The sequence below is a fragment of the Tenrec ecaudatus genome, chromosome 14 (genome assembly GCF_050624435.1).
Source record: "Tenrec ecaudatus isolate mTenEca1 chromosome 14, mTenEca1.hap1, whole genome shotgun sequence".
Classification (NCBI taxonomy): domain Eukaryota; kingdom Metazoa; phylum Chordata; class Mammalia; order Afrosoricida; family Tenrecidae; genus Tenrec; species Tenrec ecaudatus.
Genome location: NC_134543.1, coordinates 61,655,833 through 61,727,921, shown reverse-complemented (window position 1 = coordinate 61,727,921; position 72,089 = coordinate 61,655,833).

Genomic DNA, 72,089 nt, shown 5'->3' with positions numbered 1-72,089 from the left:
TTGCACCTCAAGTTGGTGTCTCTTGCTTTACTCACTGGCCCATCTGTGCGTTCCTGGGGGTGGACTTCTGGCTTCTCCAAGCTGGTCTCTTCCAGTTCCCACAGGTCTCTTTAGGTTCTCACAGGTCCTTTCAGGTTCTTCCCTGACCCCCTCCCCCACCTCATCCTGATCTGTTCAAATCCACAACAGCCTTTAAGCTAGTAAATGCTATATCACAATTTCTGTGTTTAAAGTAAGCTTGCAAGGTATGCCTGTCAACCCAATGTTAATACCTCCTGAGATTTCCTTTGGAATCTTCCAGTGTGAGACTAGCCCACACTTCCATGGACACTGCCATCCCGTAGCTCACACCATAACCTTACCTCAAAGCTCACCTGTTTTGTCTCTTCCAGAAGTTGTCAGCTTGATAATGACATTGAGTCAAGATTGCAAATTCCAAGATCACCAAAGCCTGAACACCTCAACCCCATCCACCATGGGCCCAAAGAAGATGACAATCTCTCCCAAGACAGCAGAAAGGGTACGGACCCAAAGCCCTACTTAGTGTCTATTTGACAACAGACCATAGTTTTTCTCCACCCAGTAGTCCAAATTATTTGGCTCCATATTCTTTCAGTTGGGTATGAAAAGTAGCCAGATGAAGGACAAAGGGGCGGGGGGCGGGGGGAGGTTGAGTCGCCAAATGCCTACACTCAACGAAAATTAGCTGTCCATGCCACAACAGAGGGGTTGGAAAAAAATCAGGCACACTTCTTAGACACTATGTGAAAACCCAGAACTAAGCATCAGATCCAAGTCACCTCGGCCCAGTTGGGAGGTGCCACCTGGATGCACAGACTAGGGTCCAGCGATATGACATCACAAAGGTGCACCTAAACTCAGGAATAAGATCAGCCAATACCCTCAATCATGCCCCCTCATCCAGTGGGGATAGGAGGGGACAAATAACACAGGCCATGTGCAGCCTCTCTCAGGTGTGTGCTGCAAGCAGACTGTAGGGATCTCTCCTGCACACGCAGCATGTAAGCATCTGTGGGCCTTCTCTGGGCCTGCATTCTCTTGACCTTGGAGATTTCCTGTTCTTGGTTCTTCGCCTGTAGTTTTGCCCTCCTGTTCAGGTGTTCTTTTCATGTGGTTACTCAAACTCTTGGGCAGTCCTCGCATGACACTGTGCTTTCCTGAGCTAGCGTGCACTTTTGTAGGCTGTAATACCTGACACTTCCCTTTCCCTCATCCACCTCACTTGGATTTACAAAAGTGGTTCTGCCTTGGGAATTCTCTCAGCGTTGGGAAGCAAGAACTGAGGTAATTCACTCCAGAAACCCTACGTAATCACCTGTATTCTTCATCTCAATTGAATCATTGTACGTGGCTTTGTCCAATCCAGGAATGTAGGCATTTTCATGTATTACTCTTACTCCTATATTCCACCACCTCCCATTAACCTCAAAGTCCTATGAGTTCTGTATGCCAGTGTCTCTCTCCTCATCCTAACCTCTTTATTCTCACCAAAATACTTCAGTGTTGGCTCTTATAGTTTTTTACTTATACTATTGTACATCCAGGTGAAATAGTTCTCTACTGAAATAATTGTTCCCTTCCAAAACATGTACCACAACCCAGCCAGGGAACCTTAAAAAACACAAAAGTGATTCTATCATAGATCTGCTTAAAATCTTTAAATGTCAACCATGCTTTTTTAGAACAAAGTGTGCATCAAACAGAGCCATCCATAATCTGATCTTGCTTACCTTTGATCCTTACATATTTTCCTACATTATAAACAACCTGCATTCATGGTTTTTCCTTGAGAAATTCTTGCTAATTTGTCTCTGAGCTCAAGCGGCTTTCCCTGGAATCATTCTGGCTGTCACTTATACCCTGAGATATGACTACTCTCTCCTTTCATTCCACATATCCATGCATAATGCTTCAATATAATTATTTTAGCAGCATTAGAATGGTTGGTTTTTACTTATTTTATTGATAGCCTGTGCATTCCTTGGGGGCAAGTACTGTCTTTGCTATTGCAGTATCAATATCTAGCATAGTGCCTGGGGAAAAGTGGACAAATGCTATGACAAATACTTATTGGATAAATACTTACTGGATAAATGTTGAAAATTCTTCTCAATTTATTAACAGAAATGAGAGGAACTAATGTAAGGATGGGAAAAGGATTTTTCCATGTTTCAGTTTTCAGTGTGTTAGTAGCTACCTCAGCATTATGTTTACATGGATGTTAAGGCAGTATTTAGGCTCAGTAGACATGTGTTAGAATTTATTATTGATATTTTTACGGACCTGGTAGGGGGTGAGAAAAGTAGCATTTGTCTTCTTTGATACAATTACTGCAAGATTTTAAAAATCCACACCTCTCTTAAGATAGGAAATTCTGGAAGATTATACAGAGTTTCAATGTCATTTCCTGTGTGACACAAATAGTGCTTGGCTTCTAACTGCAAGTTGGTGACTCCAGTACAGTTCCAGGTGCCTTGGAAGAAATGTCAGTCATTTTACATCAGAAAGGTCTCAGCCAATGAAGACCCGATATGAATTTAATAGCTTTTATATTTTGCTTGTTGGGGTTGTCAAAAGAATACTAAAATAAAACCCTGAAAACGTGACTCATTTAGATAAGCACCTGTAAGCAGGGATTACACAGAGGCTAGTAATCTCAGCGCATCTTCACTTGTAAGCATTTCAATGGAAGTCTTAGTCACTAATCCAAGTTAAATATGATTGCATTGGCATCTGGCTTTTCCCTTTTCTTTTCAGTAACAAAAATCAGACCCAGAAGTGTGACAGCTACCTGGAAATTAAACATTTTGTATAGGAGAAGAGAAAAACCTCCAAAGTGGCCCAGTTACATTTTTTTCAAGGACCCACAGTGAGTATTTTCATCTTAGCACTTGACGGTTTAGGACTACTGAGCCATGTAGTCGAATCTGCTGCAGTGGCTAATTTAAAGTTTTAAGGTAGTTTAAACCACCATGCATTTTCATCACAGATAGGTTAAAAGGTTTTTTAACGTATTCTACTTATTCATAGGCTGCTAAAATCCAGTAGGATTCCATATCTGCCACAACTTCCGCAAATATCACGCTCAAGTTGACCCCGTAAAGGACAGCCCTAGAAATGCTTTACATTTTTTCTATCTGGAAGCAGACTGCAAATTTTAGGGCAACTTTAGCTGTGAACTCTTCATTTCAAGGACTGCATCTTCATATTAATAGGCACTGCTCTTCTTTATTGGCTTGCCAAAGGAATACTAAGTTTCTAGCAGGCCAGGAATGATACAGGTCTGAGTTTCTCCTTTTAAATGGAGGCTACGCTTATATAGTGTAAGACCTGACCATGAAAAGCCAAAGTCTAGTTTTCAGTACTTCTCCATACAAGCCATAGAATATATTTTATAAAGATTTACACTTGCAGTGTTCTTGCTGTTTTATATGAATATGCAGCCTATAAATGTATTATCTAGTAAGTGCATTGTATTGCTAGAGATAGGGTCTTTTTGTTTAAAATGTGCATGGTTTTACAAATAGTCATGCGAAGGAGCCAAAAGGATGTCAAACTAGAGGGAGCCTTTATGCAGCCATTAGACATAGCCATCCCCTGTTGTCTTATACCGAGTCTGCAGCTTCAGACCTACTGTGGATAAATAATGACATGTTCTCAAAACCACACCATTGTGTTAAACTGATCGATGTCAAACTAATTCTGCCTCACCAGGTATTTCTTCCCATTTATAATACTCTTTTTAAAATAAGAAAGGGTCCACAAATTCAGATGTGTATATAATAGGCATGATATACAATTGTACTTCAAGTTGAATGCAAGCAATCTGTCAAAAAACAAAGCTAAATTCTGAGTAATAAAATCCACCATATGATTGATATCTTGCATTAAAGCACGAGTTGGAGAAAGCAATTTTGTTTATGGGAAAGTCTCGGCTTGGAACATTTTTCATGTCAGATAAAGATGGAAATCTTACCTTATGGATGTAGATTACAGTTATATTTCAGCTTCTGTAATTGTAAAAGGACATGCTTCTGTTTTAAAATAAGGACAATTTTCTTGTGATAAAAACGAGCTCATTTTAATGTGGCTCTTTTCTTCTTTTGCCAAATGTATCTCATACTATGTTCTCATTCCCATGTTAACCCTTCTGCGTTTTTCCCTTTTTATGCCAGATCTCTGTCTTTAACATTTTTATTGATATAATCCACATGAAGAGCATGCAGTACTCGAGTAACTTATATGTTTAAAATATACACATTGTAAATTACGTAGGGAGTTGCATTTCAGATAATCAATTTTGTATTCAACCATTTGTCAAATCTCCCAATATCTTGGCTGTTCCCCTCTGATTTCTCATCTCCCTCTCATAGAATATTATCTTCGCCTTTGACCAGATTAACACCTGCCTAAAGACTATTGCCTCACTCCCCCTCCCCCAATCCCACCAAGTAATTAATCATCAACGTTTGTTACTTTTGGTATGAAAACTTATTTTCTTGTTTTACCCCCTTCATAGCCGTGTATTCATGCCATATCTGTCCTTTTGTGAATAACTAACTTGACTCAGCATAATCTTCTCTAAGTCTATTCATGCCATGAGGTGCTTAATGTGTCTTGATCAAGAAATATATCTTCTAAGATTTTTTTTCATGTGTTTCCCAATTCCCTGGTGCCTCTGGTCATACCACAGTGTAAGTAATGAGCTAAGAATATAAAGGACATACTTAACATCTGAGAACATTATGAGATGAGAAAAACTGGATCAGCACGTTCTCATTTTTCTATGGAGAGAGAAGTGAATGATGCTATAAATATCTTGTATTATGTCTAATATATATATATATATCTTCCCATTTTCATATTACATACTTTTAAATAAAACTTTAAAAATGTATCTTACCTTACAATGTATAAAATGCCAACATTCATCTCACTCATTTTCATATTACCTTTGAAGTAGAAATTAATGGTGATACTATTTTTATCATCCAGTTTAATATACTGGGAAAATGAGGTTCAAAGAGGTTAAGTAAATTGCTCAAAGCTGCTCTTATAAAATGTGGTAGACAAATCTTTTGATATAGTTGATTTTCTAAATTCTTTCTGCTTCCATCTGCTTTCTAAATGAAATGTGGGTGGACCAATTCTAGCCTTCAAATCAACCTGGTTTGGTTTAAGTACAGATAAATTTTATCTAATCAAATAGATTGTTTCTTTTTGGAGTCAAATTTTATCTAATCAAATCGATTATGAGAGGATGTGGATTGGGACTGAGAAGAATCAAGAAGAGAATCTACATATTATCTCTGAGATACTAAATTTATTTTCAATCTACAAATAAAGTTTCATAATTGTTATATGGAAATGCAAATGCCTTTTAAGTTCCATATAAACTTTGTGGAAACTGAATAATACTTCAAGTCTTTGAACTACCTTTGTATGCTCTGTGAAATTTCCTCCTTAAAAGAAGGAACTGGTTTGATCTGTGTCCGTCACATCTGCGTATCTCTTCCTAGAATCACAGCTCTATGTCCTTTTCAATTTTGCTGAATCTTAAGTTGAAACTGCTTCTAAAATCGCTTCCAATAATCCTGGTCTCTTGGTATTCATGTCCTTCTGTGCGGCTTCCCTTGTATGTGGGCTGGAGTTTGTGACTTGCTTTTAATGATTAAATTATGGCAAAACTGATGGGATGTCATTTTTGAGATGGCATTATCAGTTATATGACTGCGATTCTCTCTCAGGTCTTGCTTGTTTCCCCCTTTGGGGTTTATTTTGATGAAGTCAGCTGCTGTGGCGGAAGCTGCCCTAAGGAGAGGGTCCATGTGGCAAGGAACACCCCTCTGGGCACTGAATCCTGTCAACAACTCTCAAGTAACCTTGGAAGCCAACCTTGAACAACTTAAACCTTTAGAGAACTGCTGCTGTGACCTACATCCTTAAGAATGACCTTGAGTTGAAGGACCAAGCTACCCTGTGTTTAGACCCCAAGGCATAAAAATTGTGAGATAAAAAATATCATTTTAGACCACTGTGTTTTGTGATCATTTGTTACTAAGTAATAGATAACTAAAAATTATTGTGTTCCCCTTCCTGCCTTCAGGTCTTTGCCATTTTGTCACCTTTCTAGGATGCTGAGCCCATGTGGTCTCCTTCTCATTCAAATCTACCAACATGACCCCTTCCCAGAGAGTGCTCTCTTGACCACCTACTTTTTTTTAAAAAAAATCGCATCATCATATTTTCCTCCTGAAATATATTTTCTGAAGCAATGAAAACTTACAATTATTTGAAATTGTCTTAATCCCCCGCCCCCTTTCCTCCCTCAATTAAATTATACAGTCTCCAAGACTTGCTTATCTTTAGTTTTCCAATATATCATAGAATACCTGGCACACAGTTTCTGGGGTAGTGATGTAATTATTGGTTGACTGGATGAATAAATGAATTTTTTTAAGCATTCTCTCTAGACCCCTGTTATTGTCACTCCCTGCAACACAGAAATGTATTTTTCATTATCTCTGCCTACATAATGAGTATTGTTCAAGTATGTATAACCTTCTGCTGTTATTTATTCAAACAGATATTTTCTTATTAATTTTTCTGTGTTCAAAGGTCTCTGTGAGCAATTTTCTCACTATTTTCATTTTGCATAAAATTAAAAAGAAGCAAAAAGGTTTATGCTTTCACATTTATTATATTTGCAAATTTGATATTCTTTGGATTCTAGGTTTGTATTTATCAGTATTTTCATAAAGCAATCTGTTTCTATAAAATAGTTTTACTTTTTCATATTGTCCTCAGCTTGCCATTTTGAATTTAGTTTTTGAAAGTAAAAATAAGGAGGGCCTTTTCTCTTTTCTTATTTTCTTTCCCTTAGCCTTGTAGGTTTCATACCAGGTTGTCAGCCAAACTAGAACATGATTTTGTTCCATCCAGCCTTCAGAGCAATTTTTCTCTGATCACTAATGCTGAAGCTCATAAAGTTATAGACTTCCCTCATTTCAGTCTTTGAAAAGTCGTTTATAATTGAAAAGGTATAATAGTTCAAGGTCTAAAAGCCAGTGGTGCTATCAGTCTAAAATTAGCCCAAGCAGCAAACAATACACTGAATACATTCCTCACACGGGGAGACATGAAGCAATGTAGTGAGTTCAGTATCAGACTGCCAACTGAATGGAACTCACCAACAGCTCTGTCTAAGAAAGACGAGACAATTTGCTTCCTGGAAGATTTACATCAGAATCAGTTTCTCTGACCTATAGGGTTGCTATGAGTTGGAATTGACTTGACATCAGTGGGCTTTGTTTTGGTTTTTCGGCATTGTTACAAGTCATGGGTCCATTTTGTGAGGGCCTTGATACAGTTATATCAATACATATGATACATATGAATCCCTACACTTTGTTTTTATGAGTAATTTCTATGGAGGATGTTTCCATCCTCAAATTCAAAAAATTTCACCTGCCAGTAAGATATAAAGCAAAGTTTACAGTCTCTTATATTCGTACTATTACTCAATATTTAATATGCTTTAAAATTGAAAGCAAGACACTTAAAATTTCATTCAACACTTTTAACAATTGCTATCCTATACTAGATTTTTGTTTGGATTGTTATGGGAGAGAAAAAGAGGGGAAATAAGTTGCGAGAGGGAGAACAATCAATAGGAAGAAACAATTTTTCTCTTGCTTCAGTCCTAAAAGTCTTATCATTTTCAATAGATAAGAATCCCAAAAATCTTTTCTAGTTTTGAGGAATTTAAAAGCTCATATTTTGGAAGAAAAATATATGATGGAAGAAAGTGAAATAATACTTTAGCCTATCTACTACATGTGTAATTCTATATTAGACATACTATACACTTTATCTTATTTAATTACTACACTTGACCTTAGCCAAAAGGCTGAGACGTGATGTATCTTATTTAATTAGCCCAATAACTTTAAAGGACACATCATCATCAAGTTTACAACTCTTGTATTAAGCTCTTTAAATGTCCTACCATTCAAATATATTACTCACTGTGTTCTCTAAGTCAAAAATGCAAGCTCTCCTCTAATCCACATTACTAAATCCTGTGGTCACTTATAAAGTGTCCTATTTCTTGAAAGTTCAACATTGTTCACATTTCGGCATTCTCTTCCTTGACCCCTTTCATCATTTGGCTTTCAAGATGTGCTACTTCTTTAGTCTCCACTACTGCCTGGCTTCTCATTTTCCATTGTTGATTTCTTCTCATCACTCGGACTTCTCAGAATTTACCATTTTAATTCTTCTCTTCTTTAAATAAATTTATTTCCTAGGAATTATCATAAATATTCAGAGCTTTAAATATTATAGATAAGCTAATGTTCTCAAATGAATGTCAGCATAGATCTCTGCCACAAAGACACAAATAGAGCTACTTTACTTTTGTATATAATAAATATCTATATCTACATACGTATGTTCATGTCCATATCTTTATCTCTTACATAAATTCATATACCTACACCTACATCTATATCTTTATATCATAAAAAAATCATCATCTCATCGGTCCTATACTGCACCCTGACTGTCTTGTCTCTTCCTTGTGACCTTTCAGTAAGCATATGTTTAATTGACTACTGATGGGCTTTGGCTCTCCACTCTGCTCTCCCTCATTCACATTGATATGGTTTTTTTGTTTTGTTTTGCTTGCTTTTGTTTTGGGTATTTGATGCCTGCTACCTGATCCCATCAACACCTCATGATCACACTGGCCAGTGTGCTTCTACCATGTGGGCTTTGTTGCTTCTCAGCTAGATGGTCGCTTGTTTATCTTCAAGCCTTTAAGACCCCAGATGCTATCTTTTGATAGCTGGGCACCATCAGCTTTCTTCACCCCATTTGCTTGTTCACATGCTTTTGCTTCAGCAGTTGTGTCGGGAGGGTGAGCATCATAGAATGCCAATTTAATAGAAGAAAGTATTCATGCATTGAAGGAGTGCTTGAGTAGAGGCCCAAGGTCCTTAAAAAAAATCATCATCAAGTTAACAAATCTAGTATTAAGCTCCTTAAATGCCTCCCATTCAAATATATTACTCACAGTGTTCTCTAAGTCAATAATGGAAGCTCTCTTCCAATATCTTGGCACAAAGTCTTAGGGCCATCCTAAACTCTTCCCCCATGACACTTTCTTTCTGATCCATTGGTTCTACCTTAAAGTTATATCCAGGATTGAAATTCTTATTACATCTTCAGTAATGTAAAACCTTGATCCAAGCCACAACTCTTTTGTACTTGAAATCTCTTAATTACCCTCCTTGCACTCACATTCAACCTATTCCAAACACAAAAGCCAGAGTAAGGCACGGTAAAACTCAATCAAGACTTTTCAACAGTTTTCCAATCCATACACTTTCAAAGTCCTCACAGTGAAGTACAAGAACCTATGCTCTTTGTGTCCACTACAAATCACATCTCTTATTTCATTGTCTTCAATCTCTGCTCTAGCTATATCGATCCCTTAGCTCCTCAAACATACCAGTGTGCTTGCAACAGAGAGTTCTCTACTTTATGCGATGCTCCGTTGCATTCAATATTCTTCTTCCAAACATCTCTCAAGTCACTACACTCTAGTATTATTCCAATCTAGGTTTCATGGAATCTGAACTTCCTCCTAGCAATTAAATACAACATAAAGTGTGGGCATGATAGTGCCGTTGACCCTATTCTTTTCTTCACAACAAAAATATATTTTATTTATTCATCTTGTTTTTGTTTGTCTTCTCTGTTAAAAAAAAAGACAAAGTTGCTGCAAGTCAACTCCCACTCCTGACAACATCATGTGTGCCATAACTCTGCTCCATAGGATTTTTGATGGCAAATTTATTTTGGAAGTAGACTGCCAAGCTTTTAATCCAAGGTGCCTCTCTGTGAATTTGAAACTCCAAACTTCAGATTAGAAACTTGGCATATTATTAACCATTTGTGCCACTCAGAGACTCCTATAGAATGTAATCTCCCTGCGTTAGTGTGCCTAGTTAATTACATTAGATTAATACATGTAGTAGAGTTTATTTTCAGCTCAAATACAAGTTTAGTTATTTTTAAGGTGAGCAATCTGGGCAGTCTTCCGCTCCACGTAGTTGTTCAATGATGTTGAGGATATTCCCTACTGCTTCTAACTCTGGCTTACGAGGTCATTCTGAGGCTAATCTTATTTCTCAAAGCGCCAAACATACAAATGACCAATTCTTCTTCTATTCTACTTACAATGATCGAACCACCTACAGTGGCACACTTGGAGTAGATAGGAAAGATAGTTCTTTATTCTATAGCCACTCTCTTCTGTCAAGAAAGAGTTTGAATTTTTGATGAATGCCTACCTCTCTTCACCAAGTCCTGTAAGAGCTGTAATTCTTGTCCATCTTATTTACCGCCACATCCTTAGTGCAACAGTGTTGGTTCAGTGATAGAATTTCACCTTAGGACTGCCAGTCTTAAGGTCATTGGTTTATATTAGTTCTTCTGATGTGGCCCTGCTTAATACTTGCCCTCATGAAGTGACCAGTGGAGATATGGCTGCTATAGAAATGTATGATGAAGGAATCTGGTGGTCTCCAGGTGTCAGAAAGAATATCATCCACTGTGTCCTATAGGGTCACTGTGGGTAATTGAGCTAGCACAAGAAGGTTTTATTTGTTTTTACGCAGGAAATTCAAGTATGATTCCTGCCAATACACCTCAAGCACAGACACTACTCATCTGCTAATGAAAGTTTGGGATTGTTAGAATGCTCAGCTTTCAGTAGAGTTTACAAAATAAGACAAACTTGGAGGAAAAAGCTGGTTTTCTGCTTCTAAAAATTAGCTAATGAAAACCCCGTAGATCACAATGCTCTGCCTGTGCTGTGCGTACATTTCCTATGACTTGGACACCAACCCCATATAAGGACAACAGGAACAGGTCTTTGTTTGTTAGGTACCATGGAGTTGGTCAGTGTACAGCCTAATCAAGAATTGCCCATTTCTGCCTCATCTCCAAAATTATGTTGAATTCATGGCTGTTGTGTTAAATCACCCCATAAGGGTCTGTTTTTGTTTGGTTTTCACTTTTTACTTATGAAGCTGGTGTGATTTTCCAGCGTCTGGTTTCTCCTGGTAACATATTCAAAGTACATGAAAACACCATGCTTGCTTCGGAGGAGCAGTCTGGCGGTACTTCCAAGACAGTTTTGTTTGCTCTTCTGGCAGTCCATGGTACTTTCAATATTTTTCCAGTGCCATAATTTAAATACAATGATTCTTGGACAGCCTTTCTTATTCCTTTTCCAATATTCACATACATATGAGATGATTGAAAAAATGATGGCTTGACTCATGTGCACTTAAGTATGCAAAGCAATATACTCACTCTTCAACATTTTGGAGAGGTCTTGTGCAGCAGATTTGTCCAATGCAAAACAGTGTTTGATTTCTTAGCTGCTGCTTTCATGAGCAGTGATGGTGGATGCAAAGAACATGAAACCTTGAAGCATTCAAGGATTTTATTGTGTTTGGGTCTCCAGAGCCTGTTGTTCTTCGGTGCCACAGAGTCCGTTCCAATCCACAGTGACCCTATGCACAACAGAATGAAACACTATTGCATCCTTCACCACCCTCACAATTGTTCCTGTGCTTAAGGATAGAACCCAGAACAATTAAATAAATAGACAAATAAAGAAAGAAAACAGCAGGCAATCCTCAACTCTCCAGATCATGAAAATCTTAAGCCACTCATCTTATCTTCCCTTAGAAGTAATACACTATTATCGTCTCTATTAGTAAATCCACACATAATACAGCTAAAAACATAGCATTAGACACCAAAGTCTTCAGCTACTCTCAGCTTCCTTAGCTGCTGTATAACCAATTACTATCATCATTTCCCTTAAAATACTAATATACTTTTAAAAGGCCTCCCCAAATAGAGTACAATCCCACATCCAACTCCACTGATGACAATTAATCCTCAGTCTTCTTAAAAAGGAGAACATTTAGAAGAAAACCCAAAATAGTGGGCTACAAATGCAACACTAATCACAAAATATAGATATCATAATTCCTACAATCCCTTTAGCGCAGTGATTCTCAATCTTCCTAATGCTGTGGCCCTTTAATATAGTTTCTCATGTGTGGTGACTCCCCAACCATAAAATTATTTTCATTGCTACTTCAGACTGTAATTTTGCTACTCTTATGAATCAGGCAACCTCTGTGAAAGGGGTCATGACCCACTGGTTGAGAACCACTGCAAGTAGATCTGTAATCTTGTCCTGACTGCTACTCCTTTCCACAGAACTGCCCAGGCTCTCTGTTTAATCCTAACTTTCTAGCTACTCCCCAACTACTCCTATCTGAGTTCTGTGGACTCTGAACTTACTCTTTGTAATGAAATTCAGTAGAAAACTTAGCAAAATAACATTTTGGCAGTTATTTTATCCTTATGGTTCTTATTTTTCGCTGGAGATTTTTGTCCATGTAGATGGAAGCAACTGTTGCTTCAGGGAGAGGGCCAAAGATAGCCGAAAATAAAGAAATCAATGCTCAGCTTCCGGGTTCAAAATACAGTTTTAAATCTCATTGGAGTACCCAAAGTCATCAAAGCTGACTTTAAGTTGCAAGTATGACATCAGGGAAGATGGCAATGGAGTAACAGGTACCAGAGGGACTCTGCAGAATTCAGCCCAGGAGAGTTGCTTAGAGGGAAATTCAACAGTACTAGAACACAGGAGGAGCATCGTAAAGATAAGTAGGCAGAGACCCACAGGGTTTTGAGGGCCTGGGGTTTTTTGGCTCACTTCAGTGGAAGCTGGCTGGGGCTTGACCTTGGCCCCGCCACTGTGTCTGCCAGAGCTGGGACCACTTGGAGCCTGTAAGGTAGCTTGGTCTCAATACAGCCAGAGTTTGCTGCCACCTGCCCCAGGACAGGCACTGGACCCTTGCGGCTCCACGGGCAGGGATCAGGGTCAAGCTACATTGTTGCTCTTGTTTTCATCTCCTATCTGTCCCCCCCTCAGTCTTGGGGGGATCGGCTGGCAGTGTGTGGGGAACTTTTCTCTGTGCAGCCGCAGCTTGCAGCTGTGGCCACAGAGCAGGGACTGAGCTCTTGCAGCTCCACTGACATGGATGGCCCCTATTCGCAGAAGCACCCGTAGTGATTCACTTACGTTGGCAGCTGAACTGGTAAGGATGTGTCTGTGACTGTGCTCCATTTCTCCCCTCTGGTCTCTGTGTTAATTCACATCCTACATCCCTTGCCTGCACGGACTCCTCCCCGCCTTTTCCCAGCTAACATGTCGTGGGGGACGGCGCTTGGGGTGGGAGGGAACATTACCATGAAAGTTCTTTTTCAAAGTCTTGATGTTTTATCCTATTAAAAATGGATACTCTTGAACCTAAACAAAAACACCGGTCATATGAGGCTGGTTTCAAAATGAAGGTTGTGTCAAGAGCAGAAGAGAGCAATAACAGTATTGCAAGTAGGGAATTCTGTATTGACGAAAAGTAAGTGAGGGAGTGGTGGAAAATGAAGGCAGACTTGGAAGAGATCCCAAAAGCTAAAAAAAAATAGCCATGGTTTAATGTCTTTTGATGGGGATCTAGAGAGTGAATTGCATAAATGGGTTATGGAGTGTCATCAAAATGTTTACTGCATAACACACATGGAAATCTGCTTATGCGCTCTACAAATGGTTAAGGATAACAAATACGAAGCACCAGGCATTGAAAAATTTTCTGCGTCAGTAGGATGGTGTACGCGCTTCATGAATAGGTTTGGCCTACTATGTTTGAGACAAAGAACAAAGATTTCCCAGAAATTGCCACAAGACCTTGAAGAAAAAATTGCTGTATGTCATTCCAGTCATTTATTTTAAAACAAAGAAGGATTCATAATTATGACCTGGCAGATATTAGGAATATGAATGAAACTGCCATGGCTTCTGATCTTCCAAGCAACAGAACTGTGGCAAGTTTAAGAGAAAAAAACATTTTTCTCAAAACCACAGGAAATGAAAAAAAAAAAACAAAACAACACTTTACAGTTGTTCTATCATGTTTGGCTAATGGAACTAAGCTGCGACCTGTCATTATTTTTAAAAGAAAGACCTTGCCTAAAAAGATCAATTTCCCATCAAGAATTACTGTGTGTGCACATGTTAAAAGCTGGATGGATGAAGACGGAACAAGAAAAATGGCTGGAAGAAATTTGGAACTGACAAACAGGAACAGCCTTAAAGAGAAAGCCATTGTTACTTGTTTGGGATATGTTCAGAGCCCATCTATTGGATGACATAAAAAAATTGGCAAAATCTAGTTAAGTTACGTTAGCCGTTATTCCAGGTGGGCTTACATATGTACTGCAGCCTCTGGATATATCTTTAAATAAATCTTTTAAAGACCGTGTGCGAAGGATGTGGCATAAATGGATGTGATCTGGTTAAGCCTGACTAACAAAAGGAGGAAATCTCATGAAGCCTGACATAGAGTTAATATCAAAGTGGGTTTGAGATGCATGGGAGGACATTCCAGAAGACACGGTGCGACATGCCTTCCAGAAATATAGTATTAGCAATGCTATGGATGGCAGTGAAGACTGCGCTTTGTATGAAAATGACAGCAGTGATGGTAATAACGGCGATCTCCGTGAGGACAGCGTCTGTGATGACCTCACACCAGATGAAGCTCTGCATGGGGATACAGATGATGATGATGAATCCAGTTTTGAAGGATTTTAACTTTTTACATTTTAGCTTGGTTGCTGATTGAGCCCAGGGAATAGTACTCTTAAGGTATCATTGTTGATACATTATTGCTTTTGTTGAAATTATTTTTCACTTACTGTGCTGGTTTACTAATGTTAAATGACTTGGTGTCCTTTTATTGATGTTTTTTATTTAAGATTAATATTTAAATACATTACCCCACTGATGTCTCAATTTTTAGTAATTTTAATTCCATTTGTTTTGATTTGTGAAGCTCACCAATAGCTTCTTCATTTTCCACCCTAGGCTTATACTCGAGTCAATCAGTTTTTCTGGTTTCCCAGGTAATAATTAGGTACCTCGGCTTATACTCGGGTCAGCTTATATTCGAGTATATATGGTAGCTCAGTGAGCCTTGCCTTTCAAGTTCTTGGGTCTCTTGCTTTGTGATGGTCGCACCAGGGGGCAGCTGCCTTAGCCAGTTCCCTGCTTCAGCTGGCAAGGCTCACTTCCTGCAAGACATCCCTGAGGAGAAGCCACATGGACCTACCCCGATGCAGCCCTGGGTGCTGGAGCACCCAATTGGAGATCTCTGCCAGTGCTGAGATGCTTACATGTTAACTGTCTTGGCTTTACTCCTGCAATTGGCATCATAGTGTGTGTTTTGTGAGATGGTAGGAGGACTTTTTGGATTGGTTTTGGACATATGGGTTAACGGGTTAATGTTGGACTTGTGGGCTTGGGCAGCACTGTGTTGGGATGTTTTCTTGATGTGCACTTACCCTTTATATAAAACTCTCATACATGAGTTTCTGTGAATTTGTTTCTCTGAAGTATGTAGAGTAACACAGAGGTATACTTTGATTTAAGTGTTTAAGAGCAGACACTGTGACAAGCACATGTGCACAGTTGATTTATCGGGGTGGTTATCTTCAGGTGAGTGAGACAGGAAAGATGAAGAGCTAATATTCGATTGTATTATGGTTGTTGCATGTTGTTCTTGGGCTGCTGACTGAAAGGTGAGCACTTTGAAACTGCTAGTTGCTCCTCAGGAGAAAAATGAGGCTGACTGCTCCCATAAAAATTTAAAAAGCGTGCTTCCTCTACCTAGACAGAGAATCCCCAGCTTTAAAAACAAACAAACAAACAAACAAACCCACAAGGATAAAAGAGGTCATTCTACTTTGTCTTATTGAGTAACTAAGAATAAAAAAGACAAGATTGCAAAAAGTAAAACAAAAACCCCAAAGACACAAGCTTGCAATGGATTTGCTATGGGGTCTTTTCTGGATAGCGAAGCTTATATTATATTAGAAGCTTCTAGGCAACATAAAACTGCAAAATAGAGCCTTCTGTAAAGACAAGTTCTTTACCGTTCTTGGCTAGTCACTGATCGAAGCTATTCCTTATGAATGCTGACTCACCTGAATTCTTGAGCTATCCCTTCATTTGAGGCAACTGAGCTACTGTGATATTCCAGGGAAGCTGGAGAAGAAAGTGTAAAATGGGCAATGTGTTCATGTTGGTGGCATGAAGTAAGGCCGCCCCTTTGAGAAACTGTCTACTTCAGTAGTGGCTGAAATTAGAAGTGAGTCCCTGGGGAGTGAGCTGGAGAGCAGAGATACATGACAAAGAAAGACTCTGAGGCTCTGAGGGAGACCTTGGAATTAATAGGGAGCTCTCTCTACTTGGCTCTGAGTCAAGTAGTAGTTTCTTCTTTGATTTGAAGAAACTGGAATTTAAAATAAAATTACCCAACTGTATTGAACCCACTGCCATTGAATCAATTCTGACTCAAAGTGACCATTGAGGGCACAGTAGAACTGCTCCTTTGAATTTATGAGACTGCAAGTCTGTGTAAGTGCAGGGCGGCCCATCTTTCTCCTACGGAGTATCTGAATGGTTTGAACTGCTGATTTGTCTATCAGAAACTCAATGTCTAAAGAACTGTGCCACCAAAACAACCCTGGTGAACTGCACTCACTGCCATTGAGTCAATTCTGACTCATAGTGATACTAAACAGGGTTCTTCAGACTATAAATCCATACAGCAGTAGATGCAAGTTCACTGCCATTGAATCAGTTCCGAATCAGCGGCCGTATACACTCATCTTGTTCCTGCAGAACAACTGGTGGCTTTGAACCTGTATTTCACTTAGGAGCTCAGCACCTAACCTGCATCATCACCAGGGCTCCTTACTATGCTAACAGGCTTCGTATTGTACAAATATAGAACATTATGACATGGCAGTAGCTATGGATATTAATAGGTGGATGTCATTACAAACAAAAGCATATTGGCAGCCGATGTGTAGAGAATAGAACTAGTCTATAGGGTTTTCATGTCTGTAGTCTTTTTGAAGATGGTTTCTTCTATCTTCTGAGGTCAATTATAATATGAATTAAATTCATAACCTCATCAATTCTCCTGTGGAAGTGGTCTGAGGCTAAAAGGACTAGACACATTCCCTGAATGTTATAATTCCTCCTATTATGGAAAAGAACAGGAAGAATCTTCTGAATTTGGCTGAGGACTTAACCAAAAAGGCCAATTTAATATTTATTCATTATTTAAATTACACTGCCCTTGGGGAGGGGAAGAAACAGAGAAGTGGGATCCTTATGAATAAGTTAAATTCAATTATGGAGAAGTTAATTCATATATATTTCTATCATTTGAGTAATATTTTCAAAACTAAAACCCACTAGGACTCTTGTCTTCATCAGCACTAAACAAATGTGGCCACTCCAGCTTGCAACCAAGGCAACAGAACCAACACCAAACTTGCTTCCAGAAAATAAATTAGTGAATTAGCTGCTTAAATATTCTCTGGGAAATGGAATTGGATATAAATCAGAGACAATGATATTCCAATTCATATGCTAGGAAGAGAAACTAACAGCCCATTAGACAAAACATAACCTGGGGCCATGTGTCATTGAGAGGAAAATTTTGGGATCCAAGCAGCTGCTGCCATAGAATAATTGAACAGAGGGCGAGTCCCAAGACTACTCTACACGGTGAGTGCTTCTGAAAGTACCAGATAATTTAAAATCAGAGGATAACAATATCTCAGATGGCTAAATCATCACTTTATATAACAAATGATACCGAAGGGTCTCCTGACTCTGCTTGAAAGACTGGTTTCAGCTTATAACAGAAATATCAGGTCACACTAATTGGTTATTGATTCTGATAACTGCTGAATTATCATACGGATTGCATTTATCACGTCATTGGGTGTCTTGGGGGAAAGAGATGATAAATAATTGGTAGCTATCTGACAGTTAGGGGGGGCTGTGGAATGGCTAGAAAAATTCTGTAGACATGAATGCAGACATCACCTGAAGCTCCCTACTGCTGTGTTATTTGCTAGAGAAAATCCTATCCCACCAACAGGGAAAAATAACGACCTCTCTTCTGGTCTGCTGTTGCTAGTTAACAGCTAGAATTCAAACACATCATTGCCAAGTGCAGAGTCAGAGGAGGGAATGAAAGGTTACACAGCAACAAACTGCAAGGTTTTGCCAATTTGATTAATCAAGCCAGGAAAAAAATTTGAGGGAATCATTTTCAAAATTAAAATCCAACCAGAATTAATTTATCTTCATCAGTATTAACTTTGCTACTAAGATGTCCATAACAAAATCGTGATGTGTTTTTGGTTTTGTATTGCTGCACTTTTTTTGGATTCTGAATTTCATGATTTAGCCAGAGCTAGAATTATGTGTAATAATTTTCTGGGTTGAATATAAAAATATGAATAAAAAATTGGCCCATGCTGAAAGACATGAAGAAGCCAGAAATGCCTGGTCATCATGCTTAACAGAAATTGAAATGACAGTCTGAATCCTGAATACAGCCTCACTTGTTAGCCTTCAAACTGTTGGCCTGAGCAGTGTTTTTAAAGCATTTGATTTATGTGCCAAGAATCCTGGCTTGAAAAATCTTTATTTACAACCTCTTTGTAATAGATCTGGCAACACAGAGTCCATATTCCTATGTAGCAAAAATTTACTGTGGTCCACTTAAGATAGGGCACTCTGTTTCAGTTTACTGATAGACCCTATCACTCTCTGGCAACGCATTACAGTTTATTGTACTAGTTAAGTTATTTATTTCACTTTAGGAAGCTGACGTTATGAGTTTTGTTAACAAAATAAGACTTAAAATACTGAATAATATGATTCAGCATTAAATCCATCACATATTTCACCTATTCCTCCAGAGAGTTGAGGTTGATGAAATAGGCAGAAAATCTGCAAAAAGATTTTTTTCTTTAGGTCTAAGATCCTGGTGCAATTGAAATGCATTCAGATTTTGGCAAGAATAGGAGAGTCCCATGGTGGCAGAGACTGGGTGGCAGTACTTGACTAATAGGGAAAAAACACGCTTTGTCTCAGTAACTCAAGCTGCGAAAATAGTCTCATCTTCAGATCTCCCCCATTTGACAAAAACCATGACAGATTATTTAGTTTATTTTAAAACTTAAACAAATTTAATCCTGGCATCAGGTACCTGGCAAATCAGAACATGGTCACACAACCCTCAACCACTTTTATATTTGATTGAGCACAGACTGCTAAATGAAGTAGCGCCATAACTCTCTCTCTATAGGAAGAAATGCTAGTGTAATGCCACAAGATCATCATTTTAGACTTATGCCAAAATATCTAGGACTATTTGACCAGGCAAATGAGCCCTGCAAAGAGAAAAACACTGCTGTTCATGTAACATTGAATCCAATGTCTTAGAGCAGACAGATTCCTAGGCACAGCAGTACACTAGTCAGGTGCAAGGAACTTATAGGGGGTAAGTAATTAATGGGACTTTTCTTACTTTGCCCCAAAAGATAAATACAGCATAAAACAGTGCAAATTGGAGAAATAAAAATCAGCAATAGCCTTGGGACTAATGGAAGAAATAATGACCACACATTTTGCCTTGTTTTCACTAATGTGTTATATATAAAATACTTTTGAATTTCTCACCAATTTCCTCATTTTCTTCCCCAAAGTGCACATGGTGAAAACTCATGGGAATAAAGTTTACCAGTCATTTTAAAATTTCAATTTAGGCTCACAATGAATATAGGGAAGGAATAGTATATCACATGGGGATATTCTATGACAACTTTGAAAAGGGTGTCTAGCAGGGTTGTATCCTATCATCTTGTTCAACCAATGTTTAGAAATAATCCAAGTAATATATGGTGGAGAATGTGACATCAGGACTGAAGGAATACTCACCAAGCTGGGTTTGCAGATGGAATTCTTGCAAGCCCCAAATGAAGATGTCTTGAAACACTTACCTGCAATGGTGAAAGACTATAGCCTTCAGCATGAATACACCAGAGCATGAAAAAAATGAAAGCCCTCACAACTAGTCCAATAAACAGTGCCATGACCCAAGAGTGAAATTATTGAAATTGGCAAAGATTTTATTGTTTTGAATAACAATGCCTTAGGAAGCAGCCATCAAGAAATCATATTGAATTAGGCCAAGCTGGTGCAAAAGACCTCTTTAAAAATCTTGCAAAGCAAAGGTATCACATTAGAAATCTTGGAAAGCAAAGATATCCCTCAAGCTATGGTAATTTCAAATGCTTTATAAGTACACGAAATCTGGACAATTAATAAGGAAAATACATTGATGCATTCAAAATGTGGTGTTGCCAGAGAATACTGAACTTCAAAAAGTTCATGTAAAAATTAAATTATGAAAGTAATGGGCCGCCTGAATAATAAACAAACAAATTCTACAGGAAGCACAACTTCATGTGGGTGGTGCAACAGGTTTTTTGGTCAACTTGTCTGAGCCGTAGCTCTCAGCAGAGAGACCTTCTCAACAGTATGACCTAATATAACATACAGAATCCCATAAAGACTAAGGGGGAGCGTAACCCCTTATTCAGGTCACAGCCTGATGATTTCCCTGTGGGGAGATATTTCTAGGGACACTTCCTCTCTACATAGACTTTGAAGAGAACTCCTTCTCTCTCTTATTCTTCCTGCTGTTCTGGATCCTGCATCTAGTTTCTTGGTGCTTGACCTGGAGGCACACCATCTGGAAACTATCTGTGGTCGCCTATGCGCCCTGCTGATCTTCTGTTCATTTGACTCTGCATCCACCACCCTGCCTCTTCATTGATCTTCCTGCTTCCTGATTTATCTGTTGGAAACTGTGTGTGTTTGGAAAGGCCCTCAGCTTAGGGTCTGATCCATGGACTTGAATCAAACTGGGTAGTTATCTTGATGTAAATTTCTTTCATGATATAAATTCTCTTCTTACACATATGAGTGCCATTAGTTTTGTTTCTCTAGAAAACCAAGCGTAAGCATAGATGGGAAGACACTGGGGGAGTAAATTGCTGCAGAATGACATTACACTTGACAAAAGCAGAGCCCTAACAACAATAACAACAACAAAAAGATAAATACCGACTGAGATAGCTTGACACGGTGTCTGTATCAAGGAGCTCAGACTAGCAATGATTGTGAGGACGGCAAACGAGTGGACAACATCTTGTTCTGTTATGTCTAAGTTCACTATAAGTTGGAGCTGATTTGATGGTATCCAACAAAAACATCACACACAAACAAATAATTAAGATTTTGCGTTTCCTTTCTTTAGGGAGAGAGTGAAATCTCCATCACCCCTATCCTCCACCGAGGAAACCTCCTTCTATGAGTACATAAGGGGATACCAAAAAAAAAAACCTGAATTTTTTTGGCAAAACTATATATTTATTTTTTTACAAACAGCCCTATCACCTTCAAAGAACTCTCCATTACACTTAATACACTTATCAAAACTGCTATTTCATTCTTGGAAACATTTTTCAAACTCATTGATTTTAATAGCTGACAGCACCTCCCTCACTTGTTTCTTCACCTCTTTTATGTCTTCAAATCGCTGTACTTTTATGTCCCTCTTCATTTTTGAAAACAAAAACAAGTTGCACAAAACGAGATCAGGTAAGTAACGTGTGTGGGGCAAGAGAGGCATGCTGCTTGTTTTGTTTTGTTGGGTTTTTTTGCCAAAAACTGGCGCACTGAGATGGCTGCTTGAGCAGGGGCGTTGTTGTGGTGGCAAAACCAATCCCCATCTGCCACAAGTCAGGCTTTTTTGTCCCACACTGTTATGCAATCTTTTCAGAATCTCTAAGTAGAAAGCTTGGTTAATAGTCTGACCCTATGGGATGAACTTCAAATGTTCCAGGAGTCAACATTTTCACCGATTCAGGAAGTTGACGGATATCCAGAACAAAGTTTGTCATCAAATGACATTTCAGCTTTTTTGAAACAAAGTAATGACTTAAATGTACACTTAAGTTTTTCCTATAGTGTTGTCCTAGTGAGCTGTGTTCCACGTCACAACAGTTTCTGTGGCATTTTTCCCAAGCAAGAAACAGAGTTCCACAGCTGTGCGCTGTTCTCTTTAAATCATCCATCACAAAAAACAAGCTTCAAGCAAAACTGCTTTTGTGAAAAAAAAAAAAATCATTGTGACCAGAGAGAACCTTCCCAGGCGGCAGTCCTGGAAACACTAACTCAGAGCAAGTTGCTTGATATTAGTGGGATAAAATGCATAATACAAAGCTCCCCTCCACCCAGAGCAAATCTATTTGGTGCAGCGGGGGAATACCCTCTCTTATATAAGGAAAATACTTTTTAGTGGTTTGTCATAAAGACTCTTTAGACCTTTATTTCAGCACCAATCTCCTTTTTTCCTAGTATCATCAACTTAATTTTACTTTGAGTAGGTAGATTTTTTTCATTAGTAGAAACTCACTGGTGAAATTTGAAATGTCAAGATTATGTGTTTTCTTATTGCCAAACAGTACAATATGATCAAAACTAGTCCAATTAGGAAAGGTGAAACGAGTGGGAATGCATAGTTATTTATTGAATTTTGTCCATTTAAAAATAAATATGAGAAATCAAATTGCTGCACCAAAGACCCCTGGTGATATAGTGGGCTACAGAAGGAGCCGCTAACCATGAGGCTGTGGGTTCAAATTTCACGCCACACAAGAAAAATGAGGTGTCTGCCCTGGAAAGATTTAATATACTATCTGAAACCAAAGAAGCGGTTCTACACCTTCCTTTGAGTTGCTATGAATTCAAATCAACTTGATGGCAGCAAGTTTTCTTATTTTGTAACTCCTGTGCCTATAAATTTAATCTCTTTGGAAACAAGGGGTGTTTTGGTAAACATTTTCTTTTTTTATTTTAGAAATATTATTATGATTTTGGAGAAAGTTTCCAAAGCATATTCATTTTCCATCAACAATTCCTACACAGTCTGTTTCATAACATTGATTGTAATCTCCACAGTGACAGCTTCATCCCATTCCCCTCTTCTGCTCCCCATTTTCATTTGTCCTTCTTTTCTATCTCTTCCAGCTTTCGGAACAGAAGTACTGATCTTTTGATCTCAAAAGGTAAGTGATTTGAAGAAATCAGTACCTACCTGATATTACTCTTTAGCTTATGCCATTGCTATGAGTAGGTGTCTTTGAGTTGGTTCCAACTCATGGCGACCATGTATCTATCAATGTACAGTAGAACAAAACACTGTCTAGTCCTGAGGTATCATCATGATGTTTTGTTATGTGTGAGTCCATTGCATCAGACACTGTGCCAATCCATTTGATTGAGTCTTCCTCTTTCCTTATGACTAATTTGCAAGTATGTTATTCTTTTCCACAGGTATCTGAAGTATGTAAGTTGAAGTCTCACCATCTTGCTTACAAGGCAGAATCTCGCTGTATTTCTTCCAACACAGATTGTTTGTTTTTTGGGAAGTGCATGACACTTTCATTAATTCAAAAGCATTGTTAGTATAAACTTTTCTTATTGATACTCCAACATTCACATGTAAGTGAGGTAATTTAAATATCATTGCTAGTCCTGAAATGACATTATTCTTCTTAACACTTCAAAGAGTTCTTGCATAGTAGATTTTCCCAACACAATGAATCATTTGATTCCTTGACTGCTACTTCCATGACTATTGATTATGGATTGAAGTACAATAAAATTCTTGTCAACTTTGACTTTTTTCCATTTATCAAGGTGTTACACATTGTTTCAGAGGATTTTTGTTTTCTTTGCATTGAGTTGAAAGCAATAATGAAGACTGCATTCCTTGATTTTCATCAGCAAATGTGTCATGCCTTCAATTTTAGCAAGCAAAGTTGCACTATCTGCTAATCACAATTTGATCATAAGCCTTGGTCCAATCCTGACGCCATGTTCTTCTTCAGATAGTCCAGCTTCTTCACTGATTTCCTCAGCACGTCTTGAAGACGTATGGTGAAAGGAGTCAGTTATAACACAAGCCTTCAGTCATTTTAAACCACACAACATCCCCTTGTTTTTTGTCCAATGGCTGCCTCTTCTTCCATGTGCAGGTTCTGTATGAGCACAATTAAATGCTCTGGAATTCCCATTATTTCAATATTGTCCATAGTTTTCAATGTTCCATGTAGTTGGATGCCTTTACATAGTCAATAAAACACAAGTAAAATATCTTTCTGGTATTCTCTGCTTTCCTACCAAGATCTATCTGACACAACAAATTGCATCCCTCATAGCAACTCTTTATTGGTATCCTGTTGCAAGAGGTTTTGCAGTCAAGTGTTCTACCACTGAGTTATGCCTCCTCTATTGTTTAAATAGTTTTTGAATTATTATCAGCCGACTGGTGTTATTAATGATGTTGTTTGATAATTTCCACATTCTTTTGGGTCACCTTTTTTTAACATAGACAAATATCTCTTCTAGTAGGTTGGCCAGGTAGCTTTCATCCAGATTTCATGATATAGAATAGTAATTGATTCCAGTGTTACATCAGCTCATTGAAACATATCAAGAGGTTATCTTTCAATTCCTAGAGCCTTTTTTTTTGCCAATGTCTTCAATGCAGCTTGTACTTCTTCCTTCAGTCCCAATGATTCTTGTTCATATTGCACCTCTTGGAATGGACAGACACAACACAAACATTTTGTTTTGTTTTGTTTTGGTACAATGACTCTGTGTATTCCATTTATGTTCTTTCTTACCTTTTCAGTTTCTAACTCCAGGTCTTTGACCATTTCATTATACTACTTTGTCTTCTCAAACTTCCCTTTGAAATAGCTTGTTCAGAGACTCTCCTCCTCTCCTCTGCCCTCTTTCTGCGTGAATTTGGCTGCTGAGATCATGGCCATCCCAGAGGTGAACGTGCTACCATGAAATGTGTCTAAAAATGTTCTGTTCAGCTCTCTTACTTCATCATTTCTTCCATTTGCTTTACCTGCTCTACATTCCAAAATGAGCTTCAAAGTCTCTTTGGACATCCACTTGGTTTTTCTAACTTCTCTTAAAGGATTTGCTTTCTTTATATAGATCATACTATAACTTCTCAGGTCTTCTGATGTTCAGTAGTTTAAATCTATTCTTGAGATGTTCTCCAAATGCAGGTGGGATTGTATTTGGGATTTTGTGGATTATTTTTGAATTTTCTTCAGCTTCAACTTAAGTTGAATATGACCAATTCCTGCATCGTGTCTCCGGTGTATATGACAATAGGGAAATCAATCTATGTACATATATTTATTGGTTTAGTATTAAGATAGCAGACAGACATTGATCCTCTACTCAAGTACTCCCTCAATGCAAGAACACTTTGTTCTAATAACATTCTGTGATAATCACCTTCCTGACATGATCTCTGAAGACCAAGTGGGTGCATAAGAAAATGTAGTGAAGAAAGCTGATGGTGCCTGGTTTTCAAAAGATACAGTGTCTGGGATCATAAAGGCTTGGAGATAAATAGGCAGCCATCTAGCTGAGAAGCAACCAAGACCACATGGAAAAAGCATACCAGCGTGTGTGATCATGAGGTGTCGATCTGATTAGGTATTAGGCATCAAAGACCAAGAACAAAAAAATTGTATCATTGTGAATGAGGGGGTGTATGGAGTGAAAATCCAAAGCCCATCTCTAAGCTATTGGAAATCCCCTTACAGAAGGGTCATGGAGAAGAGATGAGCCAGTCAGGGTGCAGTAGAGTACCGTTGAAACATACAATTTTCTTCTAGTTCTTTAAGGCATCCCCCAACCCTCCACTACCATGACCCCAGTTCTACCTTACAAATCTGACTAGACCAGAGCATATACACTGGTACAGATAAGAACTGAAAACACAGGGAATCGAGGACAGATAAACCCCTCAGGACCAATAATGAGAGTAGCAATACCAGGAGGGTAAGGGGAAGACAGGAGGAGAAAGGGGAACCAATCACAATGGTCTACATATAATCCCCTCTCTGAGGGACAGACAACAGAAAAGTGGGTGAACGGAGACATCGGTCAGTGTAAGATGTGAAAAAATAATAATTTATAAATTATCAAGGGTTCATGAGGGAGGGAGGGTGGGGGAAAGAAGGGGGAAATGAGGAGCTGATAGCAAAGGCTCACGTAGAATGAAAATATTTTGAAAATGATGATGGCAACATATGCACAAATGTGCTTGACACAATGGGTGTATTTATGGGTTGTGATAAGATCTGTACAAGGCTCCAATAAAATGATAAAAAAAATCCCAACTCCTGAAGAAGTCAACTTCGGTTTTGCCTTTGTCTTTCTTTAACTTTTGCCTTCCCTCCATCACTTTGCAGCCAAGCCTCGTACCTTTGAGTCCTTCTCTCTGAATTCTCCTCTTCTTTCTTACTAAATTTATTAAACTGCCTAAAATCCAAGTTATTTATATGAGTCTTATTTATCTTACTCTAAGAACTACAGGAAATGTCACCAGTGGCACATCACTTTCCAAATCCGGTAGCCCCCTCCTTATTCATTTTTCTTGGTGTATCTTTCTGTTTGATACTGTTCCCCATTATATTCTTATAAAACTACTGATAATTAAAAACTTTATCCTTATGGATTCTGTGAGTTCATTTTATATCTTAAATTATAAACTCATCCCCAGTTCTCCAACTCTGCAAACACTGACAGGTCAGTCCATTATCCTCACCCTCTTACGTCCTATCCAGAATTTAAATTCATGTCCCATATTTCTGCTAGAATGAAATTTCTATTAGGCACATTTAAGCTTATTGTCTCCTTTCTTAAAACCTTTAGCCAAGTTCATTAATATAGCATTATGTTTCATTGCACAACCCACAAAGCTTTGTTCTTCACTATTCTGCTGCTAATCTCTTCAAACCCAAAAGTCTGTGTTATTTTTTCACTAATCAGTGAATTCATATTTTTATCCAAATATATTGCAAATTTACCTGTTGTGTTAGGCCTGGTTGACTAGAGAAACAAATTTAGAGACCCTTATATATGTGTAAGACAGAGCTTTATGTAAAAAGTGGCTATATATCAAGGAAACATCCCTGCTCGGTCCAACTCGAGTCCATAATTCCAATACTATTCCATAAATCCTTCTTGAGACTTATGCAGTCACATGCAATGATGCAGAATGCAAGAAGATCACAATCTGGTGACTGAAAAGTCATGTGGGTCCAATGGTGGTGGTAGCATCACAGGGCTCTGGTAGCAATGAGGGACCACCAACAGGAAGATGGAGACTGAGAGATGTTCCCAGGGTCCTTCTTATGAGAAGACCATGTCCACAATGAGGCACCATCAGCCTGTGACCTGATTGACAGGTTGAATACCACCCCTACACTTGTATATATCTTCAAGTTGACTTGAAATTCTGTAACTACCACAACTGTCATATGAATACCAATATATTCCCACACCAAAGAAATGCAGAAATCATCAAAACTACCAGCAGAAATTACTCTATCCAAGTTTAGACTTATGTTCATTTGACATCTTGGTTCTGGGTCCACGTTAGAAAAATATTACTTCAAACACACCATGCCGTTCCACTTTAGACCATCTGGGGAATGATGACATCAGAATGTAAATCCTCACTATCCTGACTGGTTATTAATCTGGTTTTGTTCTCCCTGGACTTACATAGGGAGGGATACTACATTTTAGATATTACTTTCTTGTGATTCTCCCATACAATGAAGTCTTTAAGGTTAAGTGTAGGTTCTGGTTCCTAAATTTTCAATCGATGGATTGTCAATTTTCAGTTGTCAATTGGATTGGACAAGAAAACATTGCTTCAAAATGTCATTATTAATATAAAATATTCAAAAGTTTACCCCCCAAAAGTTTACAATTATCTCATGAGTACCTCCTTAATGGAGGATATTGTGTTAAATTGAAGAAGAGTTGCTTAAAGATTAAACACACAATGTTTAGAACAATACCACCTAGGTTGAAATCTTTATGAGATAAGTACAAAGCACAGTCAAATTGAGTTTAATGTGCTCACAGGTTGCTAATCAAAAGTTTGGAGGTTCAAGTCCACCTAAAGACACCTTGGAAAAAATTACTGGTTATATATTTCTGAAAAATCAGACATGAAAAACAATACTAAGATGAGTTCTACTCTAACTGTAGAATTAACATGTCCTACCATTAACAGTTTTACTCTAACATGTGACCACCATGAGTAGGGATAAAATCTAGGACAACTGGTTTGCCTTCATTTGGATTTCAGTAATTCCTCTTGGCTATCTTGCCCTTAATCAAGACCCACCAGGCATCCTACACCCTCCTTACCATCGATTTTAGGTCACTTGTTGTTCCCTTGTCCCTGGGTTGGGAACACCCTCCTTCCTTTCCTCCGCCTTCCCCTGTTCCATGCTCCCCCACCCCCAAACCATCGGTCCATTGTTTTTTACCTCCAGATTGTTTAATCTATCCTATTTTATCTAGATAGACATGCATAAACAATAATAAACACAAAAACAAGACAGACCAAAACAAAGCAACAAGAGAAAACAAACAAACCCCAAAACAACAACAAACAACAAAAAACCAAAAGCCTATTAATATTTCCAGTTCTGTTTGTTGACCTTTAAGAGTATTTACTAGTCAAATCTGATGGGGTGCCACACCCTTGCTCCAAAGCCTATTTTTGGCATTCCCCAGAGACTTCATTGTTTTTCTCCCCTTGCTGCTCTGTTGCATGCCACTATCATTTCACCTGGTGTGGAGGGATCAGATTGGGCACAATTCACACAGTGTGCCTCCAGTGTTGTCTCCCATAGTGCTATGGGTCAGGGAGGGACATCGTGTCTCATGGTGGAGCCAATTCAATGGTCCTGTCTGTGCACTGACTGCTCTGAGCAGGAATACCATCCTTAGGGCTTGGTGGGCCAGGATGTGTTCCACTCTCTCTCCTTCCCTCTTTATTTGCTCCTATCAGCTTTGATCAGATGTACCCCTCTCCCTCAGCTGTAGTATCAGTGCTGTCCTCTGAAGTGAATTAAATTGGGGGATGGGGCAGGGGAGTGTTCACCTAGTTGGGATCACGGCCGGCCCCGCAGACCTCTCTCTTGGTTCCCTGCTTTATGCCGGATGTTGCATTCACGTCTTGGTGCACTGGGTTGAAGTCTGGTCCCTCTTCCTCTTGGTTTCTTTCTTTCTTCCCCTCTCCTTTTTAATTGGCTGCCATATGTATCCCTGGATTGGGTCTGGCCCTTGCCACAGTACCTGGCTCCCATTCTAGGAATGTCTGTATACAGTAGTTCTTCCCCTATGCCCCTTTTTCATTTTTAAGCTTACCTGAGCAGACTCATGTTGTACTTGTCCTTCTGTGCTTGGCTTACTTCACTTAGTATAATTTCTTCCAATTCTTCCCATGCAGTGATGTGCTTCAAGCTTGGATGAATAGTACTCCATTGTATGTCTGTACCACATTTTTTTTAAATCTATTTGTCCGTTGATGGAAATTTGTGTTTTTTAGGAGTTGGAAATCTTGAACATACACACCAGCTGAAAGAAGATAAGCAGAAATTTAGTGGGAGGAGCCTTATTGGTGCAGTGGCTCTGCGTGTTACTGCTAACTGTGGGGTCATCAGTTCTGCTCAGCAAATAATGGACTACAGTTGGTACAGGGGCAGTTACAGACAGGGGCAGTTCTCTTAGGGAGCTATGTGTTGGCACCCACTCGAGGGCAGTGAGTTTGTTTCTGTGTCATGGGTTAAAGAGTCCCAGTAGTGAGAATGCCGAGGTGAAAGCAAGGAGATCACAGGCCCATGGGTGTACTCTCTTGGACCCAGGTCAGTGAGAACAAGGCAGGGAACTAATGGCTTGGAAACTCAATGGGGCAGTTCACCTCTGTTTTGTAGTGTTAACTGCAAGTTGGAATCAACTGAATGACAACAGGGCTTTGTTTGTTTTTTCGTCTTTTTGTAATGGTATACAGAAGTACAAGTTAATTAATAATTAACAAAGGGTAGAAAATAAAAGACAATATTTAAAATTTTATTTCATCATCATTTGAGAATTACAGAAAATTTGCAAGAAGAATATAAAAAATTTCTAGATTTCCTTTATCCAGATTTAAATGTTAACATGAGAGTATGTGAGAGTACATTACAGATGTAATATTTCCTTATTCCTATGTACTTTAGCATATATTTCCAAAATAACAACCCAAAAAACCCTTATATTACCTCAATGTAATTATCAAAACCAGGAAATTATGCTTAATACAATACTATTTTCCAATCCACAGTCCTTTCTGAGATTTCTCTAGTTTTCTCAATAATATCTCATACAAAATAAAATTTGAGATCATTTATCACATTTAATTGTCATTTGTCTTTAGCTTCCCAAGTTCCTGGATCTTTATATTTAATGACATTGGTAGAATACAGATGTCTTATTCTGTGGAATTGTCTAGAATTTGAGTTTGTCTAAAGCTTTTTTCATGAGAAAACTCAGGTTATAAACTTCTGCTCTTGTTTTGATCCACAGAGTATAACAGCTGCTGAGCAGGACGTAAACTTTATACACGCTGTGAGGATCTCTGACTCCCAGTTCTGATTGTGTGTTATGCCTCCAGCTTTTATTAGATCTTGTGGTACATGTTTCTTGAATGTCTTACTAAATGGGATATTTTGAAACAGTTTAAATGTTATATCCCATGTTCAGATTTTTAAAAAAATATTAAAAATTATTGTACTGTGAGGATTTGAGAAAATGTAGCAGCAGTGGCAACAATTTTGAGGTCTTCCCAAATCTCACATAAAAATAAAACATAACCACAAAACTTGGATACATTTTCAACCAAACTACTATTCTCTGAGATCCTAAAATACAAGTGAGATGGGGAAAAATAACAACAGCTATGAGACATAATGCACAGAAGAAATGGAGTTTTCTACTGCCAGGAAGTGTTACAGTTTCAAAACCATAGGACAGGGTTTTGGGGTATTGATTTTTGAGGCACACATATTACCAGCATGCATTCAAGAAAAAATAGAAAGAAACATCTAATTATCTGAAACCAGTAGAACGCTGGGGTAGTCCACTTCCAAATATCACTCTCCCCGCTCCTCCCACCCCCTGACATTGTGTTGATGTTGATGGTTTCGAACGGCTGATCACCTGTTGCATTCAGCAGCTGAATGCATAACTACACCAATGTGGGAAAATTTGGAAACTATAACAGGAAGGCAGATGTTGTTTGCTTTTAAAAGAAAGAGTTTAAGTGAGTTGTGGTTAAATATAAAGGATGTAGATCACTGAAGCCCAGAGACTTTTGAAATTCACCCTCCCAAGCTCTTTTTCAGGACAGAGAGACACATTAAGGAGTAAATATTGACAATGGAGTTCAAAAGGAAAGGGAGGAACAAGAAAGTATAGTTAGAAGTTAGAGAAATGAACAGAGCCAGAGGGTCACAGAAAGCAAGCTTCTGTATTTTAACTGTATGCAAAAGCAAGGACAGAAGGAGCTTCTGGGTCATCTTCTATCTGTGCAGAAGACAGCGATCCCTGCAGAAATAAGGCCAAGCAGGTCTTTAACTCCTAGGTCAATTATGGGAAAGATTACCAGCACAGGCAAGAAACTCTACTGGCAAGAAACTCTGAGATGTTATTTTTTAATGATATGCAAGATATTGAGAAAAGGATTAAAATGAGAAAGAAAAGTATAAATCAAAATTAGAAAAGGGGAAATTATTCAAGAAAAATAGAAATAACAGAAAAAATAAAAAATCAGTGTTAAGGTAGAAAGTATGGTGGTAAGTAACAAGAACAAAAAAATTACTGGGATTCTAGTGGATACTTGAATGTTTTTAGCTCTTTTACCCCTCAGCCCTCAAACATAATCTGTTTCAGCATGTTTCTATGACCAATGAATGGCTGCAGTCAAGTTCTCCCAGTAATGTATGTGTCTTAATTGCCTTTAAGGGAGGTACAAAATGGTCCAATCAAAAGGGTGGTCTCCAAAGGATCTGCTGGGTCAGTTCAATTCAAGGCAGAGGTCGGTTAAATAGGTTAAGGAAACACTTTGTGGTCCTCCAAAGACTTAATATTAATACATTTTCCTCAAAGGATACAGAATGGCCATGGGAGTTTATAAGGCTTATTATTAAAAGTTCTAAGAAAATTGAAAGCTGCCTTGGTGAGAAAAGTGGTTAAGGAAAGTTGCGCCTAGGAAATTCCTTGCATTACAGTAGTGCACCTGCCCGCCCACTCTTTGAGACTCTGAGGAGAGCGAAAGTCATTCCCCAGGAGTTTTGTTGGGAAACAGACTGTACATCCTACAGTCCTTCAGACATCTTGATTTAGAAAGCAAAACTATTTCAGTCCTTCAAGGATAGCAAGACTGTCATTTTCACAATTTTTAAATCAAATAATACATAATTCTTTGGGGGAAGCATTAGAGAAATGGAAATATTACCTTCAGAAGTGTGAACGTGTGTATTAATATTATATTGAGAAATAATACCTTCATATTTTAATATTTTTATTTAATAAAAGTTTCCATGATTTTGTAGCATTACTATTTGATTTACCCTTGCATAAGAGTGGGAAAATGAAACATAGTGTCCTAAGATATAAAGAAAATGAAACCTGTTTTAGAAAGAAATTACAAGTATTAAAGATAGGGTATGGTAGGCCTCCCCTAATGATAATATTTCCTAATCCTAGAACCAATGAATGATTATTAAATTTTAACAGAAATAGAATATTTTTCCTTATTGAGTGAAGGACTTTGAAATAGATATTTATCCTGAATTATCAAAATGAGTTCTGCAAGGACTTCTCACAAGGTTGCAGAACCACAAGGACACAAGAGACCAAATGGAATAGATATGGATACTGAACCTGGAGCCCTGAGCTCCTGAGGAAGGAAGAGCAAAATGTATTGAATATGGACAGGGAGAAGAAGCTGTACACAATCAGCAGGAGTGGAGACAGATTAGCGAATTGTCAATTAACGATGTAGTGTGGCCCTCTTGGAGCTGTAAAGCAGCATTCATTGACCTGACAGCATAAATGTACACTGGTGGCTAGTGAACTGAAAAGGTGGTTCCTCTTACATATCTTTTTTAATAGATCACTTTATTCAGTGCTCTTATACCAATCCATACATCAATTTTGTCAAGCATATTTGTACATATTCTTCCATCATAATTTTCAAAACATTTTCTTTCTACTTGAGCCCTTGGTATCAGCTCCTCTATACTCCAACCTGAATGAAGCCTTGATAAATTATACTAAATTATTATTATTTTCATATCTTATACTATCAGCTGTCTCCCTTAACCCCTGCTTCTTTTGTTCATCCCCTGCAGATGGGGGAGGTGTTATACGTTGACCATTGCAATTGGTTACCCCTTTCGCCCCTTCTCCTCCAACCTTTCTCTACCCTTATGGTATTGCTACTCACATTATTGTTCCTGAAGGGTTACCTGTCCTGGGTCCCATGTATCAAGAGCTCTGATCTATACCAGTGTACATGATCCTATCTAGCAGGATTTGTAAGATAGAACTGGGGTCATGATAGTGGGGGATGGGAAAGAAGTATTAAAGAACTAGAGGAATATTCTTTGGTGTCTACTACCTGATCCTTTCAACACCTCGTGGTCACACAGGCTGATGTGCTTCTTCCCTGTGGGATTTGTTGCTCTTGAGCTAGATGGCCGCTTGTTTACCTTCAAGCCTTTAAGACACCAGATGTTATGTGTTTGATAACCTGGCACCATCAGCTTTCTTCACCACATTTGCTTATGCACACATTTTCCTTCAGAGAACGTGTAGGGAAGGTGGGTATCATGGAATGACCGTTTAGTTGAGCTAAGTGTTCTTGAATTTAGGGAGTATGTGAGTGGAGGTCCAATGTCCATCTGCTACCCTACTACTAAACCTATAAATATATGCACATAGATCTATTTCCCCTATAATCATAAATATAATTACATATGCACATGCCTGTATTTAGACCTCTATGTATGCCCTTTGCCTCCTACTTCTTTCCTCTATCTCCGTTTGTTTTCCTCTTGCCCCACTACCATGCTCAGCCTTCATTTTGGTTTCAGTAATTCCTCTCCATTACATTGCTCTTGATCACTCCCTACCAGTCCTCCCACTCCCTCCCTGCCACTGGTTTTGGAACACTTGTTCCCTTGTTCCTGGGTTGGCCCAAACCATTATTGTGTGCTCACATTCCTCATATAAATGCTGAAGACAAATGTGTGCATAAGTAAGTGTGGTGAAGAAGGCTGATGGTACCCAGTTATCGAGAGATATAATGTCTGAGGTCTTAAAGGTTGAAGGTAAATAAGCAGCCATCTAGCCCAGAAGCAACAAAGCCCACATGGAAGAAGCACACCATCATGTATGATCACGAGGGGTTGAAGGGACCAGATATAAAGCACCAAAGAACAAAAACTCATATCATCATGAATCAAGAGGAGTGCAGGATGGGGACAAAATGTCCATCTGTAGACAGCTGGACATCCCTTGCAGAGGGGTAGTGGGTAGGAGATGAGTCACTCAGGGTGCAGTATAGCATTGATGAAACACAACTGTCCTCTCGTTCTTAAATGCTTCCTGCCCCCCATTATCAAGATCCCAATTCTACCTTACAAATCTGGTTAGATCAGAGGATGCACACTGGTTCAGATAGGAACTAGAAACATGGGGAATCCAGGACAGATGAACCCCTCAGGACCAGTTGTGAGACTGGTGATACCAGGAGGGAAGAGGGATGGAGGGGTAGAAAGGGGGAATCTATTACAAGGATCTACACATAACGTCCTCCCTGGGAATGGACAACAGAAAAGTTTGTGAAGGGAGACGTTGGGCAGTGTAAGATATGAAAAAATTATAATTTATAAATTATCAAGGGTTCATGAGGGAGGGGGAGCGGGAAGGGGGGGGAAAGGAAAAATGAGGAGCTGATTCCAGGAGCCCAAGAGGAAAGTGAGTGCTTTGAGAATGATGAGGGCAACAAATGAATAAGTGTGCTTTAAACAATTGATGTATGTGTGGATTGTTATAAGAGTTGTGTGAGCCCCAATAAAATGATTTTTTTTAAAGAATTAGAGGAATGTTGTGTGTTTCGTCAGTTCTAGATTGCACCCTAGCTTGTTTATCCCTTCCTTGTGATCTTACAGTGAGGAGGTATCCAATCAACTACAGATGGCCTTTGGGTCTCCACTGTGATCCCCCTCATTTGCATTGATATAATTGTTTGGGGCCTTCTGATGCCTGATACCAGTCTGGGATTCCACAGACTGGTGTGCTGCTTCCATGTAATTTTTGTTGCTTCCCTTCTATATGCCCACTTGTTTAACTTCTAGCTCTTAAGACCAAGATGCTATATCTTGTCATAGCTGGGCACCATCAGCTTTTTTCACTCCATTGTTTTATTGAGCATGTTGGGAACATGAGTATAACAGAATGAGTGGTTATTAGAACAAAGTGTTCTTGCATTGAGGGAGGACTTGAGTAGAGGCCCAATGTCCATCTACCTTGGTACTTAACATATAAATAGATGTAAATAAACCTATATCACTATCATTATATATTACTATATTTACATATATGCATGCCTATATTTATAACTCCATACATGCTTTTTTGTCCTAGTTCTTTCCTCTATTTCCTTTTACTTTCCTCCTGTCCTACTATCATGTGTGACCTTCATTCAACCCTCAATGTAGCCTCTAAGCTACATTGCCCTTGATCAAACCCCACCAAGCATCCTACACTCTTCTTGCCATCAATTTTAGGTCTCTTTTTGTTCCCTTTTCCCTGGGTTTGTTGGCTCCCTGCTCCCTTTCCTCCACTTCTCACTCTTCCCCATCCCCCCAGGAATGTCAGTCCCATTGTTTTCCCACAAGATTTTTTATCTTGTTGATCTTATATATCTTGCAATTCCTCCTTTATTCCTCATACTCTTCTGGTGACCAAAGGAGTGGCCATCCTCTAACTCCACCCACCCAGGGTCTGGTTACACCCTCCCATCCCTCACACAGCCCTTGTTGAGCTTCAGGTCAGGAACCCACCTTTATGGATCAAGCTCCTGTTAGACCACCTTCAAGCGTGAAGGCATCTGAGCTTCACCTCATGACAATACCAGAACCACAGAATAGCATAAGTGGACAATTGTTGGTCATTCTGGGTAGTCAAGAACTTCAACCATAATAACCAGCTCCTAGCTGCCTTTTTGGAAGAAGTATACCAATAGCAGCCACTATTTGAATATGCACAGACTTTTTCCCCCCAGATTCATGAATAGATGAGCAGGCTGGCAAGAGCTCTGTCTAAAACAGGGTTTCCCACCCAATCACCCCTTCTACTCACTGTGCGAGCTCTTTGGCTGACAGAGGTGCCAATCCTATTATCAGTTTCCTCCACCCTGTGTCCTGGCCCCGTCCCAGTTTTCTCTTGCCTGTATTTTTTTCTTTGCATCTTTTCTTTCCCTCCTATTTTTTATTATTCTTACCTTTCTAGTTTCATTTTCTTTCTTCTTGTATTGCTTTTTGCTTCATTTATTTCTATATTTTCTTAGCAGAATGGTTACACATTGGGCTGGCAACCACAGGTCAGCAGTTTGAAATCACCAGTTGCTCTTTGAAAGGTAGACGAGGCTTTTTACTCCTATAAAGAGTTGCAGTCTCAGAAACCCACAGGGAAATTTCTATCCTGTCATATGATTCAGAACAACTCAATGACAGGGTTTTGAAGTTTGGTTATTTTTTCTTTATTATTCTCTTTTGTTTATAATATTTTTGGGTTTTACTATTTTGTTTGTTTGTTTCCTCTCCACTTTCCCCCTTTTATTCCTTGTGTATCTTCACCATATGTGTTGTTGGAAAATATATTTTCTATGAACAAGTCATTGGTTTTGCAAAATTAGATCAGTCAATATCTAGCTTTGTTTTGTCATCAAGAGCATATTTTCAATTACTAAACATTTCATTTTTTTCAACTTTTGCATTCCAATTGCCAATAATTATTGAAAAATCTTGATTATATGTTTGATCAATATCAGATTTAAGATGATGGTAAAATTCTTCAACTTCTTCATCACTAGCTTTGGTGGCTGGAGCATAAATTTTTGTAGTAGCTATATTGATTTGATTTATTTGAATGTGGATAGATATGACCCTATTGCAGACAGCATTGTACTTATAGATAGACATTAAGATGTCCTTTTTGAACTGGAAACACATGGAATCCAGATTAGATGATCCCTTCAGGACCAGTGGTGAGAGTGGCGATGCCAGGAGGGTGGAGGGAGGGTGGGGTGGAAAGGGGGAAGCGATTACAAGGATCTACATATAACCTCCTCCCTGGGGAATGGGCAACAGAAAAGTGGGTGAAGGGAGGCATCGGACAGTGTAATATATATGATGAAATAATAATTTCTAAATTATCAAGGGTTCATGATGGAGGGAGGAGCACCAAGGGAGAGGGAAAATGAGGAGCTGATGCCAGAGGCTTAAATGGAGAGCAAATGTTTTGAGAATGATGAATGCAATGAATGTACAATTGTGTTTTACAAAATTTATGTATGTATGGATTGTGATGCATTGTATGTACCCCTAATAAATTGGTTTTTTAATATGTCCTTTTTGATGATGAATGTAGTACCATTATTCTTGATGATGTCACTCACAGCATAGTAAAGCATGGTTTTCTGATTAAAAATGAACAATTCCTGTCCATTTCACCTTCCTAACGCCTAGAATATCCACTTTATGCATTCTATTTAATTTGGTCCTCTTCCAAATTTTCTAGATTCATACTTCATAATTTCCTATTTCCAATTATCAATTGATTGATGCAGCTTTTTCTTCACATTTTGAGTTGTGACCCATCAGCAAATGAAGATCCAGAAGGTTTTACTCCCACAGGCAGACTCCATTTAGGTCATCATAATTGTTTCTACTTTGTGAAGGCCATTCTTCCTCAGTTATAGTTCAAGTTTCTTCTGGCCTCAGGAGCCCATTCACTGGAACTGTCTCTGATAATGCCCTGCTTCCACTCATCAGACTTTCAGCTAAGTGTCAATGTTTTGATTCTATGCATGTTTTCAGTAGATACTTCCTCCAAAGTAGAAAGCCAATTCCTTCTTAGTAGTCTATTCTTAGTCAAAAATCTCTATTGAAACTTGTTCACTTTTGTGTCCCCGGTGGCATTTGAAATACTAATGACATATCTTCAAGTATCACAGTAACATTTAAGCCACCACAATAAGAAAAATTGACACACGGTGTTGAAATTTGCATATTAAATAAGTGAATCCTGAGCTTCAACTGATGGTATTTACCCCTTTATGAACAGAGCACTGGTAGTATTGTGGTTATGCATTGGGCTATGAACCACAAGGGCTAAAGCTTGAAACTACCAGCTGCTCTAAAGGAGAATGAGAAGGCTTTCTCAATTGGTATTTTGGTTTGCATCCCCTTTATCAAAATATTTTCTTAAAATAAAGCAAAAATAAGTGTGGATCGAGATGGGGGATCTAAAACAATCACATAACATATGTCATACAACTGTAACTCTATGGGAGTAGAAAGTTCTATTTTTCTCCCCATGACATAAAAGAAATAGGAAATTGTATCATAAGAAATCTCTGTGACAATATTTTATGCCAAATTTGTAATAATATATATAAGGTACTCAGGGAAATAACATATCTTTAAAATAGAGGGACAGAAGGGGGGTTGGTAGCACAGAGAAGAGGAGAATGCAATATTAACATGGAAGCAGAGATTGAAATGATACAGATACTGTCTTCCTAAACTATAAGAGACAACAGATTTTTTCCTAGGTCATCAGAGGTTAGGGGGTTGGTGATTGAGGGCGACGAGGACTATTCAACTGACAACATGATTTTGTTCCTGTAATACTGATTTCAGATATCTGGATTCCAAAGTTACTATAGAAAAATTTGTTGCAACATCAAGGGGAAAAGAATGTAAATGACAATTAATATGACATGTGGGAAATAAGGGTTCCTGAATAAGAAAGTCAAAGTAAGGGGAACTTACCAAATGCTAATGCTATCATGAATAGTACTAATGCTGAAATTTAAAGTTCAAGAAAATGTTTCTGAATTTTTAAAATAACCAAAAGAGTCTCACTATACCTGAGAATACTGACATAAAAATTAACTTATTTTAGTAAATATAGCAGGCTTGAGAGAGGAGGCAAGAAGAGCTCATATAAAAACAAACAAATGCCCTCCAGTCAATGCTGGCTCTATAAAGCAGCCACAATCAGGCAGGATAGAATGGCCTTTTGGGGTTTCTGAGACTATAACTCCATTTGAGAGTAGAAAGTTCTGTTTTTACTCCCTATGATGTAAAATAAAAAGAAAATTGGATCATCATCAAGCTCTCTGACCACATTTTATGGCAAACATGTAAAAGTACATATAAGGTACTCAGGGAAATAATATATGAACCAAAGATTTATATTCTGAGTAATAAATCTTCCAATTGTATCAAGGAAATAGGCATATCAAAATTAAGCTTAAATAAATTGAGGTCTATTTTCTGCCAAAGTTTTTTCTAAGAAATTAAAGATGCATTTGAGAATATCTAAGTTATTAAACAGGCACTTAACCAAAGACTGGAGGTGACCACTCAATATAGAGTTCTTGGCAGAGCTAAAGTGAAAGAGCATATAAAGGGGAGGATTTTATAATACATGATACATAGAATGAAATAGATTGGGCCATGCTTTCTTCGGTTGTACATAAAAGCACCATGAGTTGGAGCCAATTTGATGTCAACTAATAATAAAACAATGCATGATCTAATAACATCAATACAAATATAGTTTAATGATAAATTCAGAAAAGAATTGGGATGGCTTATGCAAAAATTTAATTGTTATTATTTTGTATTTATAATTGGTGGCAGGGCTGTTAATATTATTTCTGAAATATTTGTACATGAAATAAGGTATGGTACATGCAATATGTAATATGGTAAGGTCATGGGTATCTATGAAATATTCTAATTTCATCATCTTGTATGTCATTAAGAACTAAAATCACCAGTATGGTAAAAAGGGGATGTAGAATAATGTAGACAGCTTTAGCCAAGGACCTTACATTGGAGTTAGACATGTTACTGATTCATTAGTTTTTCTTCTTTTCTCTTTTTTTTCCTGTATGCCTTTCTGTCCCTATCTTTTTATTTCTGTCCATTAAAATGAAGGACAACTGATAAAACAAATAGACATGAGAAATTCTTGCACATGGGTTGCCAATTTAAAATCATTATCCATTGTAAAGAACTGCGGTGTCTTGGATTAATAGCTGACTCTAGATTTGGGACAGGAAACATAACAAATAAGCCTGAGACATCTTGACATAGCTCCTATCAAGAAGTTATCAGACATACTATGGCCATATGAGAAAGAATCAGGAGCATTTTCTACTTACTGAAGGTGAGACCATTTAAGGTGTCCAAAAACAGATAGTTAGATTCATTTGTAACTCATAAAATTTTATAACCCACAAATGTATGATGTTATTAAGACAAACCTAATTATTCACACTTTGAAGATGAGAGAAAACCAATTCGTTATTTACATATGTAAAAGTGGAGAGTCAGGAAGTTCAAATTATACTCAAAATATAACCGATTATTCAGCGTAATTGATTACATGATCTGCAATCTCCCATTGGTGTCAATGAGCCTTTTATTTAGATTGAAGTGCTTCATCTGAGGGAACTTCAAAAGCTCATGAAAAAATTCTACTATCTGTTCAATCAATTTGTCCTTGAACTTTTGGAAGCCCTCTCTGATTCTTAAGAAATTTATATCCTGTTCTATTTACATCTTTCTCAAGTTTTGTGTCAGCTCAAACTGTTTCAGTTACTATACCAATCAATTGAATTTTGAAAGCTATTAGGGTAACATTTGATTGCCTAGGTCTACTGATCTTTTTCACGGTACACATGGTACTATTATTCTTTCAAATTTCATACTAATTCCTTAGAGTTTGTATGGAAATATATTGAATTTCTTGATGTATTATGAGATAATCTTTCTCAATAATGAGTAAATTTACTACTATAAACTCTTTTAGGGTACTCATGTCTATTTGGGTTTTATTTCCACTGCCTAACAGTGTATTTTGCAATAATATATTCATATATGGGTAAATAAATGGAAATTATCATTCTTTATAACTAAAATTTTTATAGTTGCAATCAAAATTTAATATTGGCAATTTGTACCAAGTACACTGAGGCAATGGTATCTTCCATCTTTAAAATATTTTCTCCTTAAGTTCACAAAAAATATAAACAAAGGAGGAGAAGGTAAATTATTTGTGTGTGTGTATGTCTGTAGTTATGTTAATTTTTACACAGACCACCAGATCACTTATTTGCCTTTATTTTCATATTGTTGCTAGTCACATGATTTGGAAGCAGGTGCTAATAATAATGCAATCATTATAAAGGGAAATGTATGCTATTTGTAAGTTTAACATTTTGTAATTAGATCTTTCAAAAAATATAGTTAGATAGGGTTGCATTTCTATTTTTCCAAAGTTAGCATTAACTCTTCAAATGAATGTGTCATTATTTAATCCAAAAGATAGGAAGAAACTTTTTCCTTCTCCTCCTTCTCATTCTTAAACAGACTCTTTCATGGCCACCAATCTTGTTCTGGATTCACCTGTATTCTCCCAGTGTTCTGCTCTTTAAAAGGCATGAATAGAGAACTGCACTACCTGTTGGAGATTTGCCTGCCAGAACAAACGCGCTTCTTTTACATGACGAGTGGAGGAGGAAAGCAAGTGTGCGAGTCACTCCACCTCTCAGTACTTGAGATGGGGAACCTATAGTCCCAGAAATAATAAAATAACTAGGAAATCTGTAGGGACAAATGAATTACCGTTCTCGCTTTGTCTGTTAACCTTTGGGAGACTAACTTCATCTGTTTTCTATGAGAAGAAGATGTGGGTGCATTTCCCTTTTGTGATACAGACACTGCACACAGAGTATACCCTTTGAAAAAAAAGCCACAAGGGACATAATGATTTATTACAGTGTCATTTCCCGAATGTAAATTTTCTTTGAGTTTATTGATTTGTGTGGCTCATAGTTTCTGGTTTTATATCAGACCAATGCAGGAAGGTCTGACAGGCTTAGCTATGCCAATTCCTTTTCATTGTATTGTTTGACAGCCTGTCTACTTAAATCTTTTTCGCTGTTTATTTTGACTGTTGAAAATATTTTTGTCCATGTATTTTAGGCAGACTGAATATTTTTCTATTTAGCAGCTATTTACACAATATTAGAGATACAAAAGATATATTTTCAAATTGCTTAAAAAAGAATTTAATACAAATGTCTCAAATACATATTTCACTAGGTTTATAGTAAGAACTTATCAAATGAATTTAAAATTTTAAGCCTATTTTTCACAATCATAATTGTTAATATCAGGCTATTAAATCTTCTTAGAAAATGCAATTTATCACTGCAACATAGTCCAAAATATGATTGCATTTATCTACCATTTTCTTGTGTCAAGTATTTAGCTTATTTCAATTGTTTTACTGTAATATTAGTATGAAGAAACCAGCCCCAGGATAAGGGCATCATGCTTGAGAGGGGTCAATAAAATAGAGGAGGATCCGTGAAATGTATTGACAAAGTAGCTGCAACAATCAGCTCAAACATAACAATTGTGAAGAGAAACATAACAAGTGTGAAGAGGGCACAGGACGAGGCAGTGTGTCCTTCTGTTGGACAGGGTCACTGAGTCAGAACCATCTCAGAACAGAAGTCTGCTGCTGCTGGGTGCCGACAAGTCCGTTCTGGCTCACAGTGACCCTATGTACAAGATGAAGCACTGCCCAGGGCCGTGGCATTCTCACAATTGTCCTCATGTTGGAGTCCATTAATGCGGCCATGTGTCAATTCATCTTATTGAAAGTCTTCCTCTTTTTCTCTGCCCTGCTTCTTTCCCCTGATACCACATATAGCCATATCATTCTCACTTCTGAGGGGCCTTCTGGCTGTACCTGTTCTGAAGACATTGTTTGTTCTTCTGGCAGTCCACTGTACTTTCAATCTTCTTCAAAAACACCATCCTTCAAAGGCATCGGTTCTTCTCTGGTCTTCCTGTTGATTGTCCACTTTTCACATGAACATGAGGTGATTAACATGAGGTGGCTTGGATGTGGTGCACCTTAGTCCTCAAAGTGACATCTTATCTCTTTAATGCTTTTAATGAGGTCTTGTGTAACAGATTTGCAATATGTTTTTAAAATTTCTCTACTGCTGCTTCCGTCAACACTGTCTGTGGACCCAAACGTTTATCATGATGCTTTGGTTTGAAGAATTTTACTTTCTTTACACCACATTGCAATTCATGCTAAGACCTCCAGTCTTTGAGTTTCATCAGTGAGTGCTTCAAGCCTTCTTGGCGTTCAGCAAGCAAAGTTGCCTCATCTGTATATCACAGACTGTTACAAAGCATTGCTCCAATTCCCATGCAGTGTTTTCCATACAGTCTAGTTTCTGGGAATATTTACTCAGCATACAGACTGAAGTACAGTGAGAAGATACCACCCTGGCACATATTTTTCCTGAATTTTACACAACTCATATTCCCTGTTCTCTTTGAAAAACCACTTCCAGGCTCCTCGTGAGCACAATGGAGTGTTTGAAACTCCCATTCTTCTGAATATTATCCACAGTTTTTTTAATCCACAGTTGGATTCCTTTACATAGTCAGTAAAATGCAAGTAAATGTCTTTCTTGTATTATCTACTTTCAGCCAAGATCCTTATGATGCTGGACACTATATCCCTTGTATCATTTCCCCTTTTGAAGTCACTTACAATTTTTGGCAACTCTGTCTCAACATATAGCTGCAACTGTTGCTGAATGATAAAGCAAACCTTTACTTCCAAGTGGCATTAATTATATGTCATTAATATATCATTAATGATATATAATTAATATATCATTAATGATGTATAATTATACATATCTGTTAGGAAGGATGCAAACATCAGTCTCTTCTAGTTGGTTGGTCAGGTAGTTTCCTTTCAAATTTCTTGGCATAGACACGTGCTTCGAGTGCTTCATCAGATTGTTTTAACATCTCAATTGGTATCTCATCATTTCCCAACGTTTTGTTATCTCCAATACCTTCACTGTGGCTTGGGTTTCCCTCTTAAGTACTCTTAGTTCTTGATCATATCCTACCTCTTGAAACGATGGAAGGTTGACTAACTCTTTTTGGCATAATAACTGTTAATTTCTTCCATCATCTTTTGATGCTTCGTGTGTCATTCAATACTTTGCCATTGGAATCTCTAATATTTCAACCAGAGACTTTATTCATTTTCTTCAGTACTTTTAACTTGAGATATACTGAGAATGATCTTTGCTTTGGTTTTCTAATTACTGTTTTTTGCATATTTTCTAATAATACTCTATTTCGTCTTTTTGAGCTCTTTGAAATATTTTTTCAAACTTTTTACCTCATAATTTCTTCCATTTGATTTAGCAACTCTATGTTTAAGAGTAAGTTTCAGAGTTTCTTCTGACATCTCCTTTGATCTTTTCTTTCTTTCGTGTCTAATGACGTTTTGCTTTCTGCATGTATGAAGGTCTTGATATCCTCTCGCAGCTCGTTGGGTCTTCTGCCATTAGAGCTCAAATCTGTCCTTGGAGCAGTCTCTAAATTCAGGCGCGTGAAACTCCAGGTTTTATTCTAGCTCTTGTATTCTAGAGTTTGAATACAGCCTGAAGTTTTCATTTTCTTCCTCTTCAACCTGAACTTGCATATGAACAATTGATGGTCTGTGCCACAGTTGGTTCCGAGCCTACTTTTGGCTTCTGATATTAAATTTATACATTGTCTTATCCTGTGAACATTGTCAATTTGATTTCTGTTTACTCCATTTGGCAAGGTTCAGAGGTGTAGTTTATAGTTAAGTTATTGGGCAAAGGCATTTTCAATGAAGAGTTCCTTGCTGTGCTAACTTCTATTAAGCTATGATGGTTGTGTTTCCTGCCAACTAGAGAAGCCAGGTTTCTTAGTTTGGTAGTTAACTCCTGGTAATCCCTCTGACTTGACCTGACACAATGTAAGTCACCAAATCCAATCAGGTTAAGTAGATTGGAGTGGGATGCAGCACCCATATTGGGGTTAAATTCCTCATGCAGTCAATGGAAAGGAATTGTCCTTGGGAGTGAGTGGCCTACATTCTACAAAAATGCATGTTATAAGAAAGCTTGTTTGTTTCTGCTGCATCTGGATCATTCTTTGGCTCATTGAGTAAGTTTGATCCACTCACCTGCCAGAGAGCCTGCGGGTCTGGAGGCTTCTTTGACCTACTGCTCTTGTGAGTCAAGAGAAGGCTCCATCATAACACCTGATGTCTGAACCTATCTATCCCTATGTGAATGATTTCTGTTGTTGAGAAGTCTTTCTGGTTTTACTTCTCCAGAGAAACCGACATGTGATCTCTTTGTTTCTATCACTCAAGTTATATTTTCTAATATTTTCATATTAGAAAAGTGTCTACTACTAAGGTCACATTTTCTTTATTTAATCATTTTATTAGGGGCTCATACGTATCTTATCAAAATCCATGCACACATCAATTGTGTAAATCACATTTGGACATTCATTGCCTCATCATTCTCAAAACATTTGCTCTCCAACTAAGCCCCTGGCATCCACTCCTCATTTTTCCCCTCACTCCCCACTCCCCCTGCCCTCATGAATCCCTGATAATTTTAAAATCATTATTTTGTCATATCTTGCCCTGCCCAATGTCTCCTTTCACCAACTTTTCTGTTGTCTGTCCCACAGGTAGGAGGTCACATGTAGATTCTTGTAATTGGTTCCCCCTTTCCAACCCACTGGTCCTCTACCTTCCCAGTATCGCCACTCACACCACTAGTCCTCATGGGATCATCTGCTCTGGATTCCCTGTGTTTCCAGTTCCTATCTGTACCAGTGTACATCCTCTGGTCTAGCCATATTTGTAACATAGAATTTGGATCATGATAGTGGGGGAGGAGGAAGCATTTAGGAACTAGAGGAAAATTGTATGTTTCATCGTTGCTACATCGCATCCTTACTTGCTCATCTCCTCCCTGAGACCCTTCTGTAAGGGGATGTCCAAAGGCCTACAAATTGGCTTTGTGTCTCCACTCCATACTCCCTACCTCATTCACTATGATAAGATTTTTTGTTCTGATGTTGCCTGATACCTGATCCCTATGACACCTTGTGATCGCACAGGCTGGTGTGCTTATTCCATGTGGGCTTTGTTGCTTCTGGCTGCTCCAATCAGTAACATTGTCCTCAAGGACTGGTGGGCCAGGTGTTCTCCACTCTCTCCTCTCCTCCTCCCCCTTCATCTGCTCCCTTGTGCTTAGATCAGATATGGCCCTCTTCCAGAGCTGTAGATTCAATGACATCCTTTGAAATAAATTTTCTGGAGGGAGGGGCAGGTGTCCACATAGTAGTGGGGCTTGGGGATAGCCCCTCAGACCTCTCCACTGGTTCCCTACTCCATGTCAGCATGCTGCATTCACATCTTGGGGCACTGGGTTGAAGTCCGGTCCCTCTTTCCCTGTGGAGATAAAAAAATACCCTCACCTTGGGTGGGTTAATGCCCTCTGCCCCTGCTACCAATTTCTTTTTTATTATTATTTTCCTTTCTGCACCTCCTTTTTAGTTGTCTATCATATGTATCCCTGTATTTGGTCTAGTCCGTGCCATATTACCTGGTCCTCACTCCAGGGATGTTTGTATACAGTAGCTTTTTCCATATGCCCCTTTTGCATTTCTTTTTTAAAGCTTACCTCAGCAGACTCATGTTGTACTTGTCCTTTTGTGTTTGGCTTACTTCACTTACCATGATTTCCTCCAGTTCTTCCCATGCAGCGATGTGCTTCATAAGCTCATCACTGCTTTTTAGCAATGTGTAGTACTCCGTTGTATGTATATACCACAGTTTTTTAATCCAATCTTCAGTTGATGGAAATTTGGGTTGTTTCCAACTCCTTGCAATTGTGAACTGTGCCTCAATGAACATTGGAGCACAGATGTCTGGCCTTGGTTTGTTTCTTGCCTCCTCTGGGTACATGCCCAGTAGGGGGATTGCTGTGTCATATGTTAATTCTATTTCCATCTGCTTTAGATATCGCCAGATGAATTTCCATGGTGACTGTAATATTTACAAGTCCACGATCAGTGGATGAGAGTTCCTGTCTCCCACAGCCGTTGCTTTCTGATTTTTGAATTGGGCTATCTTTGAGGGTGTTAGGAAGTACCTCGTTATTGTTTTAATTTGCATTTCTCTTATGGCTAAAGATCAAGAACATTTTCTCATATGCCATTCAGATTTCTCATATGCCATTCAGATTTCTGCCCCTGTGAAACATCTGTTCAGGTTCTTTGCCCACCTCCTCAGTGGGCAATTAGTTATTTTCTTTTTGGAAGCTAGCAGAGAATGGAAGGGTTTAGTAATATGGCCTTTGTCCAATGTTTCATTGCTAAAGATGTTTTCCCAGTCCGTTCAACACTCTTATTACTCTCTTGTTGAATTCTTTCTATGTACACACGTGTTTTACCTTCAGTATATCCCATTTGTCAATTTGTGCCTCTTCTGTGTGTGTGTCCTTCCCTATTCCTGATAGCCTGTGTATTCACTATGCCAAAGTTTTCAAGTTGGTCCCAATTCCCTCACTGATGGCCCTAATAGTTTGGGTTTAATTTCAAGGTCTGCAATCCACCTTGAATTTATTCTTGCGCATGGTGTGAGATAAGGGTCTTGCTTCATTTTTATGCAGGTAAATATCCATTTTTTTCCAGCACCACTTATTAAAGAGGGCATATACTTCCCATTGGCTACTTTTGCAACCCTTATCAAAGTTCAGTTGTCTGTATGCTGATGATTTTATTTTGGGTTTTCAGTTCATTTGCATTGGTCTAAGTATCTGTTATTGTACCAATACCACGTGGTTTTGACAACTGTGGTTGTATGGTGTGTGCTAAAATCAGGTAAAGCAAGCTCTCCCACTGTGTCCTTCTTCTTGAGGAGTCCTCTGCTAATTCTGGGCTTCTTCCCTCTCCATATGAAGTTGGTAATCAGTTTTTCCATTTCTTTCAAGAAAGATGAACGCAATTGTATTGTGATTGCATTAAACTTATATAGTGCCTTTGGCAAAACTGACATCTTGACTATTGAGTTTTCCAATCCATGAGCATGGACTATTCTTCCATTTGTTGAGCTTGCTCTTTGTTTCTTGTAATACTGTTCTGTAGTTTCCCCCATATAGATCTTTTGTTCTTTTAGTCAAGTACATCCCTAGATATTTCATTTTGTATTTGGCTATTGTGAAGGGTACCACTTATTTGATCTCCTCTTCTGTGGTCTAATTTGAAGTGTATAACAGTCCAATGTACTTCTATTTGTTGATCTTATATCCTGCCACTCTGCCAAACTTGTCTATTGCTTCCAGTACCCCCTTTGTAGAGCTTTTGGTATTTTCCATACATAAAATCATATAATCTTCAAATAATGATCGTTTCACCTCGTCCTGCCTCCGATGACTACCTTTGATGTCTTTTCATTGCCTTATGCTCTTAGCTAAAACCTCCAGCATGTTATTAAATAAGAGTGGGAACGGGGAGCATTTGTTTCTGGTCCCCTTTTTCATTGGGATTATGTCAGTCTTTTCTCCATCGACTTCCACGTTTGCTGTTGGTTTTTCATATATAGCTTATTTTGTCTTGAGGAATTTTCCTTCCATTCCTGTCTTCTCAAGTGTTTTAAACATGCATTGGCATAGGATATTGTCAAATGCTTTTTCTGCATCTATCGATATTATCATGTGATTCTTATAGTTTTCATGTCACTGTGTCAAATTATATTAATGGTCTTCCATATGTTGAACCACCTTTGCAACCCTGGTAGGAATCCCACTTGGTCATGGTGAGTTATTTGTTTTATATACTTTTATATTCTATTGACTAGTATTTTGTTAAGGATTTTTGCATCGATATTCATTAGGGATATGGGTCTGTAATTTTCAATTCTTGGGGGATCCTTGCCAGGTTTTGGTAATAGAGTTACACTAGCTTCATAGAAGGAGTTCAGGAGTTTGCAGTCTTTTTCTATGTTCTGGAAGAGTTTTTGTAGGATTGGTGTTAGTTCTTCCCTAAATGCTTGGTTGAATTCTCCAGTGAAGCCATCTGGAATTTTTTTGGTTGGCAATCCCTTGATAACCTTATCTATTTCTCCTATTATTGTAAGTCTGTTGAGATTCTTGATGTCCATCAAGCATAATCTAGGGAAGGATTGTTTTTCCAAGAATTTGTCCATGTCTTCCAAATTGTTGAGTTCATTGGAGTGAAATCCTTCGTAGTACTGTGTAATTATCCTTTTGATTTCATTAGGGTCTGTTGTAATGCTGCCTCTTTCATACATTATTTTAGCTATTGAAATTTTCTCCCTCCTTTCTTTGGTTAGGTTTGGCAGTGGTCTGTAATTTCCCTTTTTCTTTTCAAAGAACCAACATTTAGCAACATTCATTTTTTCCATAGTTTTCTTTTTTCCCTCTCCGCAATCTCAGCCCTTATTTTATTTTTTCTATTCTTTTTCCTTTAGTAGGATTGTCCTGCTTACTCTGCTCTAGTTGTAAATTTTGTGCCAATATTACAATCATGAGGTCTCCCTTCCTTTCTCAGGTGGACATGTATTGCTATGAATCTTCCTCTGATAACTGCCTTTGCTGTGTCCCATAAGTTTTGATACGTCGTGGGCTCATTCTCGTTGGTTTCTAGAAATATGTTAATTTCATCTCTGATCTGTGCCAGTATGCACTCCTTTTGCAGTGGACAGTTATTCATCCTCTAATTGTTTGTTATTGTTTGCTTCTTCTTCCTCTTGTTGATTTCTGCCTTATGGCACAGTGGTCAGAGAGAGAGGTCTGTATGATATCAATGTGCCTGAATATATGTACATTTGCCTTATGTCTCAGCATGTGGTTTATCTTCGAATATGTGCCTTGTGGGTTAGAGAAGAATGTGAATTTGTTTTGTATTTGGATGAAAAGCTCTATAAGCATTTATCAGGTCAAATTGTCTAATTGTAGTGTTTAGTCTCTAGCCTCCTTGTTGAGTTTCTTTTCCTGTGATCTATCTTTCTAAGAGAGCTGTGTATTGAAGTCACCAACTATAATTGTTGAGGCTGAGATAACTCTTTTCATCTTTGAAGGTGTTTGATTGACATGTTCATCAGGTCTCTCATTCGGGGAATATACCATTCCCTTGAGCATTATATGGTGTACCTCCTTATATCTTTTTATGGTTTGCACTTTGAGATCAATTGTATCTGAGATTAGGATTGCAACCTCTGCTTCATTTTGAATTTCTGTTTGCTCGGTATGCCTTTCGCCAGCGTTTGATTCTTAGCCTACTTTTGTCTGTAGCCTTGAGATGTGTCTCCTGTATGTAGCAGATTGATGGGTTGTGTTTTCTAAGCCATTCTGCTAGGCTCAATCTTTTAATGCCTGATTTCAGGCCATTGATATTCAGGGTTATATTCCATCTGCGGACTCTGTGATGTCATCTTATACTTTTTGTGTTGGGTATTTTCCTTCTTTCCTTTCTCATTAGTCTGTTGTGCATGTGTGAGTCTGTATATCATTCTTAACTTCTTTCCATCCTTAAGCCAATGCTATCATGGGCTCTGTTTTCTCTTTGCTGCCCTCTGGGTGAGGTTCTATGTGGCGGTCTCCTATTTATGCTTAGTGAGTGTTGTTTTTCTATGCATTCTGGGTCGGCAAGAATTTTTGTGGGGCTGGGTTTCTTCTAACGTATTCTTTGAGCTTTTCCTTGTCTGGGAAGACTCTTACTTCTCCATCTATCTTGATCAATAATTTGGCTGGGTAGAATATTCTTGGGTTTGTATTGTGTTCCTTCAAGTTTCTGAATATGTTACTCACTCTTGCCTCTTCTTCATAGTTTCTGCTGATAGTTCTGAGCATATTCTTATTTGGGAACTTTTATATGTTATTGTTTGTTTTTCCCTAGCTGCTCTCATGATTTTCTCCTTTTCTTGAAAGTTGGATAGTTAAACTATTATGTGCCTTGGTGACTTCATATTTGGATTCACTCTAGCTGGTGTTCTTTCAGCCTCATGAATGCTTGCCTGGTTTTCCTTCATTAATTTGGGGAAGTATTCCCCAAGTATTCCCCTAATAATTCTCTCACTTCTTTGTTGTGTCTTCCTCCAGTAAGCCAATAATTCTAATGTTGTTCCACTTTATAGCATCAAACATAGCTCTTAAATTTTCTCCTGCTTCTCTGATGATCTTATTAGATTTTTGTTTGTGTTTGTTATAGTCTACTTGGCTGTTCTCCAAGTCACTGCTGTGTTTCTCTACTTCCTCCAGTCAATTCTCGAGGTCCATGTTTCTGCTACTGGTTTTTGTTATCTCCTCCCTTAGCTGCTGTATTTCCCTTTGGTATATGGCCTTTATATCCTCTATCATTTCATTCTTTTTCTGTATGGTTTCCCTCATATCCTGTATGACCCTAAACAGCATTCTGAAATTTTCTTTCTGTGGCAGCTCAATGTCTGCTTCTTCTATGTATGTTGTTATGCTCTGGACAGCTTCTGCCATTTCCTTTTGTTTCTCCTATTTTTTTTCATTGAGGTCGTTGGGACTGATGGTTGTTTGCATTACGTTGTTTTAGAGGAGCCAGGTGCCATCTCCCAAGGAGTTGAAGAGCACTGGCTCTCTCTGAGAAACTTGTTGGAATGATTCTTCGAACTGCCTACAGCTAATTTCACTATGGAATTAACCTACCACTTTATCCTCTTGAGGCTTCCCTTTCAGGGGAGTGCCCCAGAGAGCTGGTGGGTTGCCTGCTTTGGTGTTGCGGAGGTTGGCCAGAGGTTCCTGCAGCAGCTTGGAATGTTGAAAAGTGTTGGCCAATCTGCCTTAGGGCCCCAGACACACAGGCAGGAATTCCCCGGTAAGAAGTTGGACAAAGTATCCCCTGGTTGAGGTCAGCAGGACTTTCCCGAGCCTCTGGCTAGCTTCACAGGGTGGAGTTCACCTAGCTGGGTGTGGTGCATGTGTAAATGTCCTAGACTAAGGGGAGTGGTATGGAGGTCAGCAGTGGAATATGAGAGAACAGGACAAGACAAAGAGGAGAAAAACATTAAAAGGTAAGCCTGCTGAGACTGTGCAGAGATATAGAGAAGAGAGGGAAACAAAAGGAACACTATAGATGAGTCCTGATCCCTGCCCATGGAGGTGCCAGAGTTTAGTCCCTGCCCTGAGGCTTCTGGTAAGCTATGGCTGTGTTGAGAAAAAGCCCCTGGGTAGACTTTCAATATGGTGGGGGGTATAACAAAAAGAGGAGACAAATGTCACAATGTAGCTGAAACCCTTATCCTTGCCTATGGGGCTGCATAGGTTTAGTCCCTGCTCTGAGGCAAGCAGAGGCAAACGGCTGTGTTGAGATTAAGCCCCCATGCCATTTCCAAATTGTCCTGACTCCAGCCAAGACAGTGGCAGGGCTAAGGTGAAGCCCTAACCGGCCTTGACTGTGGTAAATCAAAAGCCCCCAGCCCCTCAAAAACTTGTGGGTCTGTAACTACTTATCTTTATGATGCTCCTCCTGCATTCCAGCAGTGTTGAATTTCCCTCCAAGCAACTCTCCTGGACTGAATTCTGCGGAGTCATTCTGGTATGTGTTACTCAGTCACCATCTTCCCAGAAGTCTCCCAAAGTCATATTTTCTAATCTCTTATCCTTCCTCTGCTTCCAAACTTCCCATTCCAATTGTCAATAATTATTAATGCCTCTTGATTCAATTTGTTGGCTAATTTTAAAGTGAAGAAGTTAATGGGATTCTCTAATATCTTTATCACTAGCTTTAGTGGTGGGCGTGTAAATTTGAATAACAGTTTTATTTACTGAATTATTTATAGCCATATAGTTATTATCATATCATAGACAGCATTGTACTTTAAGATAGGCCTTCCTTAAACTGTTCTTTTCAAAAATTAATGCGATATCATGCTTCTTGGATTTTTCATTATAGCATAGTAAACCCTATGATTGACTCAAAATTATCAGTATGACTCAAAATATCAATAATGGCTAAAATATAGAACTTTATACCCTCGATTTTATTTTTGATGAACTCCTAAATTTTCCTAGATTTCCTAAATTTATAAATCAGAACATTTTATATTCTGATTCTTAATGGACTATGCATATCAGACTAAACAAACATTACCAAAAAGGTCTAATTTTTAGCCAGAATTATGTTAAATAACCAGTTTAAGATTTTAAATAACTAAATCAATAGAATATCTGAATAAATCAATTTGATTGCTCTTGTACTTCAGTTGCTATCTCCAGATTTTAATTAATGTCTGTCTTCCAATTCTAGCAATTTTCATATATAAAACTTTCCCCCAAAATGAATCTAATTCTACTCTATCAATTGCTGGAGACTGTGCACATTTCAGGAAGCTTCCAGTGACCTTCCTGTTTTCTTTTGAAATGACTCCCTTCACATTGCTACTAGTCATTCTAAATCAAACGTAATTCCTAATATTAATTGGGTGTGAGTTAAGGTAGATGATGGTGAAGTAGATTGCATCATTATTTAGTAAGACCGCTGGATTGTGTTCTACAAGAAAGGTGTAGAAAGCCTCAGCTAAAATTAGTGAGGTAAAGAACAAGGAGAATGAGGTGAGTGAAAGAGAACAGAGAGTGGGACAGCTACTACTATGCAATTTATTTTGGTACTACATGAGTAAATAATCTAACTGTTGCACTTATAGATATGATGCGTCTAATTTCTGTGTTCCTTTCCTCACACTGTATGACACTTTTCCAATTAATGATTAGGAAATAGACTTGGTTCTCATCAGTTTTTAATGTGGAGGCAGGGAAAGAAATTCTATCTAGTGGTCTGCTTCATTCTCTCATTGAGAAAGCAATTTTTAAAGCACACCTTCAAAAGCAAAAGATAAATTTTTATGGGCTTTTGTTATGTTAAAACAAAACTTTGGAAATGTTTCTTATGAATTATTATTTCTTGAGGGGGAAAGTTTTCAAAATGAGTTTTATACTTTTAAGAAGAAATTACATTTTTCCTCTAGTGTATTTATAAGATGAATGGATTAACCCAAAGGGCTTCATTTCTATTGCTGTTTTTTCGATTAACATTGTAGCTTTAGATGTAAAGATTTTCAGCATGTTTCAAAAACATATTTGGAAACATTGTTCTTTATATATTGTTTGACATATCACAGCTTTTCCCCCATGTAAAATATGTAATCCCTGGCTAATTGTGAATGGTTAAAAAATTAGTATTTCTTTTAAGTAATAGTAATAAATATTGGGATGTATATTTGCTACATTGCTTCTAGAACTGGTGACAAATTGTTAATGTGTGCCACTTTTTCCTCATTTCACAACATAATTGCCTTCTCTGGTGGAATATTTTCTATAGAAATTTAAAAAAATAATTATTTCTCTTTTCTGGGGGGTCACCGTGTTTTACCTTGGCAAATGGATTTTTATTAATGGATTGTTAACTTATTTTTTACTTGAATTATTTTCTAGGAATATTTCAACATACACCATATCAAATAATAAAATGGGTACTACATTCTACCATCTATTTTCTACTGGAAAAAAAGATAAGCACCGATATCCATACCACTCCCCAAACATCCTGTGATTTATTTACTAATCTCTGTAACATATGTTACTCTGTCTTGAAACATCATGTTGCTTTGGTTCAGAGACTCAACTTTGGGTTTATTTTCTCCCTACCTCACTGCTGCTCTTTTGAAATTTCTTCCTGGTTTCTTATATTCTAGACCACCAGTCCTGGAAGTACCTTGGAGCTCAGTTCTCAATCCTTTCCCTTATAATGACAAGCCTTCTCTAGGTGAACTAATCAGTATCAACTTTTGAGAAAAAAAGTCATCAGAACAGCAAAGAGTTTATTGTTCAGCCAAGAGATATCTTTCGGACACCATGCTTTTGTGTCCAATTGCCTGCTCCTCAATTTAGATGGCAAATAGTCATGTCCAGCTAATGTATTCCAAACAAAACCTCATTTTCTAGTCACCCCTAGCAATTTTCTCCTTCCACATTTCACCTAGTTTTCCAGCTGCGCAAGTCAAACAGTTTTATTTTTCATAATCATACTTAATTACTCAGGAAATCTTTTGACCTTATCTTCAAAAGATCTGAATTAGTTCTCAGTACCCTCCAGGGTTTCTACTTCACACAACCATTGTACTTGCCTGGGTTATTACTATTTAATTGGCTTTGGTTTGTCTCACTTTCCCCCTTACAATCCCTCCTCTGTAGGACATCCAGATGGGTTTTGTAAAACACAAGACAAATCGCATTTTTAATCTTTTCCAAATATTCTAGTGTCTTTACTTGTAATGCAGAGTTAAAAAAAATCCTTAAAATTGCCTGGAGCTTCTACATGATGTGGCCCATGATTTCCCTGGTTTAATTTTCTATTATTCTCTCCACTTCATCGTCATCTGCTTTGCCCTCTCACCCCACCTCTACACATTCTTGTAGTTCTTAGAATGGTACAAGTAGGCTCCTCTTTCAGAGCATTGACCTCTGTTGTTCTCTCTGACATTCATGCTCTTTCCCCAGAAAGCCATTGGCTCTCATGGTGAAGTAAAATTACTTGGTATGGATTTTTTACCCACAGTTTTGTAACTCTGACCAAATGACTGGGTGGGAGCATGTCAATAAAATATTGCTGCAGTTGTTAGGTGCTATCAAGTCTATTGCAACTCACAGTGATTCTATATTAAACAGGGAAAAAACAAAAGACAAAACTCTGGTCCTGCTCCATCCCAAAGTTGTTATTTTTCAGCCAGTTGTACAGTCACTTGCCAATCTACTTTATTGAGGGTCTTCCTATTTATCATTGCTCCTTGGCAGTTCCTGAAACTTTAAATATTCTTCATCAGCACCACATTCAAAATATCATTGCTTCTTCATTCATCCTTATTAAATTTCTAACTTTCATAAGCATATGAGTTGATTAAAAATACCTTGGTTTTGGTCAGGCATACCCTTGTTCTCAAAGTAATATCTTCACTTTTCAATACTTTAATCAGTCTTATGCAGGAGATTTGTCTGATGCAATACATTGTTTTATTTCTTGTCTTTTATTTTCATGAGCATTATTTGTGGATCTAAGCATCACCATTAACAACCCATTGCTTTGAGACTACAAGAATGCTCCCTGATGTGATAAATTTCCATTTCTCATCAGAACTTTGGCCACTTTCATCCATACATAGAGTTTAGTCCTGTTGAAGCCCTGGAATATCACTGGTTTACTCCAGCTCAAACTATCAAACATCTTTATTTACCTGGGTTCTGGTCACTCAGCTCTATACCTCCACACCAGGTCAATCGAATGTTTGGGCATCCTCGCATGCCGTGTGCACTTCAGATCAGTTGGCACCTTCTCACTTTCATCAGCGCTAACCCCTAAGTGTTAGGCTAATGCCCATAGGCTCAGGGATCCACACAATGCTCTAACTTCAGAACAACCAGCCCTACCGCTTCTCTTTCATCTTTAAACCCCATCGACCAGGTCAATGGGGCCACTGGAACATTTCTAAACTCATCCTACTTCTTCACTGCTGCATCTCCGCCATTACCTTTCAAAAATTGGATGGATCCAAGTGGTTACCACAAATAGCATACAAATATCAACTGGCTCCCTTTAATTTTCATTCCTAGCATGGCGTTTTGTCTGATGGGTGTCTGTTGGGTGTTGACTCTTTCGCCTTGATGCATTGAAAGGCATATTAAGTAATTCATTACCTTGCACAATATTTTTTCTCTCATATTTGTACTTGACAAACCTCCTGAGAATTTAACTATTTTAATATATTTTATTGAGTATCCCTTACATTGTTTTTGTCTTCTTTTCAAAAGCTTTAAAAAGTAGCAAAAAGGTAACTAAATGAAAGTTTGTGAGCAAAAGCCCACCAGCGACTATGTGAAAGAAAAGTACCGGTGCTGCGTTCCTGTAAAGATCATAGCCTAGAGGACTATATGGGGCTCCTCTAGTCAGTGATATGTGATTCCTTTGAGACAGAACAGACTTGATGGCACCTAACCACAGCAAAGGAATATTTGAAAATAGATATTATTTCATAGGCATGTGTTTTTATTTGACCAACCTGTTATATATCACATCTGAATTTTACCTGTTTTATTCAGCATTGTCTCTGAAATTTTGGCAGGGTTCTGTTATGATTACTCCATTTTAAGTCATTCTGATATAGACAACCTACCTCATTTGAAAGAGTTTTCATTATTATTGCTGTTTCTTCTCAGTATCTTTATAAATCACTGCATTGAACATCTCTGATTAAGCATCTGAGAATGACAACATTAGAAAATTATGTACTACAATATATTGACAGAAAACTGCTTGAGGTTCAGGTTGGATTCAGAATAAGTCATAAAATAAATATCATTGCTGATGTCAGATGGATCTTGGCTGAACACAGAGAATACAAGAAAGATGTTTACTTGTGTTTTATTGACTATGCATAGGAATTCAACTATGTAGATCATAACAAACTATCAGTGACTTGAGGAGAATGGGGATTCTAGAACAACTCACTGCATTCATTTGGAGTGTGTGCATGAATTGGGAGGCACGTGTGTGACCATCACAAAGGAACACTTCATGGGCTAAATCAGGAAAGGTGTGCGTTAGGTGCGTTGTATCCTCTCACCATACTTGCAAAGCTCATCGAATAGTGGCAAATTGACAGATTTTCTGTTTTAGAATGTTTTGATTTCCACTTCATTTTTGAATGATAACTTTGATAGGTAAAAAAAATTTCACTGGCCTTTAAGACCCCAGCCACTATCTCTTTTGATAGCCGGGCATCATCAGCTTTCTTTGCCACATTTGCTTATGCACCCATTTGTTTTCGGCGGTCATATCATAGAGGTGTGCAGCCAATTCTATGATTTTTTTTGTTCTTTGATGACTGATAAATGATCCCTTTGGGACCTCTTGATCACACAGGCTGGTGTGTTCTTCCATGTGGGCTTCATTGCTTCTGAGCTAGATGGCCGCTTGTTTATCTTCAAGCATTTAAGACCCCAGACACTATCTCTTTTGATAGCCGGGCACCATCAGCTTTCTTCACCACATTTACTTGTTCACCCGCTTTGGCTTCAGGAGTTGTGTCAGGAGGGTGAGCATCGTAGAGTGCCAATTTAATAAAAGAAAGTATTCATGCATTGAGGGAGTGCATGAGTAGAGGCCCAAGGTCCTTCCGCCACCTTAATACTAAACCTATAAATATAGACACATAGATCTATTCCCCCATCCTCATATATATATTTGCATGTACGTGTCTTTGTCTAGACTTCTATAAATGCCCTTTGCCTCCTAGTTCTTTCCTCTATTTCCCTTGACTTTCCTCCTGCCCTACTACCATGCTCCGTCCCCACCTGGGTTAGAGCTATACCTCTTCTTTACATAACCTTACCCTTGATCATTCCCTACCAGGCCTGGCACTTCCCCCTCACTACCATTTTGGGTCCCATGTTGTTCCCTTGTCCCTGTGTTTGTTAACACCACTTCCTTACACCCCCCCCACCTCCCCCTATCCCAAGTCCCCCCGGAACTGTCGGTCCCGTTGTTTTTCCTCCAGATAGTTCATCCAGCCTGTCTTATTTAGACAGACCCGTGGAGACAATAACATGCACGAAAACAAGACAGAGGAAAACAAAGGAACAGTATACAGCCAGACAACAAAACAACAACAACAAACCACTGACAAAGAACAAAACACATCAAGAAAGAAGAGCTTGTGGTTAGTTCAAGGATCGTTTGTTGGCCCTTAGGAGTGTTTTCCAGTCCAGTCTGTTGGGGCACCACGCCCTGGCCCCAAAGTCCACTTTCAGCATTCCCTAGGGAACTTACCGCTCCATTCCCTTGCTGTTCCACTGCACTCCCCCAGTTCTTTGCCTCTGTGTGGTGGGATCAGATCAGGTGCAAATCCAACACTGTGTCTCCGGTGCTGTCCCCTGTATCACCGTTGGTCACTGAGGGGCACCATGTCTCATAATGGGGCCAGCCATGTTGTTCTCTCTGTGGACTGGCTGCTCTAATCAGGAACATCATCCTTACAGCCTGGTGGGCCAGGCTGAGCTCCCCTCTCTCCTCCTCCCCCTTCCTCTGCTCCTGTGTGCTCTGATCAGATATGTCCATCTCCTGGAGCTGCAGAATCAATGTCGTCCTTTGAAACAAATTCTTCTTGGGGGAGAGGCAGGAATCCACTTAATTTTTGGTGCTGGGGCCAGCCTCCCAGACCTCTCCACTGGATCCCTACTCCACGAAGGATGTTGCATTCACACCTTGCGGCACTGGGTGGAAGTCTGGTCCCACTTTCCCTGTGGAGATATAAACAATACCCTCCCCTTGGGTGGGTTAGTGCCCCATGCCCCCACTCCCCTTTTCTTCCTTATATTCATCCTTTTATCTTCCTTTCCCCACCTCCTCCACCATTGTCTACCATGCGCATCCCTGGTTTTGATCTGTTCTCTGCCATATTACACAGTCTTCACCCCAAAAATGTTTGTATACAGTAGCTTTTTCCCCTATGCCTCTTTTGCATTTTTCTTAATACTTACCTCAGCGGGCTCACGTTGTACTTGTCCTTTTATGCCTGACTTACTTCGCTTAGCATGATTTCCTCCAGTTCTTTACATGCTACTATGTGCCTCATACATTCATCACTGCTTTTTAGTGATGTGTAGTACTCCATTGTATGTATATACCACAGTTTTTTAATCCAATCGTCAGTTGATGGAAATTTGGGTTGCTTCCAGCTCCTTGCAATTGTGAACTGTGCCACAATGAACATTGGAGCACAGATGTCTGGCCTTGGTTTGTTTCTTGCCTCTTCTGGGTATATGCCCAGTAGGGGGATTGCTGGGTCATATTGTAACTCTATTTCCATCTGTTTTAGGTATCGCCAGATTGATTTCCATAGTGGCTGTACGTACTTACAGTCCCACCAGCAGAGGATGAGAGTTCCTGTCTCCCCACAGCCCCTCCAACACTTGTTGCTTTCTGATTTTTTGAATTGGGCTACCTTTGAGGATGTCAGGTGGTACCTCATTGTTGTTTTAATTTGCATTTCTCTTATGGCTAAAGATCGGGAACATTTTCTCATATGTTTGTTGGCCATTCGGATTTCTGCCCCTGTGAAACTTCTGTTGAAGTCCTTTGCCCACCTCTCAAGTGGGCTATTAGTTTTTTTTTTTTTTGGAAGCTAGCAGAGTATTGGAGATTTTAGTAATAAGGCCTTTGTCTGATGTGTCATTGTTAAAGACGTTTTCCCAGTCTGTGGACTCTTATTACTCTCTTGGTGAATTCTTTCTATGTACACAAGTGTTTTATCTTCAGTATATCCCATTTGTCAATTTGTGCCTCTTCTGTGTTTGTGTCCTTCCCTATTTCTGATAGCCTGTGTATTCCCTGTGCCAAAGTACTAATGTTGGTCCCAATTCCCTCATTGATGGCCCTAATAGTTTGGGGTTTCACTTCAAGGTCTGTGATCCAACTTGAGTTTATTCTTGGGCATGGAGTGAGATAAGGGTCTTGCTTCATTTTTCTGCATGTTGATATCCATTTTTTCCAGCACTACTTGTTAAAGAGGGCATCTGCTTCCCATTTTATATTTTTGGGGTCCCTTATCAAAGATCAGCTGTCTGTATGCTGATGATTTTATTTCTGGGTTTTCAGTTCTTTTCCATTGGTCTGAGTATCTGTCATTGTACCAATACCATGCAGTTTTGAGAACTGTGACTCTATAGTATGTGCCAAAGTCAGATACAGCAAGCCCTCCCACGGTGTCCTTCTTCTTGAGGAGTTCTCTGCTAATTCTGGGCTTCTTCCCTTTCCATATGAAGTTGGTGAGAACTCTGATATTTTATATTGCATTTTTATCTTAATGTTCTCATAAGTCTGGCCTTGTCTTTGGTTTTCAAGAATTTTATTTGACTACGACAAAAGTTGATCTTTTCGTGTTTCATCTGATTGGGGTTCACGTTGCTTCCTGTATTTTCAGGCTTGGTTCCTCCTTTAGGTATGGAAATTTCTCTCTAATTATTTATTAGAAAATTGTCATGGTGCCCTAGGATTTTAATAATTGTAAATTTGAATTTAATGGAAATCCATATTTAATCATCATTTGTGTTTTTGAGACTTGATAGATTCAATAGTTTTGTCTTCTAGTTAATTTATTGCATTTTCTGTCTTTTTATTATATTCTTGAGTGTTTTTCTTGCCTTTACAATTTATATATAAGTATAGTTGCTTTACTGTTCAGTTCCCATAGTTATGTCTCCTTCTGATTTTCTTGTTTTCATGGTTTTACTTTACTTGGAATCTTTCCTTTTGTTCCTACATTTTTTATTATCTCCACAAACTTGTTTTTGTTTTGCTTTCTTTAAACACATTTATTGCCACAATACAAAACATTATTAATATTTTTGTTAGTCTGGTCTCCACAAGATACATTTCTTCTTCATGTTTTAATTTTGATCAGTTTTTCTGTTGTGATTTTATGTGTTTTAATTTTTTTGTTAACCTTGGATTATGTAGTTATCTTTTAATTTTAACTTGCAATTTTTCAATTTTGCATTGTTTTTTGTGGGCACCTTTTCTCATCCATGTCCTTGTGTTGTAGTAGCCAAGCACCCGCTAAAAGACCAGCCAGCAGAAGAAAGATATGTCAGCTGGTCTCTGCAAAGACTCACGGCTTTGGGAACCACAGCAGCAGGGCAGCTCCGGTCTATTTCACAGGGTCATGGTGAGTGAGAATCAGCTCCGTGGGAATGGGCTTGCTGTGGTACGCTGACAGCCACTAGTGGGCACTTTTTTCAGTGTCAATTCAGAATTTCTGGATAATTTTTTCATGTATACATAAGCATGGAGGGAGGGTTTGAGTGGCTGCGGATGCTCACATAAGTGGGGCGTCTCAATTTCCTGTGGTAAATATCGGGGGCATTCTGTCTCTATCAGCTTGTCCCTGCACAGCCTCAGTCACTGTGGTATCCTGCTGTGGGGGGTAAGCCCCTGATTCTCTTTGTCATGTGTCAATCTGAGGTGTTCCACTTCCCCTGCTGTTCCTGCACTTCCTCTCAGTTCTACTGTCCATCAGGAGAGCATTTTTAGGGAGAGCCACCATTACTCTCCCACAGCACCTGTTTTCCCTTTGCCCCCTTAAATTGTGTGACTTGTGAATTCCCTTAGCCAATGCACACCATTAGAAAATAAATCAGACTACACAGACTCTCTCCTGTGTTTCCTGTTTTCAGTGGTGTCTAGTTCCAGCTCAAAATGTCTGGGAAGAAGTGCTCCTAACGCGGGCCTCTAGGTTCTCCCAGCTTCTTTGCTTTTGCAATCCTCTTCTCTAAGATTCTGCATCCTCCAGCTCCTCAGGTGCTGTCTGACGTGCTGAGATTTCAGGGTGTACCTGTTTTTATTCATTGTTTCGTGGTTCAGTTTTGAGGAATACCTGGCAGCATCAACTTACTTTGTGATCTTGCTCCGCCATCTACCATGCTGCTTTTAATGCCCTTGCCTCAGTAATGACCCCATGAAGTTTCTCCACCTCTCTGCTCCAAGAAGCAATGCTACAGTAACCAACCTTCTACATCTGTGGTCAGTTTCTCAAGGAAAGAGCCACAGTAATAGGATGGCTGGCTCTTAGGGTATTTATATACGAAATCTGACTGAGCACTGTCATAGTTCTTTCCAGCATAATTGTACTGTTCTGCACACCCTTCCATAAATCATTAGAATCTTCATAACCCATACTCTCTTCAACAATTTATATTCTCCAGTCTTCTAATGTTTGATAACAGTAAATATAGAACCATAATTCTGGTTTTGACTTGTTTTTCATTTTTACAAATGAGTGAGAATTTTAAAAAATTTCTTATTCATCTAAGTTATATATTTTGTGATTATTATATAATTTCTGACATTTATCAATATCTATGCAGTCACATTATTGCTGTCTTAAACCTACAATCCCAGCCTGTTGGATACGTTAATATTCTCTGCAATGTTGGGGCTGAGTTTACATGTGTGCCTTTACTTTTCCATTGTTCATATTTGTTTACCAGGTGTGCTATAAGAAATTGTCATGGGTACAATGGCTTTGTAAAGAAAGACATATAAAGTGTTTGATTTTTCTCTGTAATGTTGAGTTTAAATATTATACACTTATTAAGCTTCCCACTTCAAACTGCTCGATGTTTATCCACGTATCCAAGAATTCTTTCATTATATGATGCACTTTTCTTTCCTTTTCTCCATCAGATTCACTTAAATGGTTAGTGCCATCAATTAGCTCTTTATGCAATGTAATGAAGAATACTCCCATGTCTGTAGAACAAGCTGAAAATTTATGATGGGCAGTATTTTTTTCTAGTAAGATATGTATTCATATGAAAAGAAATCAAAAAGGAAAATGTTATAGACTGATGACATCACTGACTCTTGCAGGTCACTGATCTTGGGTAAATATTAATGAGCAATGTTGAGCTAATATTATCACATGGAGACAATTATCTACATAAATTTCATAAATATAAATGTTGATTAATTTTTAACATTCTTATGTACCATCCTCAGTTTTGATTTAATGAAGAGGCACAAGGAACTTAATGATTTAATAGTTACCACATACAAATTTTAAAATATTTGACCTTTCACTTTATTCAGTTATATACTTGCATTATCTCATATAATCCTTAGAAGATCACTGCTAGGTTTATATTATCATCTTTTCATAGATTATAGGCTTATTGTACATGAAACCAAACCTCTAAGAATTTAACTGTGTGAATTCTACTAGACTCTTCATTGAATTAATGTTCTTGTCATCATGTGAATGATGAAGGACTGGTACAGTCTGGTTATGTCTTTTCAGGTAGGGTGTTAGGATGCAGACATAATCTCAGCATTGTTCCTAACACTAGCTGTGTGCTAGGTGGGCTTACAGAGGGGTGACAGTCCGTGCGCAGCTGGGCCATGTGCGGCCGATATGTGTTTTCAAGGCAGAGTCGCTCGATCCCTTGGTTTGGGGGGTTGTGTTTGTCTTACAGCCCATGCTCTCTAGAAAGTCTCGAGTTTTGAGCAGAACTGTATTTGGGCAAAATGTATTTAATTTTGCAAAGCAAACTATACAAAAAATATCGAGTATATTACACTATTGTTAGTGCCTGGAGAAACAAAATGCTGAATTGGTAAAAAGAAAATCTGGCTATACAGATAACACTGCAAACACACACTACTGCTGGTACAACAAGACTTCAAGATTACTCCGTGAAACTGATCGTTCAGGCCTTCCTTAAATATTTCCCCTTGGTGGCATGGAGTTGCATTTCAAGTAACCTGGCAGTCTGAGAACAGAGAAGCCTACACGCTGGGAGACATATTGTTATTGCTATAGCGAGTGTACCCTGATGGCTACTGGTAACTATTGATGCTTGGGATTGTGTGTTTGTGGCTCTTCCTTTGGAGTTACTTTCTTCCCTTTGAAACCAAAAAGAGCTAAATCATATCATAGATTTAGACACTCGGTAAGATAAAGAAATTAAACCCAAAATGTTCAAATCTGTATCCTCCAGTGTGAGTTTCATATACATAAATGAATGATATATCAGAACAGGGGTAGCTGGTTCAGCCTTGATGGGGAAAAATTGGGAGGAGAGGCACCACAGAAGTCCCAAGCCAAACCCTAGACCAGTGCTGCTAGATTGGAGTCTCTACACAGCCTGCTTGAATATTCTGCTCACATCCCAACACTTTTCTTTAATTTTCACTGAGTTAAAAAACAAAAAAGAATACACACAACTGTACTATGTGCATAGGAGTCATGTACACTGCATCCACTTCACTGTAAGTACGTGGATTCTGATTGGAGATCTGTGCAAGTTGTCTGCTCAGGAATTAGGCATGTAACATTGGGAATCTAGATACTTGACATTAATTCTATTGTTTTTCCTTTCATTCTGTATTTTCTAAATGGGATTTTTTCCAATTTTAAGTTTCTACTGTTAAGTGGTGTTAATTTGGTTTGTACTGTATGGGTTGACTAAGACAATGTATAACATATTGAAAGAAAATTAATGAAGCTAACCCAGAGAAACCATTTTAAAGCAGTTAAAATAATCCCTGCCACATGCCTTATAATATACTTATTCCTTTTTGCTTTTAATCCAGATGTTTTGGACATTTGCTGACATAGAATTCATTTGTAAATATTTTTCTTTTAACACAGACCTCTAGTTACAAATAATCACACCACATTTTAAATGTAAGTATTATGTGTTGTGTAGTACAATTTTTTGCAAACCGCACAATTATCTTCCATGTTGGTTTCCTGTGTACATTACATATAAGAGCCCATTATATGCAAATATAGTATACACATAATATTTACATGAGCTTCAGGCCATTTTCCCACAATGTAGCAGGAGTCATTTACATTCTCTGAAAAAATTATATGTAGGTGGGTTTATGCTGACTAATGTCAATTTTTTATTATGGCACCATAAAATAACAACTAGACATAACATATGATGGTCATATAAAAGAATGTTAAAAAAGCCATGGTGATTAGGTGACTATTTTGTTTAGGGAAGCACCTGGTGGACCTTTTAGTTTAAGAAATCTTTCTTTACCTCAACTACAGTATTTAGATAAAAAGAAAGAGAGCAAGTCAGGTATGCATCCATATATTCTACAGAATCAAATAAGAGAAGTTTTGCTTCCCTTTGGATAAATAAGGATGATGATCACTATGCTGAGAAACTGGGGCTCCAGGAACAAAGAAGGCATGTGTTATTAGGCAGAGAGTATGTGGTAGATGGATACATTTCTAAGCTGTGAGTGGTCCATTTAGTATTAAAAAGTAGTAAAGTCAAAAATTTAATTTGAAATGATTTTCTTTGCCTGTTCTAATAGCTCTTTTATGTTAAAAATAATGAAAGTGTGGTACAAAAATTATTTTTTGATGAATGGGATTTTTATAGGAGCAAAAGAAGATGATTAATGTTCATTGGGTGACAAAGACTTGTAGACAAAGATGGTGGCGAAGAAATTAAGATTAACAATAAAGACCCACCCAACCCATTGCCACCGAGTCAATTTCAACTTATAGATACCATATAAAGGGTTTCCTCCATGGCTGAAAGATGAGGCTGTGAATCCAGGCATTGGTTACCTTATAAATCTTCAGAGAGAAATATCTTGATATTCTAGATGTAAGCAAAATAACACCCTTCATTTTATAGAGAACATTTTTTTTTCTGAAAAGGAAAGTTTGAGGTCCTTTATTACCTCCCTGGTCAGTCATTGCCTTAAAAGGTATCCCGTTTACAAGTAGTCTAAATCAGAAGATTAATGATAGGCAAATTTATATTAAATAGTTAAAATGAGCTCTTTAGATGAATGTTGAGTAACATACTTTGCTCCTCAATCAATAAAAATTATTAAACTTTAAGCATATTTACTAGATTTTAAAATATTGACTCCCTTTCTTTTTATTCTTGTATATTTAAAATCCCCTAGCAACGAGAAAGAGCCATGCAGAGACATCAAAGATTAAACATGGTTATTAGGGCTAGGTTTAAATAGATCTCTGTCATTTCTTATATCTTTTTTAACCTTTTCCCCTTGCTTTCTCAAAAGGGCTTCACTGTAGTTTGAACACTTTTAGACGGAAATTGGGGAAATTTTATGTCCATGGAGGTGGAAAACACACATTATTTCAAAAGGATAGACCGTGATAGAAGGTTATCTTTGAACCTCAAAGTTTCTTTCCCTGGCAAATGAGCTATAAAATGGTTTTCTCAATATGAGTCCAATTTAGCACCACTCCAAATTTCAATGACTTTTTGATTTTTTAGGTCAAGAAGAATGGAATATGGGTTCCCCATGTTTATCTCCAATAGAAATCCCATGCTAGAGATCAAAAGAGAATTCAAGGATGTCAACAAGGTTGCTTTTAATCTAGGCAGTGTGTCAAGAAAAATATAAGTGATAAAGTCAATTACAACAAACATACCAAGCTCTTTTTTGTTCTATTTTTGGTCTGTTATTCAGTATTTCATCAAACTTTGAGTTGAACCAAGCTAATCTATGTCTCATCAGGAAAACTTATACTATGTTTGGAGGAAGTGGAAATCAATAGCAATACTTGACTTTATAAAAGAACACTCCAGTTAGTTTGAAAATCACTTTCAGTAGGTTTTGTCAATAGACTTGAGCTTAGTTGACTTTACACAATATCAGAGAAAAGAATTACTTGATATAGAAAGTGCACTTCTGTGTGAATTTCATATACTAACCCTACACAAAGGTTGGAACTATCGTCAGTAGAAACTCATTTCATTGAATCATACTATTTCTGCCTGTTTAAATGTCTGACAACCATAGCTTCCTACAACCCAATTTTATTGTTACTTCCGTTGCCTTTCTTCATTGGACTCTTATAAAGTGCTCATCCCTTCCTCTATTTATTTTTCTGTTATTATCATTGTTAGTCTGATGTTTTCTTAGGATTTAAACACCACTAAAATTTGACACTGTAACAGTTTTCTTGCAGTATCCTGAGAGCCCTTTTATCATTGTAATTCCATTGTACCGGGCTGACAAAATACTAATCTAAGATGAAAGATAGGATAAATATTTTTTAAATAGAAAAACACCCCTAAGAAGTGTGGTGGGTTTTTTTTTGCCTCTATGAATCATCATCTCCAAATATATTTGATCCCTTAATATCCTAGAAATTTTATAGTATCATCCACTGTGTGGGTATATAACAAACTATGGATAACATTGCAAAGGAGAGGGATTCAAGAAGATTTAGTTATTATTGGACACTTGTAGATAGACTAAAAGATGGTCATTGAAACAGCACAAGCTTACAATGCATGGTTTAAAATCAAGGAATGTGTGTGTCCAAGTTTCACCACACTCATTCCATCTGTATTCTGAGAATAATTTCAGCACACTTATTCTATGTGTATGCAGCATGTCAAACTGCACTCTATGGAAAAGGTGGTAGCGTCAGGAGTGGAAGAAGAATCATTCCAAACTGTGATAAGTACAAGAGACATTTTGCATGCTGGAAGTCTAGTGGGCTTAAAGCACTTGCTGATGCAGAGTAAATAACAATCATCTTCAATGTGGACTACAACTGCATGTAAAGAAAATCAAAATTCTCATAATGATAAATGGAGAAAATATTGACTCTTCATTTTATTTGGATCAATAATCAATGCACATACAAGCATCAGTTAAAATGAATCAAATACTGTATTGCATTGTGCAGATATACTGCTCAACATTTCCTCAAGGTATGAAAGAGCAAATATATCACATGTAGGACTAAGGTGAACCTGACCAAAGCCATTGTATTTTCAGTGGGATTATATTTTGAATAAAGAATAATGAAGATCAGAGAATTGAATTAGGATATTGGAAAAGAAAAATGAAAACATCAGTAACTCCAGAGGATAATCAAATCTGTCTTAGAGGAAGCTATCAGAATGCTCTTTATAAATGAGGATGGTGGGATCAGTCCACCGTCTTTGGCTGTTATCAGGAGAGATCAGTAACCCTAAGAAGACATTATGCCTCTGAGAGAGGGTGAGTGAAAACTAGGAAGACCCTTGAGGTGATGTATTGACACAGTGGCTCAAATATCGTAAGAATTGTGAGGGTGATACAAGACTGGGCAGTGTTTTGTCTGTTAAAAAATAAATTTAAAAGGTTGTTAAGAGTTGGAGCTCCTCTTCTAGACCCCTCTGCAAGGAGATCTCCAGTGGTCAAGGTGCAATGTAGCAACGATGAAAAATACAACTTTCCTCTAGTTCTTAAATGCTTCCTTCGCCCTCCCCCCAACGCCCCCCCCCACACTATTATGATCCCAATTCTACCTTGCAAGTCTGGCTAGAACAGAGGATGGACACTGGTACAGATAGGAACTGGAAACACAAGGAATCCAGGGTGGATGACACCTTCAGGACCAGTGGTGTGAGTGGTAATACTGGGAGGGTAGAGGGAAAGTGGGTTGGAAATAGGGAACCAATTACAAGGATCTACATGTGACCTCCTCCCTGGGGGGATGGGTAAAGGGAGATGTCAGACAGGGAAAGATGTGACAAAATAATTATTTGTAAATTATCAAGGGCTCACGAGGGAGGGTAGAGCGGGGAGGGAGAGGAAAATGAGTAGCTGATGCCAGGGGCTTAAGTGGAGAGCAAATGTTTTGAGAATGATGAGGGCAGTGAATGCACAGATGCACTTTACACAGTTGATGTATGTATGGATTGTGATGGGAGTTGCATGAGCCCCTAATAAAATGATTTTTTTAAAAAAAGAAAGAAAAGATTACAAATAAAAAATTTGAGGGAGAAAAAAAAAAAGAGTTGGAGCTGCCTCAACTGCACCTAACCACAACAACAATGACAGAAGCGGAAACTACTAGATTTTCAATTTAATGATAAGATGTTGTTAGGGCCCTTGACTATAACAGAACAAAACTGTGCCCAGTCCCACACCATCCTCCCAATTGCTGTAATATTTGAACCCATTGTTATGCTTAAGTCACTATGTCTTCTTCAGTTTTGTTACCCTCCTTCTTTATGAAAAAAAAAGTCCATTTCCAGGGTTTAATGGCTTTTGATAACATGTTCAAATTAGAAGAGACAAAGTCTCACCATCCTCACTTCTAAGGCATATTCTGGCTGTACTTTCTCCAAGCCAGATTTATTTATTCTTTTGCCAACTCATGGTACTTTCTTTTTTTTTCAATTTTAAAAATTTATTAGGGGCTCATACAATTCTTATCACAGTTCATACATATACATACATCAATTGTATAAAGCACATCTGTACAGTCTTTGCCCTAATCATTTTTTTTCTCAATATTCTTTGCCAGCACTGCAATTTAAAAGCATTGAGTTTTCTTTGTTTTTTCTTATTGAATGTTCAATTTTCACATGCATATGAGGCAATATAAAATACTGTAGTAAATGGAGAAAAGATTAAAGTTCATTTCAGTTGGATCAATAATAAATGTTCATACATGTATCGGTTAAAATAGGTCAAGTGCACATTATTCTTCAGAATAACATCTTTGCTCTTCAACACTTTTTTTTTATTAACAATTTATTGGGGCTGATACAATTCTTTTCACAGTTCATACATATACATACATCAATTGTATAAAGCACATCTGTACAGTCTTTGCCCTAATAATTTTTTTTTCTCTTTTCTTCTTTTACATTTTATTAGGGACTCAAACAACTCTTACCACAATCCATACATATACATACATCAATTGTATAAAGCACATCCATACATTCCCTGCCCCAATCATTCTCAAGGCATTTTCTCTCCACTTAAGCCCCTTGCATCAGGTCCTCTTTTTTTTTTCTCCCCCTCCCTCCCCTTTCCCCCCTCCCTCATATGCCCTTGGTAATTTATACCTCGTTATTTTGTCATATCTTGCCCTATCCGGGGTCTCCCTTCCCCCCTTCTCTGCTGTCCCTCTCCCAGGGAAGAGGTCACATGTGGCTCCTTGTAATCAGTTCCCCCTTTCCAACTCACTCACCCTCCACTCTCCCAGCATCGTCCCTCATGCCCTTGGTCCTGAAGGTATCATCCACCCTGGATTCCCTGTACCTCCAGCCCTCATATGTACCAGTGTACAGCCTCTGTCCTACCCAGCCCTGCAAGGTAGAATTCGGATCATGGTAGTTGGGGGGAGGAAGCATCCAGGATCCGGGGGAAAGCTGTGTTCTTCATCGATACTACCTCACACCCTAATTAACCCATCTCCTCTCCTAAACCCCTCTATGAGGGGATCTCCATTGGCTGACATTTGGGCCTTGGGTCTCCACTCTGCACTTCCCCCTTCATTTAATATAATATATATATATATACACATACATATATACATATACACATATATACACATGCATACACACACTTATATCTTTTTTTTTTGCATGATGCCTTATATCTGGTCCCTTGGGCACCCCGTGATCGCACTGGCCGGTGTGCTTCTTCCATGTGGGCTTATTTGCTTCTGAGCGAGATGGCCGCTTGTTCACCTTCAAGCCTTTAAGACCCCAGACACTATCTCTTTTGATAGCCGGGCACCATCAGCTTTCTTCACCACATTTGCTTGTGCACCCATTTGTCTTCAGCGATCCTATCATGGAGGTGTACAGTCAATGATATGATTTTTTGTTCTTTGATGCCTGGTAACTGATCCCTTTGGGACCACTCGATCACACAGGCTGGTGTGTTCTTCCATGTGGACTTTGTTGCTTCTGAGCTAGATGGCCGCTTGTTTATCTTCAAGCCTTTAAGACCCCAGTCACTATCTCTTTTGATAGCCGGGCACCATCAGCTTTCTTCACCACATTTACTTGTTCACCCACTTTGGCTCCAGCCGTTGTGTCGGGAGAGTGAGCATCATAGAGTTCCAATTTAATAAAAGAAGGTATTCATGCATAGAGGGAGTGTTTGAGTAGAGGCCCAAGGTCCTTCCGCCCCCTTAATACTTGACCTATAAATATAGACACAAAGATCTATTTCCCCAACCTCCTATATATATTTGCATGTACATGTCTTTGTCTAGACCTCCATGAATGCCCTTTGACTCCTAGCTCTTTCCTCCATCTCCCTTGACCTTCCTCCTGCCCTACTACCATGCTTCATCGCCACCTGGGCTAGAGTATACCTCTTCTCTAAGCAACCTTACCCTTGATCATTTCCCACCAGGCCTGCCACTCCCCCTTCTCTACCATTTGGGGTCCCATGTTTTTCCCTTGTCCCTGTGTTTG